We start from the raw sequence: 72,089 nt of genomic DNA on the forward strand, positions 1-72,089 counted from the left end.
TGTCGGAGAAGCCGGCTGCTTACAGTTGCTTATAGATTTACAATTATTACAATATGGCAGTAAGACAATGAGTGCAGACAATAAGTTACTAAGTCTTGCATGAGGTGTTGGATTAACAGGTTGCAGGCTTCAAAAGCTCAAGAATTACTAAAATGGTGTGTGCAGTGTGCAGCTGGTCTCCCCAGAGTGAATTGGAAAGCCCCACCTTTAACTACCAGCTAAAGAAGAATATATGAAAATGGTTTAAAAGACAGCACAGGGAGAGCTGGAAGGTATTATGTATGTTTGCAGCCACCCGTATGACTAATACATGAGTGAGATTGAAAATTGACAGTCCCTTTAACACTGCTTCCAGATATGCACTTAAAGTAACACCGTCAGAGAAAGGAAAATGTGGGAAATGACAAACGGCATATAAAAAATATAAGAAGATGAGAGGTGGGCAGGAGGGAGATATTGAGACAGAGGTTTAAATAAAGGTCCTCAGATGTTTCCCTCCATCTTTTATGGTTTCATTTCCTGGTTCCCCGGGTAACAACAGGGTAGTGATTTGTCCTGATAAGGACAGAGAAAGCATCATGGGACAGAGAGGATGACAGAAAGAAGGATAAATCAATGGGACGGAAATAATGGAAACTGGATGGATGGTTTAACTACAGTTAAATACACAGAGTCGGGTCAAGAATGAGAGAGCCTTATACATGGCGCTATACTATAGTTATTTAGTTTTATGCATGTTTAGGAGGAGAGAAAAAAACACAGCCTGGGGGCAGCCTAATCTATAAGACAAAGCGAGTTGACATTTTGTGTGTGTATGTTTGTGTGTGTTTACCCGCAAGGAAAAGATAAGAAGCTGCTGACAGACACAAAAGCAGCCTTGTAGGAATGATAGGTTCAAACAAATAGCATGCCCCCCATTTTCTTTGACCTTCTCTCTCTGTTCTGATTGATCTGCCTTTCCCCAATAGTCTCACCTTAATTTTAATTCTGCTCACTCTTCTTTATCTCACTGTATGTTTCTTATTCGGTCTTTCTCATCTCCATGGGGACAGAAGGAAGGCGACTTTCTCTTTGTCGTATAACTGAAAAAACGATTAATTGATGGACAGATGGATGGATGGACAGATAACTGGGTGGTCGGTGCTTGTTGGAGGTCTTTATATGGGCTGTGCGGGGGAGACTGCTGAGCAATGATAACAGTACAGGAAGGGTTGCCACAGCAACTACTGGGACAGGAAGCAGCCTTGAGAGATAGAAAAAAGACTTTCATGAAAAGGAATATTTTCATTTGAAACACTGACCCCTTCTATATATGTTGCAATCATCATCATCATCATCATCATCTTTTAATACATGATGCTATTCTGCCTTCACGTTATGTGTCTCATTAATCAATTGCATTTATGTGCAGTTCAGGTTGTTATGAGTAAATCTACATGTTCTATGTTAAAGATCCCCTCCAGATATGTTTTAAGACAAAATAAAATAATGTGCTCTGAATAATAATTTGTGTGAAATTTACCTGAAAACTCTTACGGCCTGATTAACTAAAGGTTTCCGTGTGTAAAAATGTGCGCAAAATTAACATCACCTGCAAAAAATGTGCAAGCTGATCTCCTAACGCAGCGCACTTTCAACTGTGCAAGATAATACACGCTGTCCATTTAGTACGTTTGCCGTAATGAATATGCAATATGGGGCGTTTTTACCCCAGTGTGCAAAATACAGGGAGGACATTTAATAATAATAATAATAATAATAATAAACTTTATTTATAGAGCACTTTTCAAAACAGCGTTTCAAAGTGCTTTACAAGGCAGCACACGCATTGTGATTTATCAAAATTGAAGGTAATTTTGCTGGAATATTTTAGTTTTTTCTGATAATATTTTTTTGTTATAACTCAATTTGCGCTTGCAGGCTTTCTGCTCGTCCAAACTCTCCATTAAGACGCACTGCACTCTGTTGCACCTGATTTCATTCATGCAGTTATTCTCAGTAGATCACCTACAAAACGCACGCATACTTAGCGCGCAATCTATTGCACTGTGCACGCAATTTAGAACCCTTTATTTGGGATGTTAGTAAATCAGGCCCTGAGTGTATGAGCTTTGGGGGCTTTACATTTTCACATCACACTTATTTAAGTTGCATACTGTGTGATGTCATGACTGGCAACACGCCCCTCTACCTCAGGCCAGAGTGAACGCTAACTTACTGGGAACAGCAAGCATTGCACATTTAAACTAATATTATCCATAGCTAAATTGTGATAACAGAGCAGGTATCATAATCAAGTGACATTAAATAGTCAGTGTGAGTCTCAGAGCCAATGAGAGCATCGGTTGAGTCGACTGTCAATCACAGCTGTCGACCAATGTCCACACTGCAGAAATCAAAGCCTGCTAAAGTCCTTTTAACAGATCAATCATTTCCGAAATGACCATCAGCACACTTATTAGAGGTCCAGACTTTAGAGAGGAGTTGATTTTTTGAATGAGAGTCAGGTGGAACCATCTAGTTATTTAGCGGCCTTCACTGGTAATGAACTGAAAGGTGGTACAGTACTTCCACATCAGTTTCAGCCTCAAGCTGTGTTAGTTGTCGCTTGGTCACAAATCATGCTCTCTTGTACTCTCCTTTACCTTAGATTTAATGTGGGCACTTAACACTTTAAGCTGATGAATGTTAGAACAGCCTTCAAATGTCAAACTTTGCACAAACATCTTTCTGTTTCGCGAGGAAACAATATGCAAAACATGCCATATATGTATTATATACTGTATATATATATTTTATTTAAGTTAACATCCCCCTTTCACACAGAAAAAGACTAACCTTAACACAATGCCAGACTGAGTAATGAAAAAGTAAAGAAGTATGAGGCAACTTCATTCCCATCTGGCTTGGCTGTTGCTGACTCACAGGATCAGAGTTAAGGTGCTGCCGCAAACTAAAGCTAGACCACAGTGGTTGTGGAAGACTATAATTGGTAGACTTTTGACTTGTGCAATTATATGACCTCCTGACCTAACTACTGACACATTGGTCTTAAAAGCACAATATGTGGTTTCCATGGTGACCTGTGTGCTCTCTATGTTGTGTGCAGGAATGTATCATAGAGCAGCAGAGCAACACAGCACCCTCGGTGTCTTTCTTCTTTCTGCCTCTCCCCTTTCTTTCGCTCTGTCTGTGGTTGTATCCATACTTAGTCCTCTCTTTTCCTTCTCTCCGTATATCTCTTTTTCTGGCATTTCCTATTACATTCCACAGGTGATCAAACAAGCCATTGTTCCATATCGTACACAAACACTGCAGTCAAATATGTGATGAAAGCATTTTTTTGATCAGAATGAAAAAAAAAAAAATCAAAGCACTGGAGGCAGTAATGCTACTGTAGAAATACTTTATTTATCAAAACCAACCAGCTGATATTTTTAATAAAACAACAGAGAAAGACACAATAAATTATTTAAGTAAAGCATACAGATTTGTCATGAATATTTTTTTCTGAATACAGCAAAAGCAAGTTGACTTTTTTTTTTTTTTTTTTGCTCCAACTAACATCAACAACTTTTATTGAGTTGAAAATATGATAGTACAACAGTTTAAATCCTCAGAGGGGAAATTGAAACTCAAAGATCTGAAATGTTCTCTAAGCTGGGTCTGACGTGTGGTTTTGATGTTGGCAGTTGACGTGAATAAACCGAGGAAATCCGAAGAATTACACGAGCAGCTTTAAATACATGTGGTTCTACAGTAAAGACAAAAACAAACCAGTTATGAGGAAAAAGAGGAATGTCACTTTGGAGTGCGCAACAATGAAATGTGCTGATAGAGCACGGAAACACACACACATTCATCACATACATTTGCAGTATATCTCCTGTTGGCAGCAGATTTTATATGAGAGCTCTAAAGTGGTCGTGGGTACACTAACTATACATTTTGCAGAAACTGCCACAGTAAAAATGACACGTTACATAATCACCATCTGGCGCGTTAGCTACAGATTACTGTATATTTCATACAGTAATCTACCTGCCAGCCATCTTTCACCTGCTTTGTGTTTATCATTGTGTTTGAAAATGCAACGGAGTGCATGAAGCAATGAAAGCCAACCTCACACTGAAAAACAGACAACAAAAGCAAGAGTGAGGCTGCTTTCTTAGATGAACCGTGGCCAAAAACAACTATGCGTGTATGTGTGTGTGTGGGGAGGATGTCTGGAATAAATTACATGGAATGCGACAAGTATGCAACCCGACACACTGTCAGAATATTGTTTTGCATCCAGCACCTGAAAAATAACACCCGTGACTTACAGTACACACATGCACATGAAAGGGGAACACAGCTGAATGGGTTTCACTGTGACCGAGGAATTGTCTCAGTGTCCAGTTATTCTGCTTGTCTGTCTTTGGAACAAAAGTAGTGTGTAAAATCCCATTTTCTCTGTGTATATCCAGCCCGTAACCGAGCGTGTAATGGTGGGACACATGAGAGGTGAAGATGATGGCGTCTTTTTTTTTATTTCTCACAACTGGGTCATGCGTATGGAAATGATAAGCAGATAGTTTGCGTTCTTTCTCTGTTGCTTTGATAGTCTACCTGCCTCCTTGCACAGTCACACACTGTACTGTACATGCACACAGTCTCACGCACAGTCACATGCCGACCATTCACATGCTTGTATCTGCTGCCAGCTCTCACAGACTGTCGGTAACCCTCCACCCCTTAAACAAAAGGACCTCTTCCTGAGCTGTTCCAGCCATACTGGCACACACACACACAGACACACACACACAAACACAGACTCGAGTATCAGTTGTATTTTCCGCAGAGACCGAGAACATTACTCTAATTCCCACAGAATTTTTTTTTTCACTGTGGTGCCGCTACAGACTTGCAGAGGAGTGGGTCAGATTGTGATACACATGAGCATCTTCATGAACAAGAAAAACGCTGCTTGACAAAATCCAGTTGAGATACAAACATGAACGTGTTGATTGAAACCTGCTAAAGGAGTAATCATTTAAGTGATGTATCTTGATAGTGACTCCTCTCTCATCTATCATCCAGGAGCAGTGGTAATCTACAATTGTCCCTTTTTTTTGTGCTGCCTGTCCTAAAAACTTCCCCTCTTGTTTCTCTTCCTGAGCGTCTCTCCTGTCTTTCCTGTGTTATTAATTTTGTGTCTGAAGATCACGGTTGTATCCATGTTAGCAGAATTCCCGTTAGCAGTTGGAATGCCAGGAACGCTCAGAAAATTGGGCAGTGCGCAGCGGCCTGATCTGACATCTCCTTTGATGTGTTAGAGAATGAATGATGGGAGAGAAAGTGTGTGTATGTGTGTGTGTGTGTATGTGTGTTAGAAAGAGCCCGAGTCAGTGAGAGAAGCGGAAAAGGAGCGGGAGCATACGGATGGAGGGACAGACAAAGGGGAAGCATGAGTATTCACGGTCAGGAATGTGTGCAAAACAAAAGAGGGCTTCACGGGGAAATAGAACAGCAAAGAATTCAGTATAAATAACTGCAGTTTTTGTCTTTAGGTAGGAGTGGAAGACGAGAAAGAATGTGTGTGTGTGTTAGTGTGCAATTGAGATCTGGAGGGTTGTTGTTAGCCTAATTTCACATCAAGATAAAGTGTTATTTTGGTTTACACTTCCTCCAACCTCTCTCCTTCCCTCCTTCTGTCTCACGCTCAATTTTCTCAGCATGCTCCTGGCAGAAGACGTTTCTAGAAACAGTCTTATTAAAACACAAACACAAGTATATGAATACAGTGCAGACACATGACAGAGAAATAAAAGACTGTTTACGTAACGGACAGAGCAAATTCGATTTCAATTCAATCAAGCTAGCATCCTCTAAACTAATTTAACCCCCAAAAAAGTTTAATTGAACTGAATATGAATTCCTCTGGAGAAGCCCTGCTGTTTTTTTGCAGATGCAGCAGGGAAGTTAAATAACATACGTGTTTGGCTGGAAGTGGTTATGGATTAACAAGTTTGCTCTGTGTACAGAGGAAGGTATTGAATTTACTTGAAAGAAAATGTGTCATTGTGCATGGTATGAGTTGTGGATCATCAGTCAAATTATTGATGTTTTCTTCTTTGCTGCATGTATTTCTCTGTGGCTTTGTATTATATGAAGTCTGTTGCAAAATAGATAGAAGAGAAAAAACTTGTCCAACAGTTCCAGGTACATGTGCCAGTCTCTGTGTCTCAGCGAGGGGGCTGAGAGGGACACGCACACTCACACGTTTCATGGTGTGTGAGGAAGATCTCATCTATGACCCAGCGCACCCGTGGCCTCCGCTGGCGCTGATACGGAGTGACCTCTGGGGCGTACTTCAGCACCTACAGGAGACAGGGAGGAAGATGGTGAGGATGAAAAGGCCCAGAGGGGAAGTGGACTTGCATTGTAGCCTGAATTGTTGGTTGGTGCTGAAAATATTGTCAAGTCATTGTAGCTACTGTCAATACATCCTGCTTGAATGTGAAACAGGAAAATAAATGAAAAATATAGAGAAAGTGATAAGAGTCTGGTAAGAAAAGAAACAAATCACTGTAGCAGTTCAACACATAACCTAAGGAGGAATTGCATAAAAACTTGGCATTGAATCAAGCAAAAGAAGTCAAAATACATAAAGTCCAGGTTTCAAAGAATGCAGCAATGTAATGTGAAACTCTCGAGGCCATGAGAAAACAATTGTATGTCCACCCTTCCCATCGGCTGGTCGTGAACAAAACGGACTACACTGGAATTCCTGTATTATTTTACCATTCATTTATTAATTCTTTCTTATTTGTTTTCAGGGTAACTGAGAGCTGGAGCGTGACCCAGTGAGGAAACATGCAGGACAAGTTTCCAGTGGGCTCACTGCTGACTGTGCACACAGAAAACTGTCTCTGAAAACATACCAAACATCAGGCAAAGGGAAGGAATTTAGTTTTGCAGCATACACTCAGATGTCCACATACTGGTGGTGTATTGTAAATATTTTTTCTATGTCAAGTCCAGTGTCTGGCAAACTTACATCAAACTACTTATACTTTATACTAACTTTAAAATATCTTTACTTTGCAAAAAAACATAACGTGTTACATTACTGATTACCTTCGTTGCTCAGCCATCAGCTCTATCAAAGTTGCCTTTAAACAACTGAATATTGTTCAGTGGTGTGCGGTCAGGGGCAGCAAGGCTAGCACTGCTAGCCCTGTAAAAAATGTTTTTTTTTTTACAGTTTTTTCCATAATTAAAAGGTCATTCTGAAATGTATCTGGAGTCAATTACTTGTTCAGTATGCAACTCTATCCAGAAAACGAATGGTTGTATTTTGTGGAGCTCAAATCTCCTATGACCTATAAATGCATCACAGCTCCTTTCCTCTGTTGCATTGCTAGCCTCTGATCGAGCTGGACGCTGCTATTGGGTGCGTAACGTTGAGTGACCGTATCATCAGCCAATCAAATTTTGATGTGTTATTGACAGAACGCCCTAAGTCAAGCAGAGTTTCTAGTACTGGCCTGGGCGTCGTCATTCAAATGAGCTTGGCTGATTGGCCCATGGGCAGGTGCGTGATGACGCACTGTCTGTTATTCTGGAAAGGCGATGGCGGTTGATTTAACAGCAAGATCGGTAGATAAAGATATGATTGCGGACCTGCTTCGGGTGCCTTTTTCATCATGAAGGATCGCAGGATGGATTTCATCTACAAGTAATCGGTGAGTGCTAGTTTCTTTTTTACTTTCTCTGGACCAGATTAGCGCTGCTGTTGGGCTAATATCTCTCTCTCTCTCTCTCTCTCTCTCTCTCTCTCTCTCTCTCTCTCTCTTTTTGAAGTAAATTTAGAACCGTTTTTGGAGCATGTTTGTGTCTGTTATAGAAATTGATTTTATTTGTGAAGTGATTTAGAAGTTTCCTCTAAGGGTGCAGAGCAGTTGGGCAGTATGTGCTGTTTTTGATGTTGTGTCACATGGTATGTGTATTGTAAAGTGAGCAGTGACCTAAGGGAAGATGATCTGATGGCGATGCTGCACATTGGTGTCTTGATGCGTTGCGGATATTGATCAGCTGTCATGTTGGTGTCTATTAAGTACTGTTGCATAATAGGGGCCTTATATTGGATTCGCAATGTGTATATATTGTAGTACTATATGTGTATCTGCTCTGTTGGCTGTATCGGCATACAATACTTTCTTTTGGGGCGGGGAAGTTGGATTTTGGTGCTGGCCCTGACTGAAACACCACCGCACGCTACTGATATTGTTTGATGTTTCATAACCAGGCAGGATTCAGTTTGGACGGATTTACTGACCATCCGACAGCTAGCGTTATCGTGACTGCAGACATGACTCACACATCCATTCACCAAGTTTGAAAACTTTAGCTAATATCAGCTAGCAAGGCTGTAACAGCAAAACTTCTGAGTGAATTTTTTTAAACTTTCATTTTTAAGAGGAAGAATATGTTATTTGCTCTTTCAAAAGTTACACAGTCTCTCTTCAAACAAAAGTTAAACAACTATTTACAAATGTGGCATCAAAATGGAACAGAGGCCACAAAGCTTTATAAAGACTGAAGTGGTTCTTTTTACCTGGGGTTTTTATAAAGTACTTTAGAATTGATTTTATTGTTGGATTTACTCAACATTTTACTAGAAGTCACTTTGTTATAGATTGCCGCACCGAAGGGAAGTACAAATTGTTCCACGACTGATGTAGTGAATTTGTTCTCCAAAGCTCACTGAACGTAAGGCGGGCTGTGATTTATGTCAGAACTTCCCTGCTCTGAAACAATAGGGTGAGTAATAATGAGTTTCTTTAGAAGTTACGTCAGGTCAGTGAAGGAAGCAGTTACAGTCGTACGCACACAAACGCACACACACACACTCATGAGAAGCCATATGCAGGTAGCTCTAGGCATGTACAGTATTTACAGACATGAACAAAATCTTTTTTTTTCATACTCTCGCAATGATTCACACGAGCACAATTACGACCCAAATCCCACTTTTGTCTAAAGTTCCATTGTATGATTTTAACAGAGAGAGAGAGAGAGAGAGAGAGAGAGAGAGAGAGAGAGAGAGAGAGAGAGAGAGAGAGAGAGAGAGAGAGAGAGAGAGAGAGAGAGAGAGAGAGAGAGAGAGAGAGAGAGAGAGAGAGAGAGAGAGAGAGAGAGAGAGAGAGAGAGAGAGAGAGAGAGAGAGAGAGAGAGAGAGAGCCCCCTATGGACCATGTTTCAATAATGAAGCTACGCAAGAACAAAGACACAAAGAGATGGAGGGAAGAGAGAGAAAAGAATGAATGACAAGCTTAAAGAACAAGAATGGTGCATTGCAAAGGGATAAATTGAAAATGTGAATTGGGGAGAATGAAAGGATGATAGGAGCCCACAGAGAGAGACACAGAATGCTAACAATGCATCGAGCGAGATATGGAGAGATTGCAGAGAGGAAGGGATAGAAACGAACGGAGGATAGAAACGAAACAGGGAGAAATTGCGAGGCTGCTGGTGCATTGCTGCTTCATTGTTAATGCAGTGCCTGGCTCTGCACGCCCAATTTCTCTCTGCTTCTCCCTCGTTCCTCATCTGAATCTCTCTGTTGCTCCTTCTCACTCAGTCACTCGCTCATTCACTCACCCACGCACCACAGATTAAGCACCTTTCAGATATGCACCTTAAATGTGTTGGAAATTGACATCTTGGTCTTATGTTTGAATAATTCTGTACAAGTCAAGACAGCGATCTTAGTATGTCTGATTTAATAATCCTTTAACACTTCAAGCACTGCAATAAATCTAAGTCAATATAAGTCATTTGATTTTTATTTTAATGGGCAAGGAAACAAAAATCAGTTTCATACAACAACACTGAATGAGTCAATTTTCTTTTGAACATTTTAGTGGATATCAGACAATGAAACGTCCCTCATTTGAATGTCCCTCACTTTTTAAAAATCCATCACTTATAATGTCATAACTTTCCATTTCTCCCACTGTTCTCCAGCTGTGATGCCACTCCCTCTTGCACACCAAGTGCCAAATGTCACTTGAGCATTGCTGCTCCATCCATAATGATCCAGTCATGTTTGAGTAGAGGCCCTAAGGAAAATCTATAGACAAGAGATAAACATTTAAAAGCCCAAAGGCCATTACTTTAACAGTTATGTGATCCTGGCAACGCTACAGATATTATGTCTGAAAATGATTTTCCTCCCTCTCCTTTTCTTTTTGGCATTTGAACCTTCCCCCCTCTATGTTTCTCAAGGTCTCTTTCATCCACTTTCATGCTGATACATCCTAGTTTATTTAAGACACTTACACTTGATGTAGTCATGTGTATGTGAGTGCCTATGTAGTCCTTGTACTATACACTCTCGTTTTCCTGCTGATAGGGCAGATACTGTCTTGCAATTGTTGGGTGTTAGTCTGTTATTTTGTCTTCCTGAATTAAAGAAATCAAACAGAATAAAGCAAAAATGATGTAGTCACACCCATGTTTATTCTCTTTTGCCAATAGTCATTAAAACTGGGTGTGAGAGAAAAAAGAAAAGACAGAACTCATAAATCATAAGTGGAATGATGCTTTGACTGCTCCACACCCCACACCGTCATTCTGTCTTTGTTTATAGCGAGTGTGGGTGAGGGCAGCTTCATGTTATAGGGCCTACCTCATGTAGTTTTTGTGTTGTCTTGGCAGCCTGACAAGTGCAGCCGTTGTTCCAGTTATCGGTTCCGCAGCCACAGTTGCCTCCGCAGCGTTTGACCAGCAGACATCGAGGGAAGAAGACAGCGTTGGTGGCCCTCAGCTCCTCACGCAGGTTTACGGAGTAGTTGCGAGGGGTACAACTGTAGCGCTTGACGTCTTCATAGAGACGGTTCAGATCAACTGGACAGTGAGAGAGACAGTGAAAGTGAGAGAGTAGCCTGAACATTAGCTGAGTTTTAGATCGGTGTATTTTTTAATCTGTGGATGTGGTGGTTTTCGTTGTTTGGCCAGTACTGTAACATGTTTTTGTATTTTATGTTGTTGAACATTTTGGCCTTTTCTCTCTTTTATTTGTGTTTGTTATAGTAACGTGCCTTTCTTTTACTTTAATACACTGCATCTGCTGCTGACATTAACATAAAAGACATCACTTTCTCATCAACTGTTTATTGGAGAAATGACTGTGCCATAAAATGTGAAACAAACAACAACAAAATATTGCTTTTCTATTATAATACTCGCTGAAAATATTAAGGTTACTCTTTTTCACAAAACACATGTGGTATATTGGTGACAGAGAGGGGAGATGAAACAGAGGGAGGAAGAAAAATAAGGTAAAATGGCTTTGATTAACACTAAAAAATATATTCAATATTGATTGAATGAAAACGGCTGAGGTGGAGAGAGTTAATTATGAGTACAATTGTAACACAATTGACTGTAGAAAAAGCGATGGAAAGATGAGTGTAAGGGAGAGAGCACACAAAGATACAACAAGAGAGAACACAAGGGCCACTAATTGATTGTAGATAGAAAGTATTGATTGCGGTCTTTCTTTATGTCATCACTTTGGAGAAAAAAATCACCCTGTTTGTGCACATTGGAGCCTTTATTCACTGGCCTGCTACAGTGGTTCAAAACTAATTTCAAGGAAATTAAAGGGAATGGATGCAACATACTGATAGGTAATGAACTCTAGCACAAAGGAGCTTAATGAAAATCTGTGTGTTTGTCTTTATGTTTCACGAGTATTGGCATTAGAGATCTCTAAGTGAGTGACATAAGTGCACATTTTTGCGGTCAAACTGCAGCCAGTGAACATTTATTCTGAAGCTACTGAATGTTTATCTGTAAATGTAATTCATTTTGTTAGTAATAAGACTGTATCAAATAAAGACACCAAGGGGAGAACAATATCGATCATCTCCACTGTTAGTATGGATTTTCTAGGATGATGACGGTGTAAGTATGAGGGACAAATGAAAGCGTCAAGGAGACCAAGAATGTATCTTCTGTGAATACAGCTGGTTCGAAGGACCCAATGAGACAGAAAATTAAAAGAAAAAAAAGAGAGAGCTGTAAGGAAGAATAGAAAAGAGAGCAACAATCAGCGGTAGATTGACTGTCCTCTTCACTGAGGTCAAGAGCAGGGTAATCATCGCCCTACTGTCTGTAGCACTGCTGGCGATTATACTTGTTTCTATTTTAAGACTGATTTTGCTTTACTTCACTTACTGTAATACACAACTGAATCACTCAAATGTAGATGACAATGCCGCTAATGTTTTAAAACCTTGTCTCTCTTTGAAAGAAACTAATTGCCAAGATTATTTTCTTTAGCTTTACTTTAAAAAAAACAACCCAAAAAACAAAAGGTGACACATTTTCACTCTAGTTATATGAGTGTAGACAGAGCCCAACAACTTCTCTAGGCCTTGCAATGTTAGTGCTCTTGTCTTCTCCCATAATAGAGACACAAAGTGAAACTGGAAGTTCAGGGTTTTGTTCCAGCACGAATAAAACCTTCTAAATCCTACTGAGATGTGTAACTATGGTAACAACTACATTTTTCAGCCTTGGAACAGTATGTGGTGAGACTCACTTCATATGTTTAGATAGAGGCAGTAGCTTTCTGAATAAGTATCGAATATTGTTGTTTATTCAGTGGTTGTTTTTAGTGGCCTTAAACTATAACAGAATTTCCCATAAGCCCTTGACACTCGCAGGTTATATGTCACGGCAAAAAACGGAGCGAACACTGTAGAAGATTTTAGACAGCAGATATTACACCTAGAAAATAGAAACAATAACTTTAGGAGAAAGCCTTAGTGAGTTCATGGATATGGATGAAACCAAGTTACGATGATGTAAGTATATGTGCTTGTATTTTTTTCATGGGAGCTGTAGTTTTTTATTTGCCCACAAAGTAGTCTTTGTTTAACTTTGTTAAAGTCACAGTGGTGCTGTGCTGGCCAAAAAATAAAATTTAAAAGGTTTTATTTTCAAGCTTGGAGTTGATTCACAATTTTATTGGATTTTCATTTGGCTGCAAAGTGCAGATTTGTTTTTTATTTTATTTTAAAGACCTACATTACCTGCAAGGCTGTCATCATTATGCATAAAATACAGGTCATCCCACACAGAAATCCAGACCTGACGCGGAGCTTTGCACTAAGGGCAAGAGTGAAGGCCTCATTCAACACAGCCTTATTGATATCACACAGCACCAACACAGGCAGCAAACAGATTTGGTGTGCTGTAAACTTGATTAGTTTAGTACAGTAACTTGATTAGTTTGTATATTCCGGGAAGTCTAAATTTGAGGATTGCAAGGCAAGCTCCATTAGTCAATATGATTTGCAGATAATTAAGATCTTAATTACACAATATTTCAAAACAGATACCAGTGAATAGTGTAAGCTGAACTGATTCAAGCAATATGTAGTCTGTCAGCTTTTTTTTGGACACTAATAAAAAAAGATTAAAAAAGGTTAAGGACGTTCTCATAACGGGCTCCCAAGGTTCGCAGGAGACCGCTTTGAGCACCACAGGAGTCACCCACTTCACTTCAGTCAGATGCTTCACTATTTGCAGAAACCACTTTAGGAGAGGGTGACTGAACATCCCCTCAGCAAAAGCAACATGACAGGAAGAAATCGCTGATGCGTTCACCTTTATGGAAGAATGCAAGCGTCCTCTGTCCAACGGAAAGTGCTTAACTGATCAAACAAGATTGTGCATTGAGCTTCTAGACCCAATAACCTTTACCTTTTAGGCAGTGATTGTGGAGTGAGTATGTGCACACTGAATAGTCTGTTCCAAAGAGAGGGAATAATCCCACATTCATCAGTCTGCAGCCATTAAAGGCCAAAATAATGTCAAACCTAGGATTACATTTTTAGCGATTGCAGTGCTTGAGACAAGGCTCCCAAAACCGTGTAGAAGCATCACCGGTTCATTTTCTTTTGCATAACACAGCCTCGCTCTACAATCTGGAGCGGTTAGAATGATTACCTGACTCAAGCCTGACTCCTGAAGTCCTGCACATTGTGCCCTGCTTTAAAGGTAGTATGGATGATAAGACTGAAATAATTTAGATGCAGGGTTTGGGTATGATGCCTTTCCTGCAGGTTGGTTGGTTCATTCTTTTCAGGCCAAAAACTGCAGCCTGTTTTAGCCAATTAGAGGACAAAGCCTGGGTGAAATTGGATAATCCTTTCTTGAAACAAGTGGAATATTCTTGAAGCATGTGCATTCACGGTATAGATGAATGGATGTTTATTTGGTCAAGTGACTTGTGTGTGCTTTTGAGCTTTGCTGCAACAATGTAACAAGAGAGATCTCTCATGAAATAGTTATAATATAAAAATGACAAGTTAGCTCGACATGCAATATCGTGCGAGCGAGAGATGAACCAAAGGGAAGTGCTGTGTGGGTTAAGGGAAGCCTAATGCTATGGATAATCAATAAGCAATTGTTCACAAAAAGAAATCTTTGCATTGGGGGTTTCTATTCATGACGCAAATCATGTGGGAAGGCCAATGAACAATGAGTAACAATGGAAACAGGGACAGAGAAGTGGTTATGATCATTTGCTTTAGCAATATACATACAGGGAGATGTAGGAGGAAGGCACTTCATTTATATTGGCAACCTTGATCATGGTTCCATTTAAGTGTTTTTAAATTGCTCTTATTCAGAGAATGTGTTTTCTGTCTCTAGGCCTTTAAGTGGCATGGTGAGATAACAAGAGAATGAGACTAGAGATTAGAAGAAAATGGAAAGGAAATGTAGCAAATAGAAGCAACTGTGTGCACTTTGTATGCATGCATCTGTATGTCACTCTAATATCGCTGCAATCTATCCTAGAGATATTCGTTGTGTGCACATCAACAACAGGCTGAAGGGAAAGTGGAATATCTTGGCATTTGTGTGAGCTTTGCAAGGTTAAATAAGGACAACTGATCGAAACAGTGTGTCTGTTTTCAAAAATGTTGGAATTTATTAGTGTTTGGATTTGTGGAGACATAAAATGTGATTTTGGTGAAGACAAAAAATGAATTCTGATGCAATCATTAGTAAATCTGGCCATTTTTTCTGGAAATAACTGGAATCTGAAATTTGCATAATCTTGAGGTTTTTTTTAGAAATAATGAACAGTACATTCCAGTTTGAAGTTCTTTTGACTTCTATAATACTAAAAGATAATTTGCAGAAGTGCAATGTGTTATTTTATTGTGTTTGAAATAAGAAAATATTGTTATGTGTGATTCAACAACAACCTAGACTTTAAGAATTATTTAAAAAATGAACATGTCTTTCTTCAGGATCCACATGTAGTAAAGAATGCTTAACTCTTTGAATGATACTGGATATGCAGCAGTTTGTTAAGGGATTATCATTTACAATAGCACATTTGCTATTAAAGAATTAAACTTGCAGTGATAAAAAAGAACAAAATGTTACGTCTCATTTAACCACAGACACAACAAATAACTACTTTGACTTACTAAACTGAGGTGTATCATAATGGAGAGTATATCAGCATTAAAAATTCATCTCAGCATCCATAGCTACAGTTCACACCTGTCAGTTTGTTACATTAAATATACCTTTGCTTACAGCCATATCATAGAAATCTTTTTTCATGTCTCATTTTTTTCTTCTCTTTTTGTGAAAGCCACAGGTGACAGAGAACCCATCACTTCGGTTTTGTGATTCAATTGAAGAACAAAATAGTAGATTTCCAACAAGTAATGGTTTCAAAGCTGATGACAGAATTGTGAGGATGACAAGAGTCATGTCTGTTGTCTCTAATGTTTGTTTACATATGTCCCAAGATGATGCAATAAAAAAAAAGCTGCTACAAAAGTACTTTCTACTCCATTCTCTGTGATGGGCAAACTCAGTGCTGAAATGTGTGTTTGAGTAAGGTGCATGTTCCTAAAAGCCACACAAAGACACAAGTTCCATGTTGGTTTATATGCAGTGATTGTGTAGGCGCGTGTGTGTGTGTGTGTGTGTGTGTGTGTGTGTGTGTGTGTGTGTGTGTGTGTGTGTGTGTGTGTGTGTGTGTGTGTGTGTGTGTGTGTGTGTGTGTGTGTGTGTGTGTGTGTGTGTGTGTGTGTGTGTGTGTGTGTGTGTGTGTGTGCACTGTATATGAGTGTGTGTCTGTGCTTGCAGGGCTGACATTGTGTCTGTTTAAGGGGAATGAGTGTAATCTCAGAAAAGCAGTGGTGTGGAACCTTGTGGTGGAGTGTGGGAGAGAAGAAGACAGAAAGACTGAGAGCAAGCAAAACTGAGAGAATGACTATGTCACTCACACAGTCACCAACATAAAAAATGTGTGTGAAAATTACACATTTTGCTCCAGTCCTACATAAGTATCTCTGAGATTGTGTTTTGCTTGTATGAGGATTATTATGATTTTATGTTATGTTTGAACTTGTTTTTGAATTTTAAAAAAGTCCCAATTTATATCATGATCAGACTGACTGTCCTTCATGGGAACAAAGCAGGGTGTGAGCTGCTATATGTGTGCGTCTTAATGAAAACAAGGCTAAGCTGCTGACTGGCAGATTTCTGCTCCGCTGCACAAGTTGAATTTCCAATTAGAGAGAGGTACGCTAGTACGGTGCAAGAAAGACCTGCAGAACCTATGCACTCCTCTGTTGTGGTGCAACATGCACTAACTCCCCGTATATGGAGCTGTCTCATGCCAGCAGAGAACACACATGCACTGATGAATAGAGATAGATTTGCTGTCAAGTGCAAATATTTACTAAAGGTACAGGAGAGCACTCGGGTAGAAAAATGGAGAGAGTCCTGGAGAAAGATACAAAGATACAGGTGTGAGAGAGGAGGTCGAAAACATTCTGGTCTGTTGCAAGCTTAAATGCTTCTACAGATAAGACACCGGTCTCAAAAACACACTCCCCCACAATTATGTGTGTGTAATAAATGTACATATGCCAAATCTTCATATCTACTCTAAGACATCCGCTATCTCGGAGCATCCATTGCCTCAGTCATTGCCAGGTTGTTGGCACTGACTTCACAGTAAAATATTGCCTTGAACTGTTGGTCCTGTCTCACCTTTCATCTGTCACTGACTTCATTTCAGGCCCCTAGAGGGTAAACTGCTTATTTGATGAAGCAATAACGACTTAGTCAGGCTATGTTGTTGCATTAAAATATGAGCAGGTTTTTTTTTTGAACAATGATCTTTTATATCAACAGAAAATTAAAAAAAAGCAAAATGTCTTTTAATCTCTATATATACCTCCATACCTCCTTACATAACAAAAATCTATCAGTTCTCTTTTAATTCTGTTTTTCCAGTTTCTACATTTAGCACAGGGGAGTTAAATGCACCAATAATCTTCTACCTTTATTTATTGCTCCTTACAAGTCAAATTAAAGGATACGTTCACAATTTTTCAAGACTCCTATTACACTTTCAGTGCAAATGATGGGGGATAAAATCCAGTTCTCCTTCTTGCAAAAACACATTTTTCTGAAGCTAATCTGGCGCTCCAGCAGACTGAGTTAGAAATAATTAGGTGAATATCTTCCGGTAATGTTTGTTTCCTTGGACAGTGTTTCCCTGTTGAGCTGCAGTGTAGGATTGTAACAAAAAGAGGGACTTTTGTACAAACCTTTGCAACTTTGGAAGATAAGCTGCAGGTGAATTTTTCAATCCATTTTTTTTAACAAAACGAGGACTGTAAATTGTATTCCCCATCACTTACATTGAAAGCACATTAGAAGGGTCTGTTATAATAGACCTCATGAACATGAGTGATTACCCCAAGAAAGACCTAACTATTGTTTAAAGACACTTGAATAATTGTGAACCTATCCTTCAAGTGTGTAGGGATACAATTAATCACCAGACAGCTTAATGTTATTGCATCCTCATATCTAACTTGCAGGCTGTATAATGATGTTTCAGTTAAATATGCAACACTTCATTAGCATGTCAGTTTTCATTGGCTGTCACCTTTGCTATATTAGACCATAAGGCAGCAATCTGTTCCATGACAATATTGCCGCTCTCAGTTTCCTTGCATTAACTTCACTAACTCTGTATGCCACTCTCAGTCCTGGGAGCTCCTTATAAAAGTCGCCTTGGATTTATACTTAACTGTAATTCTAACATCTCTTTCCACATCATGCTTATGTTGGGAGTCATAAAAGTAGTGACTTTTTGTTACATTTCTTTTCATATTGCTTCAAAGATGAAAGAAGACACTATATAATAAAACAGTATAAAACAAATGAACTGTATCTGCTTGATCCAAATGATCCTTATACTCAAAGTGAAATATTTAAACCAAAAACGCTGCATCATTATTTTTCCTGACACTGAGCCTTGTGTCTGGTATCTCAGAAAAGTTTGAAGTCTTAGAGCTACAATCTAAAGCCACATTTAGCATTATTCTTAAAATGACTCAATGTGACACGGAAAGGTTGTCAGTACTGCTAAATTACAGTGTAGTACTGATCAATAAATTCCCAATGCAGCAAATCCTAGCGTATTTCAGATGTTTGTTACTTATGTACTGTTTTAGTTCTTGCACATACTGTAGATGAAACAGCTCTGTGGATGTTTTAACAACAACAGAAGAGAGAACAACAGAACCCAGCTTTTTATAGAAAGTTTAATGCATTTTATTCAACTTTGACTCCAAACTGCAGGGCTATACTTTACATTTTTTACTATATTAATGCTGTGAAACTTTCTTGACTTTTTGACCATATACTTGAAGACAAAGTGAATAATGAGAAAACACCACATTTTCACACTTCTAATCCTTTATACAATGTTAATTGTTCAGCTGTGTCATATTTGATGCCAAATGCATGTCCAAAATATAATTTTGGAGTATTTTCATATCAAAATCCAAATGTTTTATGACTCATCTTGAACACAGGGGCGTCTACTAAAAATGAATTCAATCAAATGTGGCTTGAGGGGACAAGATAACCGCACCCATCGTATAAAACTGTACTTGACTGCTTGTGGGACATAGAGGCTTGCAGAGCAATATGGAGAGATAAATGGGATTGAAAGATCCCAAACTTGGATGTCTTACCTTTATTATGCCTGCTTGCCAGATGATAGGCCCTGGATCTATAATGTATGTGAGTTTGAGTGTAGATGCTGTCCAGGTCCTGTCTCCAGGTCTCTGGGTTCAGCGATTTGAGAAGTTGTTCTATAGTGTCAAAGGCAGCTATGGTCCGGTCCAAATCCTCCAAGGAGAAAGGAACCTGTGTGGCTGCCACGGACACCTGCCCGCCACCACTGTCCTGCAAGGAGCCCAGGTCAAAAGACAAAGACAACATTATTAATTCTATTGTTAATCTAATCTCCATAATGCCACCAAATTGAAACAATTGCTGGAGATTCAGAGGATAAGTCTCAGTGTTTTGCAGTGTCTGTTAGTGGAACAGGTGGTTTGGGTGAATGTATTTTAGCAGTTTTCTGTCAGGTATCAGACTGACAGCAATATGTATGTTCTCTTGTCAAGTAATCCTTCTTCGTTCTTTTTTCGTGACAAAAAAACTGCATATTTTATTGCTCAGTCTTACTATATATCATGTGCTCTGGAGAGGAGGTCAGCCCTGTTTCTTTGTAAGCATTGAAATGATATCTAAGGATTCCGGGGAAGATTTGGAGATATTGACAGATAAGCTCCACAAAGAAAGAAAGAACCCTGAGCTTAAAGGTCACAGTCACTGTTGATCATATACAGACTTCGATTCCTGTAACACTTCTAGTCTTTTGGGAGATCCCCGCTAAACATTTGAGCTTTTACTGAAATGGAAAGCATATTTTTACAGAGACTTGATGAAGACAATGTAGTTTTGTTTAGAAATATAATATTCAACCCTATTTCTAAATTTATAATGAATTTAAATTAATATAATGTTGTTAAATCTTTCTGCATTGTAGAGTGCGTTTTTTCCTCCCCAGAATAACTTTAATGAATTGGTATTAATATCCTATACTTATTTTGTAGGTATCATTATTTTTGCAACAATACTTTTGAACTTGGGCAAACTATATGTAAAAGAAACTGTCCTTCAGTCTTGAACTGAGTCTATGTTATGTGAAATATAGTGCGAGATCGAGATGAGAGGGAAAAACAATACAAAAAAAAATAAAGATTATAACTCATATCTCATATGAAACACGTACTTTCAAATGTGATTTTGCTATATAATTTAGTAGTTTTCCATAACAGTGAATATTGCCTCATCCTAAAGGTTATTCATCTAGGTAAGAGTATTAAACTTGTGACATTAGCTGCCAGAGGGCGGCTGTGACTAGGCAGGTAGAGTGTGGTCATCCACTAATAGGAAGATCAGTGGTTTGAGCACTGGGTGTCCTTAGGCAAGATACTGGACCCCAAATTTCTCCCACAGGCTAAACCATCAGTGTATGAGTGTGAGTGAATGATTAGAAACTCCTCCTGATAAGCAGGTTGGCGTATGAATGTCTGTGAATGGTTGAACGTGGCATATAATCTAAAGTACTTTGATTGGTTGGAAGACCAGTAAGGCGCAATATCCATTCACCATAGTCAACGCTGACTCCTGTGCAGGACAACGGACAAGGGTAAGTGATGAGAGGATCCATTAAAGCTAACACAGTACACCTCTGAGACTTTTGTTAACATTTATTGTAAGAGCTTCAATACAGGGAATTCATAAGTATAAATTAAAATGGATAATGTAAGTATCACTCTACCATGCTATATAAGTGTGACCCTGGCTTATGTCAAATTAAATCATGACTTGACAGCTCAACTGTAGGTTTTTTTTAAATTTCATTTCACTATGGTTGTACATGTACAATGGCAATAAAGACTATTCTGATTCTGATTAGGTCAAAAGCTCAATTAGATTACTTTCCAAATATTAACATGTAAAAATACAATTCATATGTTTTTAATTGTAGCTTTTGGACAATTCCCCCCACCCCCCATTTAGAGTAATGATTTAAAAAATCTCAAATTCAGCATAACAATGAGAAGCTAATGAGCTGATAAACTAATAGATGTATCACTCTGTAGATCTGACTTGTAGTGTGGAACAGTTAATAAAACAACCAAAAATCAGTGGGAAAACCCTTAGATATCGTTTCAAAGCGCCATTTGAAAATATAAGAAGGCAACAAACTGTACATGTACATACCATCTGCTCTGGCAATGACGTTTAGTATGCACACAAAAACACACCCACACACATATAACCATTATCAATCCATGCGGAAAAACTGCCATACAGCCCAACGTACACTAATTATTATAATCACATATGTCATTGAACCCCGCTGCTCTTACACACAGACACACGAATTACACTGATTATACATACTTACAAAAACATTAGTCTAAAAAAGCATGTCATTTTACATCTCGGGCTTCATGCATAATATATACAGTGTAGACATGCATTAATGTATTCTATATGAGAGTTTGTTGGCCCATGCAAATGGACAATATGTCATATTATTATTATTATTAGTGTAGCCATTGTTCATCTGTGTGCTTTGGTTATAAATAGTATGTTCCACCAAAAAATATTAGCTGGGAAGAATGGAGTATACGTTTTTTTAAAATCAAGTATGTTATTGATATGAAATTGTATAATGTGACATGATGACAGTGATGGCATTTTCCTTTTGCTTTATATTTCTTTCTATAGTCAATGTGTGACTGAACAGCAGCTATGACTTTGTAAAAAAATTTTCTAATTATAACTGAGGCCAAGCGTGACGAGTACATTTTAAGTTTAAGTCTCAACAATTCATAAAAGTGTGTATGTTTGTGCATGACTCACCGACATGGGCATAGTGATGGCCTCCCAGTTGCTGTTGGATGCAGGCAGAGGAGAGTCATACTGCAGAAACGGAAGACAAAAATAACCAATCAGTCAATCAATCAACTGAAAATATAAGAAAACCTGTGTACTGCTTCATTAATATGAAATGTTATTGGTCTACTAGGCCGTATAAGTAAATTACTAATTAAACTAAGTAATGGTTGAGTTAAGGTAAGTCAAACATACTGGGTAAAGTCTGGTTAAAATCATGATAGTGGTTAATATTAGAGGCAGATGTTTCATTTAAATACTTAAAATAAACCAACAATGACTTTCGGAAAGAGATGACACATGGTCTACTGTGTCAAGGCAACATTTTTGTCAGATGGGAAATTGGACTTTTCCACTGGTATCATAATGTCACCTTTTTTCTATGTTTTGCTACAGAAACTAGGATTATTTTGAGCTGTGCTATCTGTACGTCATAGAGATCTACTGCATTAACACTATGACACTTCAGTCAAATTGAAATGAAATGGAAGTTGTTCTGTTAGATGGATGACTGATCCAAAAAACATTGGCGCGAACAGAACGGAAGCTGTCGGTAATGGTTGAGGTTAGGCAACTATGTCAAGGTTAGGAAAACATTGCAATCATCAGACAGGATGAGAGTCTGGGCTGCCAAAGACAAGGGAGGAGTATTCACATGTTCTCTAAGGCCAGCCAAGATATTCAGGTGTTTGCCTGTCTAACTGGGACTGTCAGGTTCGTCAGCAAAATCCCGAAAGAATTTCAAATGAAGCTGGTCACAGCTTGCCTTTGTGCGTGTGTGTGTGTGCATGCATGAGTGTGTGAGAGACAGAAAGAGACAGGATGAAAGACAAAGATTTTGTGTACGTGTGCCAAATATGTCAGTCTGATGGGTGTTTATTACCTAAACGTGCCTTGACCAGAGTTGGATTTCTTGCGTGCACACACACAAACACACACATGTACACACACACGCGCGCACACACACACACATAAAATCTAACTGGTTATTGAATCTCTCTCCTTGAAGACTCTTAAATACCATTTCGGTCAATGTGGAACAGTAAATCTGTCCTGACCACACTTCAAAGACACAGTGTCCTCACTTTGTCTCTCTCTCTGTGTGTAAGTGTGTCTCTTCAAATGTAATAGAGTTGACATCAAAGCCTGTCAGTGTGCAAAGGTTTTTTGTTTAACAGATTCTCCCATGTGGCTTTTGGATGAATGTACTCATACATGTACACACACACACACACACACACACACACACACACACACCCGGACCAGCTGTGAATGAGGTCAGAAGGTTTCATGTGAGAGCATGTGTGTCTGCGTGTGTGTGTGTGTGTTTGTGTGCGAGTGAAAGCATGTTTACAGATTCCGTCTCCGATCTCCTTTTAAGGTTAAATTCTTCATGTCAAGCACATCTGGGTCACTTAATAGGGTTAGAAAAAAACATTTAAGAGACAGAGATCTGAACATATGGATGGAGGGCTGAAAACCTCTGAGAACTCAGACTGTAGCCATCTATCAGCCACTAGTATCAAGCTTTATCTCTTATCTATTAACTGCTCTTTTTTGTATTATGTGGTGATCATGACGTGGAAAATTAACATGTCGAATACATCATTTTTAATCAATTATCTAAACTCTAAAACATGGCAATATAACATTTTAAATCTGGGGTTTTGTGATATCTCATAATAAAGAAAATATATTAAGTAAATGCACACACTTATATTAATACAATGCATGTACATGTATTGGCAACATCTACAATTTGACTAAATTAAAACACGATAACATGTTTGAGACTCTACCAAAATTAGTTGCTAAAAGAAGATAGCTTTTTGTAGGTGAAATGTTTTTGAGCCTAGCTTTTGTATGATTTATGAAAAAATATTTGTTAGAGAAGAATATTTCAGTCACTATTGCCTGGTGTTGAGGGAGCAAATTCCTATTTACAGTAGCAATCTAGTGGAGGGGACACCAGGGAGCTGCCCCTTTCAACCTCCATCTTGTACAGTTGGAGACTGAAGCAACTGAGGATGAACTGTGGGGTGGATGGTCAGCAAGACTTCTACTCTGCATGGTTATCTTGCTTTCAGCGAGAAGATATTTAAGTTCGAAGGTAAAACACACCAGCCACATTTATCATGTCTCATTTGTGTCTGAGTCTAAACTAATTTAGATGTTAAAGTCTAGAAAATGCTCCTTCAAGTCATGCAGCACAGTTACATCTACTGTCTCCAGCAGTATCACCTATGTGCTTGGCAAGCGCACATGAAGAATGACGCATGACTCGAAGCAGCTTCTGGGAACAAACCTGGGTCATATTTCTTGATCAATAGTCTTTTTCCCAACTGCACCTGGCTTAGCAGCACTTCCCAAGAAACCCTAACCCCCACCCGCCAAAAAAAATGTTTCTGTTACTTATATGATGTCAGACAATGGGGGGAAAAAAAGCACATACAAAAACAACCAAAGATAAATCTATGGAGATCCCGTGTTCACAATAATTATGATGATGCTGATTTGTGCCGTCACAAAGCATTTCCAAGAGCCTTTGAAGACAACCAAATACATCTTAAAAAGCTGTCAAAAGCCCTTATTATTTAATGTGAGCTTGCACTCCAGATGACAAATCATATCCACTGAAAACGAGATTTGAAAAGGATCAAAGAATTAATGGTTTGGCGAAAAAAATAATGACATGAATAATGAAAGCCCTCCGTACAACTAGAGATTTGCCTGCAGATTCTGCGCCTTTTCTATTTTGTATTTGTAGATGGAGGCGACTGAAACTAGTTGAACTGGACAGACACAAATAGGCCCCATTTGCACTGTCATTTCAAATGTCTTGATAAAATCCAGACGCTTTTGTTTACACTTATTGCATATTGTCCCTTCGGCTAGATCAAATCACAGTTGGTCCGTCGCTCGTGCAAAGTGTGGTGGTAATGCACCTGAAGCTATTTGGTAACTGCCAAAAACCCCAGAAGAATATGCTGTGCACTTCAGCAGTTAAAGTTAAATAAACTACCATAGACACATGAATGACTCTTATTCTGACTGTAGTCCAAAATCAGTGCACCTTCTCAGTGACCGGAATCATTGAAGCTGCGTTTTTCCTGTAGGTTTAATGAAAGAGCGAGGCAGTTGATTTCAGTGTAATTTTAGTCTAACTTAAATCTATTTCCACAGAGTGCTTCCTGCAATGCTTGCATATACATCTAATGCATTCATACCTTTTAAACATCTGGTATTAGAGCAATCAGGTATTAGACAGACCCAAGACACACAGCAACAGATCTTTTGGGTTTGCTGGGTTTTAGGCTAATAATAAAATCACATTTGTTTTGGCATCTATTCATTCTCTTTTCCTTTATATGCTTCCATTTGACTCCAGTCAGTTTTATCTAGTCCAACTCAGTCCACTCCACATCTCTCACTACCTCACAACTGCTTCTCTCTCTCTGCCTCCCTCAGTTTGGGTTGTTTTAGTCATTAGCTGACATGCTGATACCATCTCAGACACCTGTTCTCTCCTTCCAATGCTGCTTCTCCTCATTCTCTCTCTGCCTCTCTCTCTTCCCCTCCTTTTCTCTCTCTGCCTCCTTTCCTCTTATCTGCTCGACAGGTCTGGAGAGAACAAATTAGACCTACTAAATTAAGCCACACACACACGCAGCTCCAGTCTAGCTGAAGCGGAGCCGTGTGTGAAACAGGGAAAGACACAAACGTACGCATGAGCACTTTGAGAAATGGGTAAAACTGATCAAATAGGGTGATTAGCCTCAAAAATTGGATTCTGCTTTAAAAGGACAGAGGTGTGATTACTTGACATGCAGAGAAATAACAAAGCAGGGTAGAGAGAGAAGACAGAGAAAAGTAATTGGAAGTTGTTTGTGGTTTATGCAGTGGTGGAAAGCAAGTATATTTACCCAAAGTATATTTTGTTTAATTGCCATTGTTGTTATTCTGTTGAAAAGTCGTGAAGCTGCTTTGCTATATTTTTGATTCAGGTCATTTAAAGGTCTCATTTGGCTCAAACATACAATTTATTGCAGTGAAATTCCTCTGTGTTCTTCTGTGCTCCTTGTTTGCATATTGCCATAGCAACATAAGACACATGAATTTGTTGTGGTGTGAGGCTTTGAGGTCACGCGCATTGCTGCGATCATCTCAATGTTTTATTTGCTGGAGACGCCTCTGCAATCCTGTTGTCTGATTTAATTAGAAAAAAATGTGAATATGCAATGGTAATTTGTTTGGCTTTTATTTGATACTAAGTGCTATCTTAAATATTTAAATATAATCACTGCCTGAATCGTGTTCAAAAAGCAATAATGTTTTAGCGGCTATAACTTTCAATTATCAATTCATCTGTGGGTTATTTTCTCGATAGTGCAAATACTTCTTTTGTCTATAAAATATCAGAAAATTGTAAAAAAAAAAGTCAATTGCTGTTTCCCAAAGTTCAAGATACATACTAAAATATCTTAATTTATCACCAACAACCCAAAGATATTCACATTTAATAAGTTGGAACCAGATAATTTGAACATTTCTTTAAAAAAAGACTCAAAATAATTAATCAGTTATACAAAATGTGTCTGGTGAACAATTAAGGTCTGTTGGGCAATTCATTTTCTGTCAATCAACTTATTGATCATCGACTAATCATTGCTGCTCTCTAGGTTTGGCATCCTGACTAGAGATCAAAAGTTTATAACATATTAGTTAAGGCTGGTGAAAGATTGTGATTTTGGTTGAATGTTAATAATAATATTCTTCGTGCCTCAAGTCATTGCAGACTTTTTCTGTACTAAAATGAGATCCTGATCTTTTTATTAAATATGACCAATGCCTCAACAAAACCCTTAAAAAATTAAATAATAATGCTGAAAAAACTCAAAATTGTCAGATACATTCATTAACAACATTCCCTCATTATGTTACTAGAAAATATCTGTCTTCCATTAAGTTTCCTTCAAAACATATTTGTTGTTGCTAATTAATTATACATAAATGAATGTCAAGAAGACAGGGTTGATGCTACAAAGCCCAAATGAGGTTTTGTTGGTTATGTGTTGAGCTTTTAGTGCAGCTTGTGAGGAGAGTTTTCAGTTTTCCCAGTAGCTTTTATATGAAAATGATTGCATAAAAGCAAATTATCATCTGCAAACATAGTATTTATCTCTCTGTCTGTCTTGCCCTTTATTCTATCTGTACTCATACGTTTTTTTCTTCTTTTTTTCCTCTCAGATAATAAGCGATTCCAGTAATTCAACCCCATCTGTGATGCCATGTCTTCTCCCCTCTCCTTCTCCTCTGCACTCATGAAAGAGGAAACCATTGAACATCTTTAAATGCCTTTCTGTTTCTCTGCTGCTCTGTCTCTTCCCCTTTCCCCTCTGATTATAGGGCGGGTGAACATCTTCAAATCAGAGTCCCTCTCTTTCTTCTTTCCTCTTTCTGACAGAATGACAAAGCTAATCTCCTTATCCGTTCATTTGACAGCCTTTAAGAGAACACTTTTTCATCTTCCCTCCCTCCCTTCTGCCCTCCTTCCCCTATCCCTCCATCTCTCCTTTACTGTCAAGTAGATGTGTGAGAATAGAATAGTTGGCTAATACATTTTGACATTTTATGGACAGTGCTATGGGGCTGTAAATGAATATTCTAAATCTGATTATATCATTGAATCATAAAAACAAACAAACAAAAAAAACGACATTTAATTGTGAAAATTAAGATTCAATTATGGAAAAAAAGCAGCACTAAACCAGCTGTCTGCGTCATGTTCTTGTCTAGGCTTGTACTGCTACACTGCATGAAAGACAGGAGTCACACACACAACGTCACTTTCATCGACTGAAAAATTAAATGTACGTCAAGTTGAAATGATGGAATAATTCAACATTCAAGTGATAACGATGTCAGACAATTCACAACCTAACTCGGCCTCAGAGAGAGAGAGGGATTTCACACTCTGAGCAATCTAAAAAGTTGCGTTTGGAAATAGTTTGGATTTTGGTGACCAGTATGAATATTACCTAACCTATATAAAACATATCAATTACGTATCATTCATTTCATCTCACTCGGAGAGGCAGCGTGTTCTCAGTTAACACTCCAGCACCAAACACGGCACAAAGAGAGAGAAAGAGTCCACAGCCTTTAAATGCATACATGTTCATGTTGAAATAAATATACCTATACAACTAGTCATGTATTGGTTTGCCCTTTTATGGACATAATGTACAAAAACAGATATTTGATGCTGTCAACATTATAACACAATTTTGCTGAGTTACCAAGGAAACATTATGTGTTTAGAAATGTTAAAGATATTGTTGAAAGAAAACCTTAACGCAGTGACAGAGGGGAAAATACTTCTGCCCACTTGACTGACATGGACTGATAGAATTAAAGTAAACAAATAAAAACAGGGATTAAAGCTTGTGATTGAATGTTGTGTAATGTATTGGTTATAGTTTTAAAAAAGAATAACACATGAAAAAATAAAAAAAACAATACAGCTTCTCAAGTCCCAGCTTAAAAAACTAAAGTAGTGCAGCCATGAAAGATATTCTTACTGAAATACACTAGTTTGAAAGTCATACTGAGTGTCATGAAAAAAAGGGGAATTTGCGTCTATGTAAAAAATCTATAGATTATATATCACCCCCCATCATCCTCTCGTTATCCTTCATTGTCAACTGGAGGTGAAAGAGTGAAAAAATCCTTTTACCTGGAGTATTGCAGTGTTACTCAAACTGAGCCTCATGACAAAAAATATAATGAAAACTTTAAGCTGTGTCCCAAATAACAGCTCATGATTCGTCGTCAGGTGTGTGTGTGTTATAGTGTGTGTGTTGTAGTGTAAGTGTGTATGTCTCTCACCAGCAGCGAGTAGTAGATTTTGAATCCAGGCTTTGCAACAAAGTAATCATCAGACTTGAAGGTGACTCTGAGCATGTTGGTTTTGGAGTTGAGGCTAGGCGGTGCCTTCTGCCCACACCAACGACCCCAAATTATAGTGCTGGTCTCCGATTGGTCCTCCACTTCAACAAAGTCATACCTGGTGTGAGAGACGGAGATGGAGACAGAGAGGCAGATGAAGGTGTGGGAGGAAAGAACGAGGAAAAAAAGATGATAAATATTGAAAGTGACAAAATACAAAAAAGGTGAGATTTTGACACTGAAGAAAAACATGAACAGATTTATGTCTCACAAGTGAAAAAGCTGATCAAGTTAACTGCTCAACTGAGATCTATGGACGCAGTGACATATTTAAAAAAAAAAAAAAAAAATCAAATTGCACAGGAAACTGATGACTGATTATACACATCACCCAATCCAGACTGGCCAAATGTTTTTGAGTAGACCCAAACTGTCCACTGTAAATTCATGGCAGTTTACAGATAACTTTAATGTTCCATGCTTACAGTAGTTATGCACAGACAGTTTTTCTGAGAAATTTGTTCATCAGCTTTCTTGCCATGAGTTTGATCGATATTAATGTCCGTCCTTTAAGTATTAGGCAGTAAGACTGGCTCGGCCCAAAGGTAAGAAAATGAGTTCTGCTGAAGTTTATAATTGACATGTTACAGCATGTTATGGGAAGATACTGATCCTGGCCAAGAAATAGTTCTGCACATTCTCTACACTTCTCATGTCATTTTTACACGTTGTTTTTTTGTAAAGGTTAAGCACATAAGCTTGAAGTGTGAATTGGTGACTATTGGATGTGCTAGTTCTCCAGATTTTGTTAGCATTTAACAGAGCCAGGCTAGCTGTTTCCCTCTGTTCTCTCTTTGTGCTAAAGCTAAGCTAACTGGCTGTTTGCTCCAGCATCGCAGGAGATGTTGATTTTCTCATCAAACTCTTGGCAAGGAAGCAAATAAGCATATTTCCCAAATATGTCAAAATGGGTTTATAAAATGTTTGACTTTAATTTTTGTTTATAAAACTATTGTGTTTATTTTAACTTGTCTGATAGCCTGACTGCTCAGACTTCTTGCCACATCAGACTTGGGCCATTTCCATATCTCCATGAACATTTTGGTGAGTGCTGTGTTATTGTAATTTCCCTTAAAGAAATAATGTAATGCTTCTGATACTAAAGTACCATTTAAGTTTTATGGTCTCAGGACAAATTTGAGGGTTACTACTACTTCACTTCCAGAGTCCTGAATGTTTCAACAATCAATGCCCCAGTCAATTAGTAAGACCATCTATCAAACACACACACACACACACACACACACACACACACACACACACACACACACACACACACACACACACACACACACACACACACACACACACACACACACACACACACACACAAAGTCAATGTGACATACAAGATTTGAAGAACCAAGCAAAGCTCTTTCTTCCTCTTCTTACCTTTCTAAATCTCTCTCCTCCCCCTCTTTTCCCCACGCTGCTCCCCCTTGTCTTTTCAGCAAAGTGCTTACAAAGACAGCTGAGTTGCATGTGGGGATTAAAACGTCTATTTTCTCCCTTCAACCCTCAAGGACAAACTTCTTCTACTTCTTGCCAAGAATGCATGCTTCAACTATCCATCTCTCTCACAGTGATACCATCCCCCCCAACTTTTATAATTATTTTCTAATACATCATTTAAAATCATAGCTTACTGTTGATGTGCCAATGTGCATATGTTATCAAATCATTGTTTATGTGTCTAACTGTTACTTTCCTGACTTTTCTACTTTACAGTCCCTGCTATTACTCTGTACCTCTATCCTTCTTTCCCATATTTCAGTTATTGTCCTTCTCTCATTTTGTCTTTTTTCTGAAGGTGTTTTATGTCATCCTGCTCTAATCTCTTCTCTTCTTGTCTTTTTCTCTAAATCCCATCATTCCCCTCTACATCTATCCCTCTTTCTGTACCTCTGTACCTCTGTCTTTCCTGTTTTACCTGCACGCTCCGTTCTCAGGCTCCTCCAGGCCAAAGTGTCCGTCAAACTCCAGGTGTATTTGGCTTCCTGGCGGTGACAGCAGTTTCCATGACAACAGCAGGTTGCGGGGGTAAGCGTTGGGGTAGCGTGGGCTGTGGATGACTCCACCCAACGGTGTTACCGTGATGTTTTCCTCTTTGCGGTACAAGTCTGTGGTGAGGCGATTGCTGTCTGTTAGTGGTTACAACTAATCAGTTAGTTAGTCCAGTAATAAATGGACACAAGCAAAGCAGCTTGTTCACATGCACATGATATGCAAATCCACATGCAAAAACACCAAATGGACTTTAATGGATGTTGACACAGAGACTGAAGCAGACACACAAACACAGACGAACAATGCATACAAAGATTTTCCAAAACAAAGAGTAGAAGTACAGATGGTTGAGAAAAGAATCATACAGCTGGCTACCAAGCTGAGAATACACATTACGTCCAATCTTCCAAAGTGCTTGTTCTGTATGTGCAAGGGTCTGTTGAACATGTTTTTGATCCATAAATCCATAAATATCCATAAATATGTTTGTGTCTTTCCTTACTCACACCAGCTTTTATTTTATATTTCTTATGCATGAATGGAAAAAAGGGGTCAACAGAAAAAAACCCATTCACATTCGTATTGAGTCATGAATATGGACAGCTAATTTGAAGAACAAATAGCCCTCTGGAAATTTTGAACTGACAGTTCACAAAATACATTTGGAGTCATTAGAAATCATTCCCTGCTGACCACAAATATTCACACTCTATAGCAAACACTATAGCTACAGAGCAAGTTAATTGTAGAGCTGCAATGCTTAGTGAATATATTGTTATTTGATCGACAGAAAACTAATTGGCAACTATTTTGATAAATGAACAAAAAAAGAGATCATTAGCTGGTTCTAGCCTCTAAAATAACTATAATGTGATGTGATTAATATATAATATAATCAATGAATCTATCAATGATGAAAATAAGTGGCTCTTATAATTGGCAACTATTTTGACAGTCAATTAATTGTTTTTTTTGTTGTTATTTTTCAAGCAAAAATGCCAAACATTCAGCTTAAATGTGAGGATTTGAGACTTTTTAATAATACATGATGGTAAACTCAAAGTCAGTTCTGGACTGTTACTTAAATAAAACAAGCAATTTGAGCATATCAACATGAACTATTTGAAACAGTGACAGGTACTTTTCAATATTTTCTAACTTAATAATCAAGAAACTGATCGATAGTAAAAAAAATAATTGTCAGTTGCAGCTCTTATTAATACTTTTGTCTTATAGTACTCTAACCAGCAGCTGTTGAGATCTCATTTTGGATTAACTGATGCATAGCCTGAAATCGCCACTGTCAGTCTTGCACAAGTATGCACATATGCTATACACACATACAAACATACACACACTCTTTCTAAAATGAGATATGCACAATATACAACATAACATCTACCACCAACCACCTAAAGACTGTGCAAAAAGAAAATTAAAAATAAATTATATCGGAGCTTTATTACTACTTTGTTAGCTTTATTACTTTACTGACTTCTTTAACAAACAGTGGTACAAATAGTACTTTCTAAAATAGCATGTAAAGCATAATAATTGCTCATGAACATCATAATCATACCCACTGAATGTTTAATCCTGGTGTTCATATTGCGCGACAAAATGTAATTAATTGTCCTCATCATTTTACACAAACACACACACACACACACACACACACACACACACACACACACACACACACACACACACACACACACACACACACACACACACACACACACACATACACACATACACACATACACACATACACACAAAGACTCAGAAGGTCAGACTGTGTGCTGAAGTAGGCTGACATGGCTGTTTTTTTCTGAAAGGTGTGTGGTTTTTGCAAGGAAGAGAGAGCTGAATGCATAATCAAGGCACTATACTCTCCACCCCAGGGAGATGATGATGAAGCTTTGGCCTTCTCCTCCACCTCTTCACTGCAAGCCCCCATCACCCCCCCCCCCCCCCCGCCGTCCCATCCCTTCTTTCCCTCTCTTTACAATTCTCTTCTTTGCTTCAGTTAATGATCCTGCCTCATCAGTCATTCAGCGTTCTTCTGTAGTCACACTGTACCGCAAAATCCGACTTCAGCAATTAACACTGTACCTAAGTGTGTGTGTGTGTGTGTGTGTGTGTGTGTGTGTGTGTGTGTGTGTGTGTGTGTGTGTGTGTGTGTTTGTGTGTGTGTGTGTGTGTGTGTGTGTGTGTGTGTGTGTGTGTGTGTGTGTGTGTGTGTGTGTGTGTGTGTGTGTGTGTGTGTGTGTGTGTGTGCACATTTGTATGCGTGGGTGGGTGTCTGTGTGTGTGTCAGGGCAGAGTTTGTTTGTAGTAGGATTCTTGCTCTGCTGATCAGAGGCCTGACTGTGTGGGTCCTTTCACTCATAAAAGTGCTTATGTGTCAGGAATTTACACCCACTAAGGTTGCTGGGGAATGGAGCTCTGTGTGATGTCTGTACTTTTCTGTACTATTTTCATTAGGGAATTTGTGTTTATGTGTATGTGTCTGTTATCATTTCTCTGTAATAGTAGACTTCACTTGACAACATGACACAACAGCTATAAAGACAGATAGATGTTATAACAGCGGCATACACAAAAAGCACAGTGCAGATACTCAAAATCTACACCAGAACACTGACACTGAGACGATTTCTTATCTCTGTCCCTCTGTACATCATGAACTTGTAAATTGCAGCAAAGCTTTGACAGATCCACATTAATATGGCTTTGGCTTTCTCTCAATTGGCTGGACAGGGAAGTAAGTGAGCTAATGCGAAGTATGGAAGTCATGTGAGTTGATCAATGAACATGGCTCACTCGATAAACCTTACAAAACTTTTCAAAATTAAGCCCAAGAGGAAATAAATAGACTCAACAACTTCCAACATTATCCGTGACAAACAAGAAACAGCAAAAAGAAACATACTACGTGTAAAGCTGTTATATGCCCGTTGCCAAAAACAGTAAAAGACCTCGCACAAATGGTACACTACCAGCCTTTAAGCCTAATGAATTGTGACTATAATACTGGCAAAAACATTGACTCATATGAAAGAGTTAGTTCTCACCTTAATCTATACAGATCAAGTGGATTTCATCCCAGGCCATCTTGCCTCAAACAACATGTGGCGGCTCATTCATGTATTACTGAGGGCAAGCTGGCTTTAGCTCAGCACTTGGTGCAGAAAGGCATTTGATAGCATCAAATACTTTTTAAAAAGTTGGCTTCTGTCCAAATTCATTCGTTGGGTTAAGGCCCTTTATTGTGCCCCACATTCAGTTGGGATTAATGGGCTAATTTAAGTTTTTCCTCTTCAACGTGAAGTAAGGCAAGAGGACCCTCTCAGTCCCCTACTTTTCATCATTCACTCTTGAGCCTTTAGCCTGTGGGATCTATGCTAGAATGGATATAGATAGCCATAACCTACATGGATATATTTATAAATTGAAGATGTATGCAGATGACATATCACCCCTAAGCAGACCAGTTCTCATATCAATCAATACCATTGGAGGATTTTCAGAGTATAAGATTAACTGGAATAAAGGTGAGGCAATACCTCTGTATTCCCATAAAGGTCTGATCTCAGTAATATGCCTTTTTGGTGGCAAATGAATGGAATGAAATATTTAGGAATCAATATTACATCCCCCGTAAGCAAAATATTCAGTCTGAAATGTCTGTGCAGTGAAGGATGATATTAATAGATGGACAGCTTTACCACTATCTCTATGGGGCAGAGCTGAATTTTAGAAAATGAACATATTACCAAGGCTTACATACTGTAAAATAATTTCTTCTATTGCTCTTAAGTTTCCTGACAGTTGGTTCGAACACATACGTTCCCTATTCACTAATAAACCCAGAAGTGCATAGACAAAATTAATTATACCAAGAACTAGATTTCTAGGAGGTTCAGATGTGTTTAACTACTATGTCTAATATAATACAAGGTGTCCATTGTCATAGGAACCAAGGTACGAACTATGCCATGGCTTTCAGGGGGGTCACATTTTTTAATCAAGGGGGTTGATGATATTGTGCCTCCATGGTTAAACTGTGATGGCAACAAAATCATGCATAGCGGTATCTTTATTAAAGTGGGTTAGTGATGAATCACCCTCATGCATGAATCATACATCAATAATAGCCTAATTTTACACATCATCCAAGATGTAAAAGATACAGAAAATATAAATGCATGGCAAAAAATCATGTATTCAGGGGAGCTCAAGTCTTGTCAAAATAAGTCAATTTTCCCCTGGCTCCCCTATAGTTCACACCCTGCAAGGAACATTATCAAGTGGGCAGTCGGGAGTGGCTGAAGAAATCAATTCAGGCCCAATATAAGGATATAACCCTGGCATCACTTGGATGCTTGTACTTCCATTCAGGTAGCTTAGGATCATGACCATAATACATCACTTACCACCTCACACTGGGCCTCTATGTGGACATTAGGAATACATTTAGGTACAAGATCATTCAAAGTAACATTCTCTGTAAAGCATATATAACTCCTAATTGTGGTAGCCACGGTGCATTAATGAATTTGTTATGGGACTGTCCTGTTGTGAAATCTTTGTTGTTAGAGGTGCATGCCCTGATGTGAGAGATTTTAGATGTTGATCTTCCCCTAAATCCTACTGTATGGATTTTGAGTAAAACACCTGATAATATAACTTGTCCCATGAATGATTACCTTTGGGCATTGTGCTGCATTTCACTTCAGCAACTGATGGAAGGAGGGGGAAACCAGCCTTCCTCCCAAGGGAGTCATGACTGGAGGGTTACCTAGACCTGATTAACATGTAAAGAGCAGCCTGTCTACTGAAAGACTTTGATAAGGGCCTGAGAGGGCACTGCAACATTGTCATGAGAACCTGGACCTGAAGGTTAAATGCATGTGGCTATGTGCATATATATGTCTGTGTCTATAAACTAAATGTAATGAGCATGAGCACAGGTGTGAGTGTGAGTGTGAGTGTGAGTGTGTGCGTGTGCGTGTGCGTGTGCGTGTGTGCGTGTGCGTGTGCGTGTGTGTGTGTGGATGTGCGCATGCCAATTTTCTCAAGCAGCACCAAGCTCTTTTGGATGCTGTTCCTCAGTCACACCACTGACCCTACTATAAATCATGCAGTGATGTCAATGACACCAATGCAAATTAATGCAAATGATACAATGATAAGCACAAGAGATTTCAGTTAAGGATCCAATTCTTAGAAGTGACAGCGCTGGAAACTGATGGGAGTATTTCGTCTGCCTGTGATTTTGGTTAAAGGGCTGAAATGAAATCAGGGTTGAGCAGCAACCAGGGGCATTCGACACATAACATATGTTGGGGGCTCAGAGGGATAGAAGTGCTGTCTTCAAGTATTAGGACACTGACACATTTTTCCTGGCTTTTTTAGCTCTGCGCTACAACATGTTCGACTTGAAATGAAACAGCGACTATGCTGACTTTCAGCTCTCAAAGTGTTGGAGATTTTAATGTAATGTGTTCAATATATTTTGGTTCCCTGAAATGGAATTTATAAAAACACTTCAAACAAACTCAAATTAAAACTGAAAGTTAGCACTTCAATCTCATAGTCAGTCTATAAAAATCGAATATGATATACAAATATAAAATCACGTCGTCTCCGGATGAGCAATGGATGAATGAAATATATATTAAATTATGAGAGGCTATTATTACAAGGCTTACCTATGTATGTAACAATATATTCTTCTAGTAAATCACCTTCAAATATGTTACCAAATAGAGTTTCACTTTAATTTGTCGCGCTCCCTTGCCCACAGTAACTACCACTGCTGCTCTGGTGCTTGACGTTCCAGCATCTAGTTTGTATCTCTTATTGTTGGAAGTGACAAAAAGCATCAGAGAAACTGAGACACAATCTATTTCTCTATCTACTTGCAGTTCTTACTGCATAAAGCTGAAGATTAAATTTTAAAAAATCCATATGGGCTTTGTATGTGTCTATTTTCCCACTGGGACGGAGCAGACAGAATCTCAATTGAAAGCATTGTTGCAGGTGAGAGTGATTGAACATGTTTAAAGGCGTGGGCATGAGTGGGGTGGTGAGGATTGAATAAACTGTCCCATGCAGATCTCTTACTTTAGGTGAATACTGAGTATAAATGAACTGCAACTAATTTTAAGTTTCCAGAAGCTGAGTCACAGCTGACTTCTCCTCACTTAATTGACAACATCAACAAACTATGAAACAAACTACAGTGGTAGGATGTCATTACTTTTTTTTCTCATTACCCTAAATGTCAACTTCTTAAACACATCTGTACACATTCCAGCCAAAATCTGATGCACAACATGTGAGCAGACAAAGTGAACAAGACATGGAAAAACCTTAGCAACAATCTTAGACACCAAGGCTACAGAATGGACAGCCATGTCTAAAAATAGGTGTAACTAACTTTGCTGTGGTTGTATCATTTAGCTTTTTTTTTTAAAGGACCTGTGTTCCTAACCAGTCACATAACACTTATCTCTTCCAATCTTGACAGAAAGTATAAGTTATGTAATCTCAAGAAACAAGATGATGTCAAAAGTGCTGATAATATCACTGACAGTCTGACTCACACTCCTCGATTTAAACACAATTATACATTTACACACTCATGCACAATGTCTCACACTGGCAATTAAGCTTTCAGACTCCTGATCTGACACTTAAATAACTGTGACAATGGTGCTGCGTGACTGTGTGGTGTGGCCTGTGTGTGTGTGCGTGGTGTTAATGAAAGTATGTTTGTGAATATGCCAAGTTCTGAGGAAAAGTTCTTGATTGAATGTGTGTATTTGCATGGATGCATGTCTGCCAGGATGTATGTGGGTAAATTCTCACTAATTAAACTTGGCTCTCCCACCTCCAGTGCCAGGGTGTGATGTTCTTCATGGCTCTGAGATCTATTTCTGATCCAAGTACCAATCACACTCCAATCACCCAGCAACGATTTTGCATCAAAGATCTACAAAATAGCTCTATGGAAACGGCACCGAAGTCACGAGAAAAGAACTTATCATGAAGATGTAAAACTTTGCATTTCTTTCTCTATTAAAGAATATTGTTTGTGGCGAAGTCCCACGTGGACAAAGACTTTCCTGATCTTAAACTTCACTCTCTATTCTGTGCAAACCAAACAGTATTATTTTTACTGAGTGACAGTTTGCATTTGATACATTCTCACTCAGAGACACACTCCCATAGGACATTACCTATAACAAGGCAACCCCATTTCCTACATCTTCCATCCCCTGTCTAACATATCATGTCTGACTTTCATCTTCTCAAAGTGAATTCTCATAAGCCCCAACACTAGCTAAGAGGACACACATACTCTACGTAACACATGCACTTTCAGTTGTGAAAAAAATCCCCAGAGATGTGCAATGCTGCTGTTCTCGTTCTTGGTGGCATTCCCAGTTTCTATCTATAAAAAGATATGCTTTCAACTGTTACTGTTTGGGTTTAGATGTGTTTTGTGACTATAAAATTAGTTCAAAGGTGAAACTAAATTATTGCATTAATTTAATAATTTAAAACACAGTCTTTTAAATCACTGTCACTTGCATCACAGTTAGTTATAAGGAAAAGGTAAGGACTATTATATAGTGATAATTATCTACAGAAATATGTGACTGCAAGTGTAAGTAGGCTACAGCTACACCCTCAAATTATCTCAAGACTCTCCCTTCCAATTATCTATCTTTGATCTTTTTTTATCCGCTAAATATTTGTAAACTGTCATCCATGCTTTCATTTCATCCTGCTTAGACTACAACCTTTCCAAACCTGAGCTAGTTCAAATGCTGCAGCAACACCTATTGTTGCATATCTACACTGACCTGTACATTTTAGTATTCATTTAAACAAATGACCAAAATAACCAGCTATGAACAGTTTATTTTTGGGCTGAACAACAGGGAGAAGGTATTTATGAAATGATGGGATCCATACATGAATGTCATACTAGATGGTTGATTGGAGAAGCGCTGTCGATGGATTTTCCTGTAAATTATAGGTCATGTTTTGATTGTGACAAAGGTCTGATAACAAAACGATGTGACTGTGAGAGCGAAGGAGATGAGGGAGATTTTTTTTTGTGAGTACTGGTTTCGTTTTGTTTGTGTCTGGTTGTGTTTAGGTTTTTTTTGTTTTTTGGGTTTTTTTTTTGTTATTTTTGTTTTTTGTTTTCTTTTATATTTGATGTCAGGAATTGTGTTGTTGTTTTTGTCTAGCCATTGTTAACGTTCATGTACATGTTGGTCTTTTTGTTGTGCTGTTAAAAAGCAATAAAAAGTGAGTTACAATAAAAAAAAATTATATATATATATATATATATTATTATTATTTTGGTTGGTCCCTGAATACATCACTGACTTACTAACTCCTTATGAGCCCAAATGCAGCCTGAGATTCTCTAGTAGAGATGTGTTAGAAATGTATCGGTCAGGAGTCAGGGCACTGCGACTGTTGTTGTTATTATTATTATTTCAGCATATTTTAAAAAATGCAACAGAGGAGTTAAAGGTAAACATCCTCATGGCCTTTTGGCTTCATAGTGTGTGACAACAGTGTGGAGTCACTGACACTGACCATAACTCAGTCGTGTGTTGTGTTTTCTGCCAGAGAGGATAAATACATCTCTTGTTCATGTCCTTGTTAACATTACAGTATGTAATGTGCCAGAGGACTCCGAACACAACTCTGAGCTGCGTTTCTAGCTAAGTCGCAGCACAAAAGAAACACACAACTGATTAATAATGAATGCCAACCACCAATTATTAAAACTGTAGGCTCTTACTCACAGTTCAAAATCTGATCCATCTCAGCAGTGTTACCTTTGAAAATGAGAGCGGATCATGATTGGCCAATAGTATAATCATCCTTATACAGAAACATTTGAAAATATTTGGCTCCTGTGCATATAATCTTTTAGTATGCAATTTGAAGCATATTTTTATGTATTGTTTTATTATATTTGAGACATTAATAAATATGTATTTTTTCTAATAAACTTTATTTTGGTGGTGTTACTCGTTAAAAAGAAAATAATGTGCTCATTATTATTATAGTTGTTATTACAGCCCCATTTTCTATCCTTCCCAGTTATCAGCTGAATTGTTTATTCATCTGTGTTTGGCAACAGAGTGTAAAACATTGCCTATTAGCAGCAAAACTGCTGCTAAACACTGTGTGTGCACGCATGAATGTGTGTGTGTGTGTGTGTTTATGTCATTGGTTGTTTATGTGTATAAAGTAGGTTTGTATGTGCACATCTGTTCATCACTATATAAGGGTCTGTGTTTGTGTGGGTGTATGTGTGTGTATTGGTTGTTGATGCGGGAAGCTGTACTTGCACCCTCAGAGTATTTCCACCCATGAGAAATAACCAAAGCCTTTTCCATCTGGCTAAATGTTAGCTCAAGGCATGTGTGTATGTTTGTGTGTGTGTTTGTGTGTGTGTGTGAGTGTGTGCGCTGTGCATTGCTGCACTGCTTATCAAAGCCTGTGCTGGCTCCACTGTTTTGCCACTCTCTCATGACAAATCAGCTTTAAATATTCTCCCTTGTTTTCTAAGTCACGCTCACACAAGCATGGAGGCATGAAAAAGACAAACACACACACACACACCCTGGGGCTGAACACTGCATGCCGAGGGGTGTCAGCTTTGGTCAGCATCGGCTCTCGCCCCACATCTCTCCTCCTCTCTCTCCTTCACTTCCTCTGCTCCCTCCATCCTGCACCATCTTCTCTAATTCTCTCTCCTTCTCTTTCTCACCACGACAGAATCACTAAAGCTACATTTTTTTTTCCTTTTTAGGCTATGCTCATCAGTGACTGATATAGAGTCCCACATTTGGAAATTATTTCACGCATCAAGACCATGCCAAACCTGTGTTAATACATTGAAATTGTCAAAAAAAAGAAAAAAGAATGGTGTGTTCCAACTGCCTCTCTCGCTTTACTCCTCTCTTTCAGATCATCATTTTAGTGCAGCCCCACTTTTGCTGCTGAGAGCAATTAACTTCCATCTTTTTCTTTTATGCAAAGAGACTGCATGATTTTTGCAGTTAGTGTAAAAGTGTGGGGAATTGGGATGCTGGAGTGCAATGGCATGGCGAGGAAGGCAGAATATAGGGGAAATATGACATAGGGACCTTTCAATTATTCTCCACTCTAAGTAAGGCAATGATGGTCAAGAAGGAAAATGCATGTTTAAAGAAAGGTTGAGTGGGTGTGTCCAGTGCATTAGACAAGCCACACAAGCATTCAGCTGAGACTTACATATATGCCAAGGCAGCTGGGGTGTACATATCCATGAATTATAGACAACAGCAAGCCTATATATATATATATATATATATATATATATATATAATTACAGAAAAGAGTACACTACATGTGCATTATGTCCCCTCAGTTGGACACAAGTGAGCTGCTGCATTAGCATGATGACTGCAGAGTGGCGGTCAGGAAAGTGTCATGGGATAACATGATGTGGATATCCGAATTAGGGCAGCAACTAACAATTTTTGTTATGAATAGAATTAATGCTTGGTTTGTAAAATAATGAAAAATTGTATAATTGATCATGCACTTAATGTGACATTTAAACAGCCAATTTTACCACTGGTGAGGATACTTAGAAAAAGCAGCCAATAATAATGCTTACTAATATCCTCACAGTTATGATTAATTGATTATCAAATGTTGCCTTTTCATTTTCTTTCGAACAGCAACAATGGAATAAATTAATGAACTAATTACCGAACTAATGTTTTAGCTATAAAAATAATTATTTTGTAAAGAAACAAAAAACGAGAAATGTATATAATTCCTCTCAAGTCCATCCTTAGATAATATATGATATAAATAGTTATATACATTTTAGAAACTTTTTTCCTGTTGTTTGACACTCATCCATGAATTTAACTTGTATTTGTATAGTATATAAATGTTTGACTCAAACATCTATTTAGAAAAATGTTGGTTGCCTAGCAATGTCACAATACCCACCTAACATCCCAATATTGCTCTTTCTTTTTTTAAGCTTCTGCAAAATGTTGGTGCCTTAAGGATTTCAGTGACAAGACTGTATAGATATTGATGACTCACACTCCTACTGAGAACATCCACAAACATATTCACACACACATGTTGATATTCCCTTACAAGGAACTAACAAGAAAATAAAACCACATTTACAGTAGGGCTGCAAATAACTATTCTTCAAATTGTCTCATTTGTTAGTCCAAGATATTCAATTTACTATTGCATAAGACAAAGAAAAGAAAAGCAAATCCTCACAAAGGACTGGCTGGAAGTGGGGAGTGTTCAAAAACGGACTAAAACAGTTAATTGATTATCAAAATAGTTGCTGATTATTTTCCCTTCGTGGATTAATTGATTAATCAACTGATTGTGGAAGTTCCAATGTGCAGTATACACCCGCAATTTGCTCTTGTTTTATTCCCTCAGTACCTAGCAGACATACATCCATTCATCCACCCATACATTTTTCTCTTTTTTCTTCACCCCTCCTTTTCGTGACGGTAAAAATAAAAGTTAATCATGACCTGGCTCTTGCCACTGTAACCTCCTGCCTCGGGACAATTTTAATACAATCCAAAACACTGTAGGGTGTTCAGGTTTGCTCCATTCCCCGCTCATAGGAGGTATTACACACTCAGTATGTGTGTGTGTGTGTGTGTGTGTGTTGTGGGGGGATGGATATTTTGAGTGTGACTGTCAGCATGTGAGAAAACATGCAAGAGAAGGGGGTATCATGCCATGTGGGCGGTGGAGCAAATACCGATGCTTGAAGGTTGGTTTTGGTCTGTGTGCGTGTGCGTGTGTGTGTGTGTGTGTGTGTGTGTGTGTGTGTGTGTGTGTGTGTGTGTGTGTGTGTGTGTGTGTGTGTGTGTGTGTGTGAGAGCGTGTGTGTGTCTGTCTGTGTCTGTGTGTGTTCCCTCTGAAGCTGACACAAAGGCATGTCCTGTGACACGGACAGGAGAGGTTAGACAAACAGCCACATCATGACCAAAACACTGTTGACTCAGTCTCTTGATAAAGACTGCACACAACACAGACTGGGCATCCTCAAAGAGAGGGGGAGCAGAAAGACAGACAGACAGAAAGAAAAACAGAGAAGGACAAAGTGAAGGTGAGGAAAGGTTGAGAATCAAGAATGAGATAGAGCAGAGAAGGAGGACACTGAGATGGATGAGAGAGAAAGAGGGAGAGGCAGAGATTGAGTGAGGTGGAGAAGGACAGAGGTAAGGAGAGGACAGCGAAAGAAAATAAATATGAAGACAGAACAGATTTTTTTTTCTAAAGTTAGTAGTTGCAGTGGAAAGACAAAGAGGGAAACACTGCCACATATTCTGCTGAGTAAAAAGAACCAGAAAAGTCCACAAAGCCCCACAATACCTCAATACATCAAACACTACACGGACTACACACAAAACAGCATAAGTTAGACTCATAAATAAGCAAGGACGCAAACTGCTTTGTGTGCATATGTAAAGTTATGTGCCCATCTGAGTAACTGTGTCGCTTGTTTTGGTTATGATGTACGCCAATTTGTGCAAATTCATCATTATTATGGTTTTTGTCTTCCATTTCAAAGGCAACAACAAAGTAGAGACACCACTGGAAAAACTGTGATTCACACTGCATTAAAAACATTTCTGGGTCTTTTTATCTGGTCCTTACTTCTTCAGTAGCGCATCTCAATGGTCCTTTTGGGCCTTTGATTAGCATTAGCATCCACTTAGCTTTTATGAGTGCCTCTCAGGCGTCTATGACTCAACACCTGTTGATGAGGGCAAATTGGCCTAATGGGTACAAAGAAGAGGGATGAGCTGCACTCTGCCAAACAGGGATAAAAAAAAAAAATCAGTGTTTAAAAAGATGAACAATATTTTCTATTTTTAGTCCTTTTTAAACCTTGACAGTATCTTTTTACTTACTGCTGTGACTATTTACTTTCAAGGAAGGATGTTGATAGGTGCAATTACTTTCACCTCAGAGAGAATATGCCTCCACTCAGGCATCGTCTTGTTTTGTACACTTTTCTAAATTGGTTCATCAATACATGTTGAAGGTACTGGTTTTACAAGCACACTATACTTTTATATTCTTAGATGTACCTGTAATTAATGTTTTATCGTGGCGACTGTCTCCTACATTTGCTGTGTGATACATAGTGGGATGATGATAGTGTCCATCACAACATCCAACACTCAAAAGTAGAGCAAATTTACAATGCATACTAACTTTTTTGTCTGCATCATCCTCAAATCCAAGTTAAAATTCTGGTGAATGGAAATGGGACACAGCTTTAGTCTTGTTTCTACAAGCTAATCTCTGTATCGCACTAAGCTAACATCTCTACATTCTCCTTGTCTTGTGCCAGTCAACTTAGCATGCCCCCCTCCTCTGCTGTGATATGCTCCTGTTTAACACCTTGGCTAAGCTTGCTGAATAATGCAGAGGGGACTAACACTTGCTGAGTCAGCACTGAGGACAGGTCAGTGGAGACACTGTGGCTGAACGACTCTGGCAGCCTTGACACACAAATGCAGAGGCACACATCAAGCAGATTCATGGGTGCTTTAACATCCACGAGATACCCAAATATATACAGATTCATGGGTGCATGCACACATGAATATGTAAACTGATGACACAAACACACATACAGAAAGAAAGAAAGAAAGAACGGTAACCCTATAGACACATAGACATAGTGGGAAGCCTGTTTGTGCAGGTCAAGACATGGTGATGAAATGCATAATCAATATACATTCAATCATGTTTCATAGTCCACAAATTTGCCTACTTAACAATACAATTGTGCAACGGTGCACAATAGCACACCGATTAGGAACTATATATATATATGTATATATGTATATATTAGTGACTTCTCTGACAATTGTCTGCTTTACTAGGTATGTAGGATATTAAAGGTACTCTGTGGAGTTTTTTGTAAATAAGCTATGTTTAAATTTTTTTTACATCTTGAATAAACAAAGCCTAAGAGTGTTGCCTTCCTTGTAAACATTTTGGAGAGTTGAGTTTTGACTAAGTCTGAAACCTACATTTTATTTTATCCATCTTTGCTAGCTTGCAATCTTCGTCTTCCTTGTCACTGTTGGCGCGCTGCTACATTTCTGGCATGTTGCCAGCAGTCAATCAGCAGAACAGCGTGAAGCCATCAGAGTCAAAACCAGAACAGGTGACCACTTATAATAACCACTAGACTACAGGTTACCTTTGATAGAACCGTACACACATTTTACTTTATGATTAAAAAAGCAATCCACCTGCAATTCATGAATATGTAAATATTTATTTTAAAGATCTCCTCCAGACATGTTTTCAAAACGTAAATAATACTCTGCTTACTCTGATATCTTTTGTTTTACTTTTTAAATTCAAATACTCAAATACTTCTAATACTGTGTCTCCCTCATTGACGCATCCCGAATCTATGAATATGCAAATATTGTTCATTTCAAAAGTTTTACTGCTAGGAAGAAGATGTCTCCTACTGCACTGTTAAGTCAGTGTATGTGCACTGGAAGGTTCAAGTTTCAACATTACCCTTGTGTAAATTGCATGATGGATCACAGCTGGGACTGAAATTGTTGTGATGTCACAAATCATGCTCAAAAGTATAGGCGTTAAACTCAGTTTTTAAATCAGATGAATGTGAAAACATGCTTCAAGTGTTAAACTGTACATACATCATTCTGTACAGTGAAGCTCAGATATCCAGCTAAAGCAATAAGAAGAAAATATATTTTTGATCAAATGCAAAACGCTGTTTACAGATTCTGAAATATTCAAAATAAATGATGCACCAAGAGCTAATTCCTAGAAATATACTAATAATATATAATACGAATAATAATATAACAAAAAAGACAGGAAGTGAACTTGTAGTGAGTTTTGTGTAAATTTACATCCACGTTATCTCTCTGTTACATATCTGTATGTATACTGCATCTGAGTTTGGAGTGATCACTGTTCCTGCAAATCAAACACACAGAATATTCTGTTTAGTATAACTGCATGTTTGGATTAAGGGCTGGGACTTTGTTATACTTGTCACATATCCAGAAATGCCAAGGGATTCATCTTTAGATATTTCTAACATCTGTCATTCAAACGGCAAATGTCAGAATACAGCTAAGACGCCATCACCATATGCATTTTATAGATTTCTTGAACTGCTTGTCAGAGTTTGTGTGTACATTTAAGTGACTTTGTGTCTGTTTCAACATTAAGGGCTGATGTGATACTGTGTGTGTGTTTGTGTGTGTGCTGTGTAAGACAGTACGCTTTGTGTGTATGGTGCGTGTATGTGTGTTTGTAAAGCTTGTTAGAGTAGCAGTTGGGTCCTGCTGACAGCTACTGCAGCTGAACAGCGGGGCTGACGAGGACAATCAATTAGCCCTGCATCGCAAGCACACACACACACACACACACACACACACACACACACACACACACACACACACACACACACACACACACACACACACACACACACACACACACACACACACACACACACAAACTCACACACACACACACACACACACACACACAGTATATGCAGTCATAGATAAGGATATTAAATGTAATAACATAGGCACACAATTTCATGTTTATATTTCCATGTTTTGAAGATTTACAAAAAATAACTTCAGGAGAAAATTGGGTGAAACTTGTTGGCTGTGTGTGTGTTTGTGTGTGTGTGTGTGTGTGTGTGTGTATGTGTGTGTGTGTGTGTGTCTGTGTCTGTGTCTGTGTGTGTGTGTGTGTGTGTGTGTGTGTGTGTGTGTGTGTGTGTGTGTGTGTGTGTGTGTGTGTGTGTGTGTGTGTGTGTTAGCTAAGCCCCAGCTGGGGTAGCACAAGTTTATCAAATATCAGCCTTGATCCCTCTAAGGGCTGTTTGGACGATGTTTGCTAGATGTACTGTATATTTGTGTGTGTTTGCTCTGAGGGCTGTGTGTGTGATGCTGAGCAGAAGCTGATGTTTTGACAGGCGTCCTGCTCTCAGTCTGTCTGCCTCACATCAGCTCTGTGTGTGTGTGCACTTGTGTATGCTTATGAGTGTTTGCGTGTCAGGAATCCTGCGCCCAAGTGCAGCATTGCCTCCATATGTGTGTTTGTGTGTGTGTGTCTGTGTGTGTGTGTGTGGTCAGAGAGCAGGGTTAAGCAGTGGTCTGACTGTCAGTGTGTATCTGACCTTCCATCTACCACTGGGATCACTTATCCTGCTGCAGGCTCCACAGTAGCACATAACACCATCCTCCTGCCACCCTTCCCCTTTTTTTCTCTCTCTATCTGCTGCTTCTTTTTCTGCCTGTTAACTTTTCTTTCTGCATCTCTTATTTTTTCCTCTCTAAAATTCCTCTAACAATGCATTCTCCCTTTCTTCTTCTGCGTTCCTATCCGTATCCCCTATCCCTGTTTTCTCCCTCTCTTTGTATTTGTATTCTCTACTTCTCTTTTTCTCTCACTCTGCACTCGCGGCTCTCCCGTCCTCACTCTCTGCTGCTCAGATACCAAATTCAGAGAGAGTTAACGATGAAATGAAAACAGGAGAGGGAAGGCTAATGAAGACAAGAAGAGACAGAGAAGAGGGAGGAGAGAGATGGCAGGAGTAATGCTGAGATATACAAATAGAGAATCACAGAAAGAGGGGGAAATATGGGGAGAAATGCTGACAGTTGGAGAGAGGAAGATAAAAGTGTTTGACAGCGGAGAAAAAAAAAAGAATCTTTTTCATTTGTGTCAGAGCACCATTGTCAGAGTAACAAAGACATAGCTCTCACAGTGCACCAGAGGATTTGTCAAACTCTTCCTCTCTCAGACGCGCACACACATGCACACATACACAGAAACACACACGCACACACTCACACACACACACAAAACACACAACATAAATACACAGAGTGTTTATCTCTTTCCTTCAGCAGGGACGAATCTCCTGGGGTGAGAACAGCTCCAGCTCTCATTTTTCTGCAGTGTCACTTCTGACATTTGTAATGTTCTCACCCTCACTTAGCCTAGGTTGCAAAAACCCAATGGTATCACACAATTTTTTCGGTCTCCATGTCTTGTATGTTAAAGTTTCAGCAAGTATTCTTGTTGAGCAAACCTTTACTGTATACTTTCTCTACTGTTTCACAGAGGTTTCACTCTATAAAAATGGGGCCGACAAATACTCAACATCTGACACAGTTAGTTAATTTAGCAGCCACTAAAGACTGTAGATTGGGAGCAATTTCAAAGCGGCAGGAGCAGGTTAAGCTGGCTCAGGTTAAATACTGACAATTCCTGACATCACATGCACAGTAGGACGAAAAACCGGTGATAGTACCCCAAAGTAACCACTGATGTCTAGACCACTATATTTAGAATAAGAAAGGTAAGGTAAAGGTACTTTATTTTATCACACATACTGTACAGTTCACGTAGCAAATTGATACATTTTTGTTACCACAATGAGGATTGTCTCTTCACCTCTGGAATTAGGTTCACACATGTCTCCTTTGCTTTTGTATGCAAACTTTGCCAACAGCTTAATACATATCAGCTGACTTTTCATTATTATCCAACTTAAACCCAAATAAATGCCAAAGAGCTTCAGAGATCCTTTTAATTTCCCACAACAATCCCCTCAGAGAGCCTGTTTCAATGCAACACCTTGCCTAAGGGGATATTAATGTAATTAACACACCAGCTGCAACTGCAGTGACATTGTTATACACCAGAGTTATCCCTGTACAGGAAAGTTATATTTTGAGCTGCTTTGCTTTGTAATTTGTGACCAGCTTGTGTGTTTGTGGTTTGAGCCATGAGTCACTGTTCCAAGTTAACTACTTAAAAAAAAGAAAAAATTGAATCATCCATTGTAGACCACCAAAGAACATCACTGCACTTACTTTTCTATCCCCCTCATGTCCTCAAGACACACCCAAACAAACACCATCCGCTTCACTGTCTGTCTTTATATCTCTAACACACTTACACAAATGGATCAGCAGTCACATTAGCTATGTTTGTCAAGGACTGAGACTGAGTGAATGCTGCGAGAGAGGCTCAATAAGCAGCTAAACTTCATTGTTTTTTAACTGGCACACTCTATTTTCTTCCTCTTATTATCTGTCATTCTTATGCATCCATTGTTCTCTCATTTAAGGTTGCTGTGTGTTCTCAAACTCCTCCTCCACCTCATCAAACTTTGTCTCATCCAGTCCTTCCTTGCTCCTCTTATCCCTCGATCTCTTGTTCTTTCATTTTCACTGCATATTCGGCACACTCCCTCACACTTCTATATCTTTTTTTATGATGCAACGCACTCACTATCCCTCTTTTCCTACTTTTGCTGTGTTTTCATATCTATGATTCTCATTTGTCTCTGTCTTATTTCGTCCCTCTCTCTTCACTCTCTTCCTCGTGCTTTCTTTCACATGCTTGTCAGCTATTTTTGCCCTTTCTCCCTCTTCCTTTCCTTCAGGTTCTTTGTCTTTGCTTCACCCTGCTCAACCTCTCATCTACCTTTCAATTATAACTTTGCACTTGTTTTTTTTAACTCCTTCCCCAGTCATGTTCATTAATTCCCCTTTTCCCCCCTCTCTTCCCAGGTCTCCACTATCCTCTGCCAAAACTTTTAATTTCATTCCTCACCGTCTTTATTCTCTTCATCTTCTTCATTTCATCTTCTCTTTAATCCACTGGCCTAATCACCTTCTTCATTACTCCTTGCATCTCTCTTATACTGTCTCTCTTTCCATGCAAAATCCACCTCCTTCTTTCTCGCTGTCTTTTTTTCCTGCTTCTTTTTTGCATCCACTGTCACTCAGATGGCTCAGCTACAAGACTACACCCTACAAGGACTAAACTTCTGTCTCCCTCTCCCCTTCTTTCTCACTTCAACCTGCTCTCTAATTCTCCTCTACTATGTCCCGAGCTCAGCCCCACATTTTAAGAAAGTTGAATTGGCTTGTAAATTGAGTTCTTATAGCCAAAGGAATGCAATACACATCAGTAGAGAAATGATTCTGCACAACTAACAACAAATTTGCATTAACAGCTAACTGGAAGAGCTGTCAGTAAAAGTGAGCCAATGTTACATTTGCTTAACAGCAGCCATAAGTGGCAATTATGGGATAATGCTAATTGCTTAGACATAGTGTAATAGTAATTAAAGTACTTAAACAGTAATAACAGAGTCGGTGATTTGACACAGTGATGTCAGTTACACATGGGCAATATTTATCTAACATTCACTAATGTAAGCTAGTATTAGTCACCATGTGCCACTGACATACATACTAAGTGAGGCTGTAGCAGCTAATTCCCTCAGTATATTGAATTGAGCAAGGGTTGGTTTAAAAGTCACATAGTCTCACTTTAAATGAGGAATTTAAAAAGTCTGACACTATGGGGTCCCCTCTCAGACAACTCCATCTCAGTTAGTGGGCTACCATTTGAACCCTGTTTTCTACCCTACATGTATTTGCATGTTTGGCAATGCTCCCTATTTCTATAATACCTATGTTTATATCATAGACTGTATATAAGAAATGGACGTAACATCCGTGACGTCACCCATTGGTTTGTGGAGTGCTGCTCGGAAGCCAATAGTTTAGGATCTGTGCAGTAGGGATGTCCCGATCCGATATTTGGATCGGATCGGCCGCCGATATTAGCAAATAATGCATATCAATATCGGATCGGCCTGCACGGGAAAATCCCGATCCGGACTCCCGATCCAGTTTGTTTTCAAAACTCCGGTCCGTGTTTTCCAGCGCACCGATGTAGGTAATCCATTCCAGTTTTTTTCAGCTTTTCCCCCCAAATCCGGTCCGCGTTTTTCAGCACACCTAGCAACCTGTCCAGCATCCCACTATTTATTTTCTACTCAGCTTTTTTGTGTGTTTTGCTTTTTTAATACAGTTTACAATATTGTTTGCACTGATGGCTTTTTAAGCCTTGGTTTACACTCTTGTTGTTCAAGAGCAGAGCACTGATGCCAATTCAGTTTGTGTGGTTAATTGACTATTTATTATTTTGTCTATTTTGTGTTTATTTAACCCTGTTAAGAATAAACAGGTCAGCTTCTCATTACCAACCATTGTGGATTATTCAAACTAACCTAATTAAAATGGCTAATTGTTCTTAAGAGTAAAACCCTTTTCAACATGAGTATAACAACAAAATAAGTAAATATCTTTAATCTTTAATACATGCTTGGATCGGCCTGTATCGGTATCGGCCGATGCTAGAAGCTACAATATCGGTATCGGATCGGAAGTGCAAAAAGCTGGATCGGGACGTCCCTACTCTGCAGCGCCATCTTGAACATTTCCGGTGCATGCCGGAAAAAATAAAAGCATGGATTCTAATTATATGGGCATCAGGAGGAGCAAGAGGCGCGCTCCTGAACCTGTGAACCAATCAACTTGTCAATCACGACGTAGCCACGCCCCAATGCATACCCTGCTTTATCGTCAGATATAAAATCAGGGAGGCCAAAATTTCACAAATGAACATCATACTGCATTGAAGAAGGCTTTAAACTAGCGATTGAGACCATAAACACATTTTGAAAACGTTTACTGAGGTTAGAAATCAAGTGAGAAGTTGGTGAATTCTCCATTGACTTGTATAGAGACGGAAGTCCTTTTGACACCAAAACGGCCGCCCCCTGGTGGCCTTTTGATAAAATGCAGTTTTAAGTTACTTCCGCATTGGCCTCATTTCAGAGGACCGGAACTCCCCGCCTGGTTTATATACATACAACTATCACTGGCCTACTTTGACACTGAAGAAAACTTACAAAAGTGATGATTTTCAGGCAAATTTTGGAGTAATAAGGACTGTTATTGGATTTTTTGGTCATTTTGGACATCAGAAATAATAATATCCCCAGAAAGTTTAAGTAACACAGTGTATCATTTTAGATTCGACTGACTTTGAAAGGGAGTACACATTTTGATACAAATTGCAGCTATTGGTCAGTGAGGGTTTTTAAGTACCTTTTTCACCTTCATGGTTTGTATGTTGTAAGCCACTGCTGCATCTCCAGTGGCTGACCTTGTTTCTAAGTGGCAAACTACAATAACTTACAACCTGCTGGTTTTAAAAACACCAGCATGCTCACTTCTCTTTCACCTCAGGTAGTATATTTGTCTCACATCTCTTTTTTCCAAGCCACCCCTTCAACTCTTACAAGCCCTCCTGGCCAGGCTCTCCTCACAGTTTGGAAAACTCTTTAAATCTTATTCTTCACTAATTGGACTCTTTTCTGTAAGGACATGTGTTAATGTTGCGCTGTTAATTACTAACAACATCTCATGCTCAAATCTAACAAATCTCTGGGAGTATTCTCCTTTTGCTACATTGTCAACTCTGCATTATAATTGGATTCATTTTAATAAGGGATAACAAATGATGATGGTTGTTACCTGGATTCCTGTCATCAGTGTGTCTCATGAAATAATTAAATGTGTCTCTGTTTAAGGATATTATGTGTATTGTGATAATAATGAGGAATTCATTCTTTTTTTTTTAGACAATCACATTTGGGGCAAGAGGTGATGAAGCTGGATTATATTTCTGCTTCACTGAGAATCCAAAATGACTGTAGCTCCTAAAATGAGAAGTCAGTTTTGTCTGTAGCCTTCCTCGGTGGCCAAGCTATATTGACTATAATGATGAACTTTTTTGTTGTTGTTTTTTTGGTTGTTTTTTTATGTTTGCTTGAGTTTTGATCAGATACTAAGATCATATAAACTGCTGATGTTTGGCACTAATACTCAGTCCTGATCTCCCTCTCTAAAAAAAACATGTATCTTTTACCCCCTCTATTCCTCTATCAGTCCTGCTTTCTTCCATCTCCTCTTTTCTACTCTGTCCATTTGGCTTGCTGTTAGTCTTACTATCTCTCTTTTGAAGCTGATGGGGCAGAAAAGTGAAGGGACAGGTCTTTTAACTCGGCATATCTCTCTCTACACACCTTTTCCCTCTCCTCCACCTCCGTGCCCTCTGACTCTTCTAAGCTCCCCTTCTAAACTGTCACTTCTCTGCTGCCCTCACTTCCTCCTAAAATCTGCTACACCTATAGCTCCACCACTCTTTTTCCAAGACATCATTGCACTTTTCGCTTCTCTCCTGCAGCACGCACACACACACACACACACACACACACACACACACACACACACACACACACACACACACACACACACACACACACACACACACACACACACACACACACACACACACACACACACACTCACACTCCTCTCCTGTCAGACTGTCCAAGTGGTCACCACCCTATATTCTCTGTGCAGGGGAGGAAAGGACTGTCTGCCAAACATGTAGGGGTGGGGTAGCTTTGGCTCATACAATTTGTGCATAAAACGTTTGTGTGTGTGTGTGTGGTGTGTGTGTGTGTGTGTGTGTGTGTGTGTGTGTGTGTGTGTGTGTGTGTGTGTGTGTGTGAGTGAGTGTGCGTTTGAGATGACAAGTGTTTATTGGGGGATTCCCTTGAAAGGGAGATCCTGTAATTGTGTTTGCGTGCGCGTGTGTGTCGGCCTGGGTGGGCGGGTGTGGAGTAGTTTAATGTCGGGTGTCCTGTGAGTGACTCATGAATTCCAATAACATCAGTGACACTACTCCCCGCTCTCACCCTTGTGTTTAATTTGGTGACACAAAAACATTTGGAACCAATTTGCATCTTGTTTTAGATGAATCCATCAGAGGTAAAAATGAGCAGAGTTTGATATGGCAAGATGGGGTGATCAGGTTCATGGCTGTTCTCACGCCAAGTGCAATTCTATCTTTTCCTGCATCTAAAAGCACATAGAGAATATATTGAGGACGATTCATTTTTAATTATCTTACTACGTCAGGTTTAGATCATGTTCATTTTGGACTAGTGTATGATTCAATCAAAAGCTCCAGAGCAACAACTAAATGGACCTTGAGATGAGATAATTTTGCTGTTTCCATGGTCAGGAATTCACTTCACAATCTTTAAGCCAAAGTGAAGTATGAAGTCTTCGCATAAATTCACAGATTCAAACGTCCCAGATCAATAACTCATAAGTGAAACGCAACAACGCCTCTTTCATACAATAATATGTCTGACAAGGAGCTGCATCAGTGTCTATGTAAAGCCAGCTGTGAGACGAATGTGCACCATCTAAAAAGTGCAACACCAAAAAGAGATAATGCAAAAATATTCAGTAACTTAACTCTTATGCAACACTTAGTTTGGAACAATGTACTTTTTAATAATTTAATTTTGGGTGTTGTTAATTCAATAACACCCAAAGATCACATTGATAATGAAAATATATTTCATATATATGAAATATATTCCCCCCCCTATAGTTCTGTAATGTCATATATAGGCTACTGTCTTTGCAAAGTTTATGACGTTTTGTGACTTTTCTTCTGTTATGTGTGACTAATTGTACATTTCAGTTATTCTTATTTATATTTATTTTTAATGTATTATTTAATTTATTTTTTAATGAATTAAAATAATTATTCTGATTATTTCATTATTATTATCTGGTTTTTGCCTTTTCTTTAGTTTAATACAGACTGTGCCATTTGCATTGCTGTATATAGTGCTGTATGTATACTGTGCATCTGTGCCATTTTTCCATATATGTGTGTCAATCTTTTTCTTTAATGGGCGTTAAAATGGGAAATTACACAGGTTAACTAAATGTATTGTCCTTGTGCAAGTTCCTCCGTTTTGTATGAGTGTTTGAGTGTGCCAGTACACCACATTATATTTGCTCAGAGAGCCGACAGGGTGAAATAGCTTTTGATTAAAAAGAGCTGAAACAGATGGGGGCAGATGGGAAGATAAAGACAGAAATGAGAAAGGGAGAGATTGAAAGAGGGGGATCTACAGAGATGGAGTGATATGTGGTGAGGCACGGACTGATAAGACAGACTGAGAGCGGAAGGCAACAGATAAGCAAAAGCATTGAAAGAACGAAGAGGAAGAATCAAAAAGATGTTCAGAAGCCTTATAAAACATGTTTAGGAGTCTTTGGCTAATTAAAGGGGACTTTAATGCTTTTTGTGATTCTCTGTTATTTTCTATACTGTTATGATGTCAGATGTGATTGAGAAGTTTTGAGAAAAAGAAGTGAAATCCAACTACTACCATTTTTTTTACATCGCCTGCCAAGACGCAACTTCCAGAACCTAACTGGAATTTTTACTTAATTTTTACTGTAAATCATACAAAGATGTTAGTGTGGAGCCCCAGAATATAAATGACATGTCCCCCTTTGAGTTCACATGACACAAGCGCTGTACGTTTGAGTCTGTACATAAGTTAAAATGTGTCCTTACGTGTACTTTCACATGAGTATTCTCATTGCATAATGTTAGTTAATCTTAAAGTCAACAAGGTAGAAAAAGATAACAATGCACTTAAAGTTCCAGAGTATTCCATATCTTTCCTCATGCTCACAAAGTTGTGCAACACCTACTCTGGACCTAACTGTGTACAGTATGAGTGTGTTCATTACTAAACCGGTGATTATAAACCACTGTGACAGAACACATCAGTATGTATTCATTGTGATGCACCTTGAAAAATAAACAGTAAAAGGAAAAACATATTATACATGGATGAAAAGAGTCTAAATAGACAGTTTTGGCTCTCAAAGTGGGGTTGATCGCTATATTTTCTCGCAGTTTTCCACAAATGCTGGCTGATGGCTGGATGGTTGGATATTAAAACATTTGCAGCTGGCAACATTCTTACTGTTCTTTTTTTCCATAACTTGGTGCCTTGCATCCAATTGAGCAGAACTTACGTCATGAAAATAAAGCCAAATTGTCACTCATCTCTCGTTGTTTTGATGTGTTTGGATCAGACATGTGACCAAATTTTTTAAATTTCAAACGTGAAACAATAAACATTTCTTTTTTTACTATATTAATAAGCCCCCTTCCTACTGTAATATAAAACGTTATTAATAAACAGGCAATCTAAAGAAAAACACTAGCAGTTGGATTGTGGCCACATGAACATGATATTTTAGTGGAAAATAGGATAATAGTTTACCCCAAGATAACAGCCGAGTCCTTGTGTCTGTCTGTGCTTGTGTCTGGGTAACAGTGGCAATGTCTGACTATTGTATGCATGTTTCTGACTGTGCCTGTGTGCACATATTTTCTTGCCTGCAGGGGCTTCTTGCACATATATATACACACCTACTTAAAATAGGTTTTATCCTTTCTGGGTCATCAGGTCTTTTCAGTAGACATACTAAGTTGCTCAGAACAAAAAGGCCAAATAGTACTTATTTTGGTCTGCGTGTTTACAAGTGTGTTTTCTTTTCTGCAAATACACACTGTCTCTCTGTCTCAGCCCCCCTAACCACTTTTAATGCACACACACAAAGACACATTTCAGTGGCAAAATGCTGAAAAAACCAAGAGAAAAAAAAAACCTTGGGGGGAATTCCTGGAAGTGAGCTATGAGATTCTGTCAGAACACTCAGACACACATAAGAGTGCACACATGGGCACGTTCACAATGGTAAATGGATGAGTGAAAGCTACATAGTTCCTATCAGCTCTAAGTTCACTCCTGGACATGGAAACACATCTAATCAGCAGCAGTCAATCAAACAACAGAACTGAACTCCACACAAGCTGACTATAAATGCATAAATACAGAGACACACACATACACATGAAAAGATAACTTCTTGGCACAGTGTCTTACTGAAAGACTGTATGCAGAGGATTAAAGAGCTAGTATAAGAATGTGCAGCATCTAACCACCACTCTGTCTCAATAGAAGCTATCATAGTGCCTCAGTCTTTGTGCTACAAAAGATCATCAAGATATTATCAGAGCATAAAGATGACTTGACAACTGTGTCAGGAGGATTTTCAATGAATGGCTGCCACAGTCCAGATGAATGACAGTGCTTAAAAAAAAGTTATCTCATCTCACTCCTGTGATAGAAATGATTGAAACTGAAATTCTGACCCTATCTATCTATCTATCTATCTATCTATCTATCTATCTATCTATCTATCTATCTATCTATCTATCTATCTATCTATCTATCTATCTATCTATCTATCTATCTACATGCATACAAACATACATATACATATGTATATCAATCAATCGATCAATCATAATCATAATCATATTTATAAAGTTTAACTCTTTAATTTGCCATAATGATGTAGCATGTTTTCAAGCTATTGTCTCAGCAATGTTAGTCGCCGTTCCATCACTGAAAGCACAGAACTGATCAGGACCTGACAACATAATCACAGAATTCCCAAATGTTGTAGTAATTGACCAGATGACAGCTCAGGGTTATGTGCAACAGTGAGACATTTTCCAAATAAACAATACTAATAATAATAATTTATAAAGTATCTGTGCACGAAAACTTAAAATAATAAGATATTTGTTAAAGTGCTATTGGAAGTTTTGAAAAGAGGATCGCTCCAGTGCTGCAACTTGGGAGTGGTGGGCCTTGTCTTTATTAAATAAATAATAAAGTCAAGTGAATTATTTTAATCAGAATCTGGAAATGTGTAATAAATAAGGTGTCTAAAAAATATTGTGAAATTGTTGAATTGCAATTGTGTCCAGAGTGTATTTTTTATGCATGAAAAGCAGATTAAAACAGAACTAAACGTTTCTTAATAGAATAAGAACTAAGACCAAATAAAGTACAGTTTTTAATCTATAAGGAATCTTAGTAACATAGTCTTAAAAACAGCTCCAGATGAGAATTTCTGCAAAGATATGATGCAGATTTGAAAGATTGTTTTTTAAAGTATCGGTTGAAAAATGTAATAATAACTCCCACTTCTGAAGTATTGTGAATGCATGATGTAATTTTTCACTGAATCTTTCCTCCCTCAAACCTTTCTTCCTCACATTCAGTGAGACTTGCTCCTATTTTGAACCTTGACCAAATGCAGTTAGTGCAGCTGTTGTCTTTTAACAGTATCAACTTTTATTTTTGTCCTCAAGCTGCTTTTGTCTCCTGCTTGCTTGCCTTGTGTCATACAGTAGTACTGTACAGACACACCACAGCTGTCACTCTGTGTGGTGGTATGATATTTTACGTCATTTATATACACACATGTGATCGGACAAGACTCAGCAACTGGTCTGCATCTGACAGATTACTATTTATCAGGCAAATATAAGATACATATCTGTTAAATCTCTCAGCTTAAAGTAATAAACCAGTGTGAGAAATGTGAGGTGTTGTGATTGGGATTACACATGCATGCATATGCTTTATCCACTAAATAGTGAATACTTTTCATGAAAGAAAGTTTTTTTTCAAGTGCATGACAGAGATAACTAGATAACTGAATCCAGAGGTCATGGAAATGTAGGTTATACTTAATGTGTAACACACTCATAGTCATGACCACCTCTCTGTGTTATTCTTTTTTTATAAACACATATACACACACACACACACACACACACACACACACACACACACACACACAGACACACACACACACACACACACACACACACACACACACACACACACACACACACACAGAGGAGTGAGAAATGAAACAGGCCTCGGGGGCAGTCATCCAAGTTAGAACCTAATACAGTGGTATTTTAATGTTTCACTGCCAAAAGCAACCCTGCAGGTGTGCCTCTGTGTGCCTCTGTGTGTCAATGTGTGTGTAGACGTGTGTGTGTGTGTGTGTGTGTGTGTGTGTGTGTGTGTGTGTGTGTGTGTGTGTGTGTGTGTAATCGTACTGTAGCACTGTGACTTTAGCCTCAGGGCCAAGTGAAAAGTAAGCATGGCACCTGCAGGAAGTTAGATAGGTAAGAAGCTCAGATAATCTGAAAACTTTAGCGTCAATGAGACGCACACAACATAAGGCTGTCAGAAGTTCCACTATCTGATTTCTAACACCAAGCTGACTGAGACATACTTGCTTTGTTTCATGGTAAGTTTTCAACATCAGAAAAAGAGGAATAGGGCACCTTGTCATTTTACATATGTCTTACTTTGTATTTCTTCACGAGTTCCTTTGCACTCTCTATACATCAACAACTTGTACCTTCCTTGTCTCTGCAGTCTTGCATCATCCCAAATTATTACAGCTGTAAAATTACAATAAAAAGGGTAAAAAATGTCCTATGAAAAAGCCACAGCCTCATCTAAACCTTTAAGTTGCTATAGACCTGCAGCTTCAAGTCTCACAGCACTGTAACATGTAATGTCAGTACTAAGCGTTACAGTTTCAGCAGTAAGTGAATGGAAACAGAGGAATGAAAGAATAACTCACCGTCTCTTCTGATGTTGCCCCTCAAGACTTTGGCAGTAGAGACCTGAGCCCTCGCGACTCCGGTTATAACCAAAACTAAAACCATCCACATAAGGAGAACCAAAGGTCCGCTCATAGTGACAATAAACTCCAACACTGTTTCTTAAATGAAATACCCTCTCCACACCTTCCAGTGACTTAAAACAATTTTTTTTCTCTCTCTTTAAAATACCCCGTGACACAGAAAATCAAAAAGAGCTTTCTATTCTGCAACTTCTAGCTTTCATTCTGTCTCTCTTCTGACCGCAAATGAGAGTCACTTGTTGACTCCTTTCCAAAGCTTGGCGCACGCGATGTCCCGTCTTGTGCCAAAGTGCCCAAATATCCAAACAGCGCTTTCAAACACCGAAAGCAAAACTCCAAGACAACTAAGTGCAAGAGGATAATATAGCTCTGTTCACGGTCAGACGTGAGATTAGGCGCCGACCTTCTTATCGCTGTGAGGCAGAGGAATTATGCGCAGAAATATGAGAAATACCCTGAATAGTTCACAGTCTATCTGACGAGTCTCAGTCGGCGCGTCAAACTTCACCAACTGAGCAGTGTGTGTGTGTGTGTGTGTGTGTGTGTGTGTGTGTGTGTGTGTGTGTGTGTGTGTGCGTGCGTGCGTGCATGTGTGTGTGTGTGTGCGTGCGTTCGGGACGATGGGGCGGAAGGTCAGACAGGGAGAAATACGTTTTGCCACTTCAATAGTAAAAAATAATATAAAATGATATCTATATCTGTATATCTGTCAACAAATATTGAAACAAAGGGGGGGGGGGGGGGGGGGGGAATCAGTTTTTCTATCATTTAACTACTTTATGTTGGAGTTGGCACACTGCCTCCCTCAAAGTGCAACGAGGAAATGTGCCAAAGAGAGAACATTTTTTATAGGAAACTCTCCAAGCACAGGATGGGACACCACAGCCAGACACATGAGAGGAAACATACTAAGAGCTACCTCAAGGGGAGGGGAAGTCTCTTGAGTTATCTCTTGAGTGGTGGGCATTACACACACAGCTCAGGAAACAGCTGAAATGAAGTCAGATAGAGGGGAGGCCCTAACATAGCATTTATGAGTATGTCGTGTGTAGGAGTCATTGCTTGCTGGAGAATATAGTTTGTCCTGCAGTAGGCATATATGTACAGTAATGTGGGTATTATATAAATTATTTCAGAATTTTATGGACTATAGGCTCGTCTTTGAGTCTGTTCCATCAGACAATCTCCTTCAGATCACTCAGTGTAAGATAAGATCGCCTAACTCGTTCAACAGAACACAGATGACATGATTACACTTGTTGAGGAGTCTAATAAGCACATCCTTTTAATGTTCTGCCAGGAATAATTCAATATGCAGGTTAGTGTGTAAGCCAAAGGTAGACCATATCTACAGTGGTCCCTACGGACAACACACATACAAAAGTAAAAGCACAAATATCATAACACACATGCTCATGCTTACAAGGGGCAACTGCAACAAGGCATTATGATTAAAGTCAGTTTCATAAGTAAATGTTAGTGTGATTTATCCACCAATGTAAAATGTTGTTATTACATGAAGTACTTTCAATAAGTTTATAAGTGTGTTTCTGACCAAGCTGATTCCCATTAAGGCACACTCATAAGCTAGTCTTATTCATCACCCTGTTTTAGTTTGTTTTTGTCACTTTATCACTCATTGTCAGCATCTCTCCCCCACTTTCATCCTCGCAGCCCATGTGTATGCATGCCATCACATCCAATTTTAGAGTTATTTAGTCTTTATTCTGTGAACTTGCCAACTTAGGGGTTCTGCTGACTCAGCACAACCCTTCCTATTACCCAGCAATTGGCTAATGAGTAATGCAGCACCTTTAAAACTTAGAACCACTTAGGGAATGATATAGGTTATTAATAGAGAGAGAAAATTAATTAAAATTAAAAGCTATTAGGCTACCCTGCAGAGCTTCAAAGGCATATGCACCCAGGGACTGAATTTGTAAGTACACATAAAGATCGCTGGCAGGCACAGATGTATCATGCACCATGCATGCTTATGCACACACATGCACAAACGCAAGCACACAAAGATACATCATTATTGTTTTTTACCACACTGAAACTGCAACCTGCCAGAGTTGTTATAGGGAGAATTTCTGTACCTCAGCATAGACCAACCATTTGCTGGTCATTGTGAAGATCAAATACTGTACTAATTCCAACTGTAATGATGTTCAGTAATGCTTAAACATTGAGTCAGAGAATGGGTATTCAGTAAATTAGCATAAACAGCTGCCATTTACTTAGAAAGTGCTGTAGTGTCAGTAGCAGATATACTCAATCTTTCTCTTACTGTACTGGTCACTCCCTCTTTCCCTGTGTATGTGTCTACAGCATGTGTCTGCTTGAATGATTTGGCATTTTGCCTTGTCTTGCCTGAAGCAGCATCACAGTAACATGGGCATATTGTAGAGTAACCTTAATGTCAAATGTGTGTTTGTGTGTATGGGGGCGGCAGGCTTCCCTTGATGCACATAAATCAACCACTACATTAAAATGTGATGGTTTGATCTCCATCACTGATAGACAAGTCGTAATTCCTGAAGTTCGCTTGAGCAAAGCTCTGAACAGTCAGTCTGGAGCAAGGACACCTGAGAAGCCTGAATATTCCAAACATGATTTTATATGAAGTGGTCGATATTGCTGTCTCAATAAAAACAGCATCATCAGTCGTTTCAGCAAATTGAAACGACAAAGCTCTCTAGTGGTCCTGTAGGAATTTCATCTCTTACCCATTGGAGCAAAGGAGGAAGTCAGGTGACATTATTAATCAGCAGAAGGAGAGGAGGACTTTCACATTAGACTTTTCCTTTTTCTGTTGCGTTCATACAGTTATTGATTGTCACACTCATTCCCTAACTTTAAGCATGTGATTATTATTGTAACCAATAACATTGAAGGTGCCCAAACCTCAAATGCCCTCACTCAAATAGGGATCTTTAAATCTAACCATGCTCTTTCCCTAACCTTGAGCAAGTTGTTTTTGTGCCTAAACGTAACCAAATCTCAACCACATAAAATATTCTATAATTTCAACAGTGATTTGTAACAGTTTCAGATGGCACAACAAAGGTAACACTTTACAATAAGGTACACAGAATTGTGAGTAGTTACCAGGGAGGAAATGAGGAATGAATGAGGAACTAACTGCTAGTAAACCATTAGTTAACCAGCAATTCATGAGTAACTGCAGATCAAATTTTTTAGAGCAGCTAGCCATTAACATCGGGGCCTAAAGGTTAGAGAAGTGAGCTTGTGACCGAAGGGGTTGCTGATTCAATCCCCCAGACCGGCAGTATAAATCTGGGTTGGGAAAGTGAAAAGGCAGCTCTTGCCCCTCCCTCATTACCACAACTGAGGTGCCCTTGAGCAAGGGCCTAAACCCCACCTGGTCCAGCAGAGCTGTTCAGTGGCTGGCAGATCAGACTGTGGTTGTACTGGGCAGTTTCCAGGTGTGAATGTGTAACTGTGTGAATGTGATCAGAGTGTTCCTGGAAAATAGAGCATTGCTCTCAGCGAATTTCCCCTGAATAAATAAAGATTGGTATTAATGCGCCACTGTTGCTTGGCAACCATTTGCTGTCTTCGGGAACTTTTTGTAAAAACTGGTAAATGAGACGCACCTTTGATGTGATTTTATACATATATATTATATAAAATGCAGAGAGAGGTTTGGTTATAGGTCTGTAAAAGGACGTCTACAATAAGAGCAATAACTATAACTATAAAGATAACAATGTGAGGATCCATACTAATACTTCTACTACTACTACTACTACTAATATTAGCAATTATTATTATTATTATTATTGTTGTTGTTATTATTATTGTATGTAATACACACATTTTTCAGTGCTGCAATTTCCTTAGCTCAGAGCTTGATTATATGTTTGCATGTTGTTGTGCAAACATTAATTCTGATTCTGTTTTACTGTAATTTAAAATTTCACTTATTACTTTCCTCACCATATGCACATTAGCAAATGGGTCCAGAATTTCAGCAGCCAGTATTATTCATTTTCAGTCAAAACCTGATTGAGCTTAGGTTAGATACATCATACAATTTCCAGTAGAATTTACAGACCTAGCCATGGCCAAAATTAGGCTGAGAGCAAGTGTTCATTTATAAGTTTTATTATGTCTTTTTGACATTTGAGGCTTGGGTCATGCTCTAATATTTTTCAAGCTTGAACTTCTAGAGTGTGCAAGGGGAAAGACATCAGCAGGAAAGAAGTCAAGCCAGGTCCACTGAGGGAAACCAAACAGGATAGGCAGGCAGCATCCAGCAGCTTCAACAACTGCAAGGAAGAAACAGTGTCATACCCTGAGGCATGTATCATAGTTGACAGAGCCTACTGTAGGTACGTTTCCTTTTGCCATAGTGCATTTTATTTATCTTCAAGATTTCTAATTAGTGTTTTAACACCTTAATGTATGAGAAATAATATGTTTCTTGGCAATGCAGACACAGCTTGAGTAATGTCAATATTATATGATGTTTTGTTAGTTTGACCATGTCTGGGAAATGCCTTCAGATTACTGATTCTAGAAATTAAAATCATGTTATCTGTTGTGTACTTGCATTTTTAAAGCCCTGCTTAATGATTTTTAGTAAGACAAGATTCTTAAATGAATAAATACCTTCTTCTTCTGTTCCTCTGTCATCAGAGTTGACAGATGATAACATTTGGGAACTGCAGGATGTGGACCCAGGTGCTGCAGTGCTGACAAGTCTGGAGAATTGTGACACAGAAACTGCATCATCTGACACTGATACAGATGAACAACCAGACTTACCTGAGCCCTTGACTGCTTTATTTAACATAACAGTCAGGGAGCTGTCACCACAGGAAATGCAGGTGAAAAGTGAGAAAACATTTCACAGAGTAAAAACTAAACTACAACCTCATCAATGTGAGAAGTTGGAATATGTAACACAGCAACAGTCAAGGTTGAAGGACTGTAACAACTTTAGGCTTGGTTAAATCACAAGTACTAAATTTCACTATGTCACCATAACTGATAAGATCAGCAAAACATACCTAATAGATTTAATGCAGTACAGCAAAATACAGTTAAATGTCTCATCTGTGCTCTGGGGGTGAATACATGAAGGGAAATGACAAGACAAGTCTGCATTCATGGCCCAAAGCCATAAAGATTTCAGGGTCAGCCCCTGTGGCTTTGTAGTGTGGCCTTCCAAGTCAAACCTTGGATCTCTGCCAGATGGGATAGCAAGACTTGCTGTGGCAAAGGGGTGGTGGAGATAAAGTGTCCTTACAAGTACCGGGATAGCCTTCAGGGAAGTACAGATACAAGCAGTGTTGTCAGGACAAGTCATTCATATTGAAGCATTCAGAGCCATACTATCAAATTCAACTCCACATGTTTGCGTGTGACGTTATCTACATTGACTTTGTGTTGTGGATGAAGGAGGAGTTCATTGTGCAACGTATTCTAATAAATCAAGAGTTTCTGCAGGAGGCTTTGCCAAAAGTACAAGATTTGTCTTTCTTGAGTGTTTTGCCTGAAGTACTGACAAGGAGGTATAACTCTGCCTTGGAGACCAAAAGAGAGCGGAAATACTGTGAAAGTCCAGATTTTGGCAAAATGATCAATTGAGTCCAATGCAGCTATCAATTTCACTGCAGCTGTGTACAACATGCTCAAAAAAATGATGATCAAAAGGAAGCCAGCAACATGGTTATGTAGGGAATATCAGAGTTGGGCAGAAATTATGTTAGATGTTTTGACAGTTCACAAAGTAAAGTTGTGTGTGAAATGGTGTGATAAATAATTAATAGAATTCACTCATTTGGGAACTTTGACTCTGGGAGCAATACTCTTACCGAGGTGTGAGAGCACCACACACAGACACAACATCATATAGTATGTTAAACTGTTGCAAAATCTTGTTCTTCCACTGATCCTTAACTGCAGACTTAACTTGAAATCCCTTATCTGCTAAAATCTCATCCTTGAGGCATGAAAGCGTGTGAAAAGTGTACATTTCATGAAACTCTTAGTTAATGCATGAGAGTTGGCAGCTCTGGTTTTAAGTTTAATAGTGGAACACTAACTCTGGTAGCTTAGACATTAGACATTTATGGGATTTCCCATTGTATTCATATGTTGTTAACATCATACTAAGCAGAGATTGGTGTTCTGTCAGCCAGTTTACCTGGAAACCTATTTGCAAATAGTAGAGCTGTAGTTTTACATGAAGAATAAGAGCACACATGACTGTTAGTTATGTAGCTTTATGTAGTTCGTTAACTGTAGTTTTGTTTGTGAAATTTGAATTTATAATGTTTTGACATATAACCTGGTAATGGGTCAGTGGAGAGAAATTTCAGAGAAGTTTCAGATGCGGTTTAAAGCAGGTATTTCTAGCTGTGTAATTTTTTCTGGGACTCCACTAGAGTAGCTTTGCTTGATTCACAGTTTGAAAAACTCCTTATTTAACTCATACTTGCCCTTTATGCAGCCCCTCAGTTCAACCTCTGTCTCTTATCAGACAGTCTTAGCTCCTGTCTCTTTGAGCACCCCTCTTAATGAACCCACTCTGTTTTGATTGGTGGGCTTTCTAGAAGCCTGTCAAGTGGCAGCAGTATCAGAGTTGTTCTCAGTTACTTCCAATGAAAACCCAATATTTCCTGATTTGCCACTTTATTTTAAAAGCTTTTAAATGACTAAATAAAGGGACTTTTACTGTGAAGAATTTGCAGGAAATTAATTAATCTCTGAATTAGTATTTGGAGCTCTTTGTTCAGCAGATCAGTTAGAAGTAATACAGAAACAGCAACAGCCACACTGATGATGATGTTTGATGAAAAGCTGCAGATGACCAGCCCACTTCCAACAAGTAAACAACTTATTTTACTTTGCCCAGCTGTGTAATGGAAAAATACTCAGCGTGCCAGCTCAACTTGAATCATGGCTTGGTATGACTCCCCCCAAAACAATGGAAACATTTTTGCTCACATGTGTTATTTCTAAATACATTTACCTCATTGTTTTGACACTTATACCATGTTTTATATGAACATCTGACATTGTAACATTATGATTAAAAATAAGGAAAAGTATAATGGGACCATATTAAGTGCAGTTAAACCATGTACAGTACATCTGTAAAAATACAGACTAGCAGAAGCAAGACAATGGTGGAAAAGAAAGTGGAGGAAACACTGTGCGCTGATAGTGGATTCGTCCATTTAGTCCATTTATGTCCATTTATGTCCATTTATGTCCATGTATTAAGTAAAGAATGATTAAACGGATTAACAGATACCTATTAGAATTTAATTATATATTAGATCATAAACGTAACAGTCGTTTCTCAATTTACTAATCAACTAATATTTTAGCACCTCTATAAAATGTAACCTTTTTGTAAAGTGTTACCACAATGGATTACATTTGGATGACTTATTGGAACTGGATAATTTCCTTTTAGAAGTCATTTGTGAGTACGACTCAAAGCCAATGTGCTTTATTTTTTATCCTCTCCTGCTCACTTACTAATTACTCTCCCTTCTATGCAAGGCTGTCAGGATTATCCCTTAATTTGTTATTTGTTCTTAATACGACTGACCGATTGTTTCTCTATTGAAGAGCAGATTGCTGCGGAGAAGACATGAACATGCTTAATTACCCAGTGATCATTATACTATAAATGGATCAATTCATGCAATGAGGAGTGGGTCAATTCATAATAAAAACTAAAGAAATATATTCTCTCACTTGTTTCACACAACATGCAATGAAGGTGACAATGGCAGTTAATTAAATAGTATCTGTTGTGCTCATCCCATTTATCAGTGACATTTAAAAGATTTAACAGTAACACATAATTTTAAAAAACAGTAAAAAGGATAAAAATTCATGGGTAAAATCCATGGTGAAAATGCTCATCAACCAAACAAGAACAATAATGCCAATGGCAGCAGCTGGCTTCAGGTGAAGGAAGCCTCCTCCTACAAATTAAACATGATTTAGTACTGGGGGGAAATTAATGAATGAATGAAAAGAAAACAGCACTCCTTGGTGTTGAGCCAGAGTCTGAAGTCTTCAGCTAAACAAGCCTAAACAAGATCTTCAAAGTATTGCCCTTGATGATGTCAAAATGAATGAGCATTGATTATTCAGTTAGTTGTGCTTTTTTTTGGAGCAAGGAAGACTGCTTAATGTACTCTAGCATACTGTCCAGTTTATATTTTCGAGGTATTTCTCACTATTGATCAATGAAATATAGTGATAAATGAGGAATCACTGAAACATTTTTGAAACATACTTTTGTGTGTATAGTGTAGTTTAATAGTTTGTGAGCTCAGATGTTGAATGCAGTTGCTGGCATAACTCGTACTTGCTTGTTTTGAGTGTGTAGGTCAGGTGGTCTACAGTCTATGGAAGGCTATAGCCAGGTCTATCATTCATGGCATTGACCAATCTTGCCCCGACTTATTATTGTTACTCTTACTGTTCTTAAATTATATAAGAGAATCTGTATCCAAGACCATATTGGTAAGGCCATTCATGTGTGCTTTTAAAGTGACTGATTTTTCAGAGTGACAGGACCGTACTGAATGTGTGCAGCTTATTACTAGATGATACCAGCCTCTTTTTTTTTTTTTTTTTACAACACACCATACAACAAAGTAGTTTTAGCCATTCATCACTTTAACTTAAAATTAAAGAAGACCACAAAAAAATGCCTGAACAACTACCTCAGTGGCCTTTTAGATAGATATGGATACTTGAAATATGTGAGAGAATTGTTTTTTTGTGGGTGAATTGACCCTTTAATATAACATTCTCATATCAAGTGTGCATGGAGATGCCGTTAGTACTTGAACACCGTGATAATCCATGAAGTTTTTAATGCACAAAGTCATGCCTTGCTGAAAGTGTTACTAAAGTAGTCAGACAAACAAGGCTAATTTGAGAGACATAGCTGTTATCCACTTTACACACACACACACGCGGGCACACACACACACACACGCGGGAACACACACACACACACACACACACACACACACACACACACACACACACACACACACACACACACACACACACACACACACACACGTTATAATAGAGTTTCTGGTTTTGGTCCAACCAGGCTGGTTTCCCAGAATTGGTGTTGTCCTGATAATTTATCCACGGGTGTGTGTGTGTGTGTGGTCTGATTAAAGCCATATTTATCAGATGAAGAATAGACCTCCTCATCATGTTGTGTTTTTGGGGCCAGCATCTGATCCATTATGATATTGAGACTCTGGCACAAAATGAAGAGATGGAAAGGAGGGGTGAAAAAAGGCAAAAAGGACAGAGATGGAAAGATAAGGGAAAGAGGAAGAAAGAGGAAGAGATTGACAGAGAATTGGGGTTACATTTGGGAATGAAATACAGGTACTGGAATCAAAATGAGGGCAAACTCTTCTTTTTGGAGGAAGGGAGGACCGAGAAATGAAGAAAGGCAATATTAAATGTTAGTGAGGAGTAACAGATGGTGTACTGAGCAAGTCAGTTGTTATTTAATTCTTGTTATGCCATACATGTATTCATTTTTCTGTCTCAGAGTCCGTCTGTTTACTATAATTCTGAAGACAACAATTAAAAAGACACACTGGAAAGTGCTTGTGTGTTTATTTACAATGAGGACATGCATTAGGGGTGGGACAAAATAAATGAACACTGCAACATATCACGATATTTCCACTTGTGATACGTCATTAATAGGACCACTCAAAATTGATTCAGCTACTTTGATTTACCACTACCAGAGTGTCACTACCGTCCGCCTTTTTATGGATGCGCTAAATAGACAATAAACAGCCATGAAAAGCTGCTGCCAGGCTGAAATACAGAGTCCACTGGTCCTTTGTAAAAGTTTCTGTGCGACACCTTTAGCTGCTGAAGGAGCGCTCAGCACAGAGTCTTTCTGGTGTATGTGTGTCTGTGTGGGGAAGTGTTAGTATGTGGCCATGGACCCTCTGTTTAGCCCTGAATATTGCTTAAAAATCAGAATATAGAATAGTTAGCTTTTAGTCATGTGCAGTGTTTACTGGCACAGAAAAGGAATAAATCTTTATGTTATTTGCACGACATCTCTGTTCGCTCTCATCAGACTTGCTAACACTACCAGCAGTTCTGTCTGAGGCACAAACTGAGGTCACAGTAAGTTTTCTGATACAGTATTTATACCTGGTGGCATTTCTTTTCTGTGAAACTAATGTACTATTAATCTACACATTATACCTTATATCATTACCTGTCACCATTGCCTGTCCTTAGACACGAATGCATGGCTGTGTGGGCTTACTTGAGCAGGTAACCTTGCATTAGTTATTCAACGTTGATTCTGTTTTGCTGTGAAATGAGTCATGCACACAGTGTGGGTGTAAAAAAGGTCTGTATATGTGACTGAAAACTGGTAATTGAAAGTATTTTCAAATGCAATTATGTGGCTAAAAATGTGCAAGCCAGAAATCAAACCTTGCTTTTTAAAAAGGTAGAAATGCCTGGCTCAAAATGCCAAGGTCTCTACAGTCATCCGATATCAGATGTGGTCAGCCCAGACATCACAAGTCAAAGGTGAAAAAGGCCAAAGACCATTGTTCTCTTTTTTCTCCTCTTTTCTTCTTTTCCCTCATCCCTGTCTCATCCCCTGCTTACCTCTTCATCCTCCCATTATTTGGCTTAATGTCAGATGAAGGGGGATTAGTTCTGGTAGAAGGAGACGTGACCAGTGTTTTAGTTGGATGTGTGTGTGTGTGTATGTATGTGTGTGTATGTGTGTGTATGTAACGGCATGTGTGTACTATGGCATGCATCTACTGACCCAGAGCCTAGGAGCGATGACAAAAAAACAAACTTGTAGCAACCTTTACTCTTTAACCTGTACAAGTAAAAAAAAAAAAGCAATCAATAACATGTTAAAATTATTTTTAAAATCAGCAGTCCATGTGAAGTCAGGCAAAAGCGTATGTGTCCATCATGATCTGAAACTGAGTCTTTGGAACATAGTGTGCGTACATATTGACAGAAGAAGAGGATAATGTTGCAGGTTTTGACGGTTTTGAGGATTGTTTTTTTTGGCTAATTTTCTGCTCTGACTACATGGTACTATTGTAAAACACTGTGTCACACATAAATCAGACCGCAACAGGTATTCTCTTTGGAGGGCCAACTTTTAAAAGCCATACACAGACATGAGTTTTGTTTTTTTTCTTAACTTGATTTCTTTTGTTCACCTGAATACTACGTAGATGTAGTATTCCCAGTAATACTACATCTACGTAGTAATGTCCCAGTAAAGCACTATGTTGTCTTATCCTATTGTTTTATTTCCCGTACGTCTTCAGTGTGTCTGTTCAGGTCAGAGTGGCAGATGCTTCCAGGTTCCCACAGTAGCCTGTCTTTCTTGGCTACCCTCTGGGAATCTACTAATGAGCTCAACATCTGTGTGTGTGTGTGCGTGCGCATGAACACGCATGTATGTGTCTACCCCCATATGTGTAATATGAGTGATCAGGCATGCAGATCTTCTAAGGTTGGTTTTAGGTGCCGTGTTTGCATTGTGTGAGCAATATTACTGCAACATTACTCTGTGTCAGCGTGGATGTTGTGAGGGGCGGGGCATTTGAGCGTTTATGCATTAATGTGTGTGCGCTTCTGTAACTCCTGGCTGAGTTATGGCATCCTGTGGTCAGAAGGAAGTGACCCTGTGTGTTTGTAAATAAAAATGCATGAGGAAGTTTAGGCTATTCTTGCACTTTTAATAAACGGACCTAGAGGAAAGAACTTGATTTAAACAGAATATAGCTGGAAAGCCAGCTGCTGCTGCCTGGCGACGCTGGTGTTCTGTATTTTGAAAAGCGGACAGCAAAGACTCCACTGTTATGGCTACCAGCTACCTCTGTTCTAAACCAACAACCTGTTCTTTAAGCTACAGGCTAGTGCTTTCCACCTACTCTAATCTCATTATCACAGAGCAACATTTCAGTCAGGGACACAAACATCAAGGTATTGACAGAGGGAATTAAAAGCAAATGGTTATAGAGTTAGATTTGGCAGAAAAAGCAGAGAGCACTCAATGAATCCAAGCAGCGATAAGGATTCTAAGAAAGCTAAACATAACAAACAAACATATAGCACATTAATCTCAACCAATCAATCTCAATCTGAAATCAGAAATACCACATATAGGGAGGAGGCAAAGGCGGTGGAGGGAGCTGCAGCAGCAAACTGCGTTGGCAAGAGTGTAATCAGAACTGTGATAGTGACAGGTTAAATAAAATGTCAGCAATGTACGCCCACATGCATGTGATGGGATGTTACCAGCCACAGTTGTGGATGAATCATTGATTGTGAAACATACAGAGGCCAACACAAGCACAACTTCACTGCTTTGCCTGAACTAAAACTGTGTGCTCCAGGTTTAGTTTAAAAGGTAAGGGTTGGTTAGATTAATATAGAAAGTAGGGCTGTCAATAAATTTGAATATTTTACTATTACTAGCATGATTGTCTTGAGTTAACTTGCCATTAATTGCAAATTAAATGCACATTTTGTATTTGTTCTAGGTGTACTTTTAAGGGATATTTTTCAAGTTCTTAATACTCTTATTAACATGGGAGAGGACACATATGCTTTTTTTTAGGCAAATGTATTTTTATTATTATTGAAACAATCCAGAAG

At 38.7% G+C, this 72,089-nt stretch overlaps 1 protein-coding gene across 1 annotated transcript; it reads right to left on the reverse strand.

Moving 5' to 3' along the window:
- Positions 1 to 6,227: 6,227 nt before the first annotated feature.
- On the reverse strand, positions 6,228 to 59,554 carry pdgfd (platelet derived growth factor d). The gene is made up of 7 exons (XM_062419533.1): positions 59,316 to 59,554; positions 30,818 to 31,007; positions 28,768 to 28,945; positions 21,851 to 21,906; positions 19,095 to 19,303; positions 10,679 to 10,896; positions 6,228 to 6,362 (listed from the first exon to the last, which is right to left on the reverse strand). Exons 1-7 carry the CDS (start codon positions 59,428 to 59,430, stop codon positions 6,228 to 6,230), a joined length of 1,101 nt encoding a protein of 366 aa, XP_062275517.1. The 5' UTR covers positions 59,431 to 59,554.
- Between the last annotated feature and the right edge of the window lie 12,535 nt (positions 59,555 to 72,089).

The sequence above is a fragment of the Scomber scombrus genome, chromosome 5, assembly GCF_963691925.1.
Source record: "Scomber scombrus chromosome 5, fScoSco1.1, whole genome shotgun sequence".
Lineage (NCBI taxonomy): Eukaryota > Metazoa > Chordata > Actinopteri > Scombriformes > Scombridae > Scomber > Scomber scombrus.

Bases quoted from the DNA above. Each gene is read 5' to 3' on its own strand.
- pdgfd (XM_062419533.1), bottom strand. From the start codon at position 59,430: ATGAGCGGACCTTTGGTTCTCCTTATGTGGATGGTTTTAGTTTTGGTT. The intron at 31,008-59,315 runs GTGAGTTATTCT...GCCTCACCACAG, and splicing joins GGGCAACATCAGAAGAGACG to ACTTGTACCGCAAAGAGGAA. The intron at 19,304-21,850 runs GTCGGTGAGTCA...CTTGCAGGACAG, and splicing joins GAGGCCATCACTATGCCCAT to TGGTGGCGGGCAGGTGTCCG.